Source organism: Drosophila biarmipes, chromosome 3R, assembly GCF_025231255.1.
Source record: "Drosophila biarmipes strain raj3 chromosome 3R, RU_DBia_V1.1, whole genome shotgun sequence".
In the NCBI taxonomy this organism is placed as follows: Eukaryota; Metazoa; Arthropoda; class Insecta; order Diptera; family Drosophilidae; genus Drosophila; species Drosophila biarmipes.
The window spans coordinates 33,440,004-33,511,691 of NC_066616.1; the positions used below are offsets into that span (position 1 = coordinate 33,440,004).

Sequence of the window (71,688 nt, forward strand, 5' to 3'; positions counted from 1 at the left end):
AGCCATAGCAAGAACTCCACTGCTCATGTGCATGCCCACAATTAATTCACAATAAAACAATCAATTGATTACCATTACATCCGGCCGCGTAACGGAAATTGTTTGCAATATCCTATTGTTAGACGAAATGACCCGACGGACATCAGACCGAGCTTGGGCAGGGTTGAGACGTGGTGGAAAAAAATGGCTGATTAGGATGCAGCGATTTCTCCTTACTCGAAACCTGTTTTAAAAAAAAAGGAGTACGGAAACTTTGTAAGCCACCAAGGAGGCCAAGCAAAACTTCAAACCGAAATTGACAAGCCGGCGGTTAGACTGTTTTGACAGGCGTCCAACTCTGGTTAGGTAAATTCGCTTTACCTCCCGTCTTTGCCATTGCCCTACGACCGCCGCACGCACTGCAACTGATTAGCGTTGAAAAGCGTTCGCGTGCCTTGGCTTTGGCTTGGCCTCGAGGCTTGATGAATTCATTACACAGAAGGAAAGAACAACTCGACCACAACAGTTGCGACAACTACTTGACCACAACCGGAATTTGCTATGTTGGATAGTGAAAAGCCCTGTTGGTGCCATCGCGGCTTTGCGATCTGTCACAAGCAACGTGCAACGAAAACCTAACATAGTATCGGAATATGAATTTTACTGTCCAGCTTTCAGATTAAATATTTTTGACGCATAATTTATTAAGACAACATTTAAGCACATTTTATCGTTTCACCGGAAACACATAAAGATATGCCACTTATTTTGACCTTCGATTAAAAGAAATATCCTTCGACTAAAAGAAATATCCGAATAAATATTAATAGAGAATTCAGCCACACCAATTACTTAAAGTATGGAATTTTGAAATGCGGTTTTGGGCTCCCATTCTGAAAACCATTGGATAATAGAATAGAATAATAGAATAAATAACATGAAAAAAGGCTAAAATTTTGATCCTTGTCTAACAGAAATCTTTTAATGTTGACAAGAAGAAAATTCCACCACGAATCAATAGAGGTATCCCACTTTTTAATAGGAGTCCGATTACTCAAATTATGAAACCTGGAAGTGAGGTTTTGGGCTCCCATTCTGAGAACCATTGGAAATACAGAAAATGGAACATGAAAATTGGTTAAAATTATGACCCTCGTCTAAAAGAAATGTTTTAATGTAGACTACAAGAGAATTCCACCACGAGTCCATAGAGGTATCCCACTTCCCCATCGGTATTAAATTACTCAAGTTATGAAACCTGGAAATGAGGTTTTGGGCTTCCATTCTGAGAACCATTGCAAATACAGAATAAAGAACATGAAAATAGGCTAAAATTTTGACCCTCGTGTAACAAAAATGTTTCAATGTAGACTACAAGAAAATTCCACCACGAATCCAAAGAGGTATCCCACTTCTTAATAGGAGTCCGATTACTCTAATTATGAAACCTGGAAGCGAGGTTTTGGGCTCCCATTATGAAACCCATTGGAAATACAGAAAATGGAACATGAAAATTGGTTAAAATTATGACCCTCGTCTAAAAGAAATGTTTTAATGTAGACTACAAGAGAATTCCACCACGAGTCCATAGAGGTATCCCACTTCCTAACCGGTATTTAATTACTCAAGTTATGAAACGTGGAAGTGAGGTTTCGGGCTCCCATTATGAAACCCATTGAAACAGTAAAATCGAACATGAAAATGGGCTAAAATTTTGACCCTCGTGTAACAAAAATGTTTCAATGTAGACTACAAAAAAATTCCACCACGAATCCATAGAGGTATCCCACTTCCTAATCGGAGTCCGATTACTTAAATTATGAAACCTGGAAATGAGGTTTTGGGCTCCCATTCTGAGAACCATTGCAAATACAGAATAAAGAACATGAAAAAAGGCTAAAATTTTGACCCTCGTCTAACAGAAGTATTTTAATGTAGACTACAAGAAAATTCCACCACGAATCCATAGAGGTATCCCACTTTCTAATCGGGAGCCGATTACTCAAGTTATGAAACCTGGAAGTGCGGTTTTGGGCTCCCATTCTGAGAACCATTGGAAATAGAGAAAATGGAACATGAAAATTGGTTAAAATTATGACCCTCGTCTAAAAGAAATGTTTTAATGTAGACTACAAGAAAATTCCACCACGAATCCATAGAGGTATCCCACTTTCTAATCGGGAGCCGATTACTCAAGTTATGAAACCTGGAAGTGCGGTTTTGGGCTCCCATTCTGAGAACCATTAGAAATAGAGAAAATGGAACATGAAAATTGGTTAAAATTATGACCCTCGTCTAAAAGAAATGTTTTAATGTAGACTACAAGAGAATTCCACCACGAGTCCATAGAGGTATCCCACTTCCTAACCGGTATTTAATTACTCAAGTTATGAAACCTGGAAGTGAGGTTTCGGGCTCCCATTATGAAACCCATTGAAAATACAGTAAAATCGAACATGAAAATGGGCTAAAATTTTGACCCTCGTGTAACAAAAATGTTTCAATGTAGACTACAAAAAAATTCCACCACGAATCCATAGAGGTATCCCACTTCCTAATCGGAGTCCGATTACTTAAATTATGAAACCTGGAAATGAGGTTTTGGGCTCCCATTCTGAGAACCATTGCAAATACAGAATAAAGAACATGAAAAAAGGCTAAAATTTTGACCCTCGTCTAACAGAAGTATTTTAATGTAGACTACAAGAAAATTCCACCACGAATCCATAGAGGTATCCCACTTCTTAATAGGAGTCCGATTACTCAAATTATGAATCCTGGAAGTGAGGTTTCGGGCTCCCATTATGAAACCCATTGAAAATACAGTAAAATCGAACATGAAATAGGGCTAAAATTTTGACCCTCGTCTAAGAGAAATATTTTAATGTAGACTACAAGAAAATTCCACCACGAGTCCATAGAGGTATCCCACTTCCTAATCGGAGTCCGATTACTTATACTATGAAACCTGGAAGTGAGGTTTCGGGCTCCCATTATGAAACCCATTGAAAATACAGTAAAATCGAACATGAAAATGGGCTAAAATTTTGACCCTCGTCTAAAAGAAATGTTTTAATGTAGAGTACAAGAAAATTCCACCACGAATCCATAGAGGTATCCTACTTCCTAAACGGAGTCCGATTACTTAAATTATGAAACCCGGAAATGAGGTTTTGGGCTCCCATTCTGAGAACCATTGGAAATACAGAAAATGGAACATGAAAAAAGGCTACAATTTTGACCCTCGTCTAACAGAAGTATTTCAATGTAGACTACAAGAAAATTCCACCACGAATCCATAGAGGTATCCTACTTTCTAATCGGAGTCCGATTACTTAAATTATGAAACCTGGAAGTGAGGTTTCGGGCTCCCATTATGAAACCCATTGAAAATACAGTAAAATCGAACATGAAAATGGGCTAAAATTTTGACCCTCGTCTAAAAGAAATATTTTAATGTAGACTACAAGAAAATTCCACCACGAGTCCATAGAGGTATCCCACTTCCTAATCGGAGTCCGATTACTTAAATTATGAAACCTGGAAGTGAGGTTTCGGGCTCCCATTATGAAACCCATTGAAAATACAGTAAAATCGAACATGAAAATGGGCTAAAATTTTGACCCTCGTCTAAAAGAAATATTTTAATGTAGACTACAAGAAAATTCCACCACGAGTCCATAGAGGTATCCCACTTCCTAATCGGAGTCCGATTACTTAAATTATGAAACCTGGAAGTGAGGTTTCGGGCTCCCATTATGAAACCCATTGAAAATACAGTAAAATCGAACATGAAAATGAGCTAAAATTTTGACCCTCGTGTAACAAAAATGTTTCAATGTAGACTACAAGAGAATTCCACCACGAGTCCATAGAGGTATCCCACTTCCTAACCGGTATTTAATTACTCAAGTTATGAAACCTGGAAGTGAGGTTTCGGGCTCCCATTATGAAACCCATTGAAAATACAGTAAAATCGAACATGAAAATGGGCTAAAATTTTGACCCTCGTCTAAAAGAAATATTTTAATGTAGACTACAAGAAAATTCCACCACGAGTCCATAGAGGTATCCCACTTCCTAATCGGAGTCCGATTACTTAAATTATGAAACCTGGAAGTGAGGTTTCGGGCTCCCATTATGAAACCCATTGAAAATACAGTAAAATCGAACATGAAATAGGGCTAAAATTTTGACCCTCGTCTAAGAGAAATATTTTAATGTAGACTACAAGAAAATTCCACCACGAGTCCATAGAGGTATCCCACTTCCTAATCGGAGTCCGATTACTTAAATTATGAAACCTGGAAGTGAGGTTTCGGGCTCCCATTATGAAACCCATTGAAAATACAGTAAAATCGAACATGAAAATGGGTTAAAATTTTGACCCTTGTGTAACAAAAATGTTTCAATGTAGACTACGAAAAAATTCCACCACGAACCATAGAGGTATCCCACTTCCTAATCGGAGTCCGATTACTTAAATTATGAAACCTGGAAATGAGGTTTTGGGCTCCCATTCTGAGAACCATTGCAAATACAGAATAAAGAACATGAAAAAAGGCTAAAATTTTGACCCTCGTCTAACAGAAGTATTTTAATGTAGACTACAAGAAAATTCCACCACGAATCCATAGAGGTATCCCACTTCTTAATAGGAGTCCGATTACTCAAATTATGAAACCTGGAAGTGAGGTTTCGGGCTCCCATTATGAAACCCATTGAAAATACAGTAAAATCGAACATGAAATAGGGCTAAAATTTTGACCCTCGTCTAAGAGAAATATTTTAATGTAGACTACAAGAGAATTCCACCACGAGTCCATAGAGGTATCCCACTTCCTAACCGGTATTTAATTACTCAAGTTATGAAACCTGGAAGTGAGGTTTCGGGCTCCCATTATGAAACCCATTGAAAATACAGTAAAATCGAACATGAAAATGGGCTAAAATTTTGACCCTCGTCTAAAAGAAATATTTTAATGTAGACTACAAGAAAATTCCACCACGAATCCATAGAGGTATCTTACTTCCTAATCGGAGTCCGATTACTTAAATTATGAAACCTGGAAATGAGGTTTTGGGCTCCCATTCTGAGAACCATTGGAAATACAGAAAATGGAACATGAAAAAAGGCTACAATTTTGACCCTCGTCTAACAGAAGTATTCCAATGTAGACTACAAGAAAATTCCACCACGAATCCATAGAGGTATCCTACTTCCTAAACGGAGTCCGATTACTTAAATTCTGAAACCTGGAAGTGAGGTTTCGGGCTCCCATTATGAAACCCATTGAAAATACAGTAAAATCGAACATGAAAATGGGCTAAAATTTTGACCCTCGTCTAAAAGAAATATTTTAATGTAGACTACAAGAAAATTCCACCACGAGTCCATAGAGGTATCCCACTTCCTAATCGGAGTCCGATTACTTAAATTATGAAACCTGGAAGTGAGGTTTCGGGCTCCCATTATGAAACCCATTGAAAATACAGTAAAATCGAACATGAAATAGGGCTAAAATTTTGACCCTCGTCTAAGAGAAATATTTTAATGTAGACTACAAGAAAATTCCACCACGAGTCCATAGAGGTATCCCACTTCCTAATCGGAGTCCGATTACTTATACTATGAAACCTGGAAGTGAGGTTTCGGGCTCCCATTATGAAACCCATTGAAAATACAGTAAAATCGAACATGAAAATGGGCTAAAATTTTGACCCTCGTCTAAAAGAAATGTTTTTATGTAGAGTACAAGAAAATTCCACCACGAATCCATAGAGGTATCTTACTTCCTAATCGGAGTCCGATTACTCATACTATGAAACCTGGAAGTGAGGTTTTGGGCTCCCATTCTGAGAACCATTGCAAATACAGAATAAATAACATGAAAAAAGGCTAAAATTTTGACCCTCGTGTAACAAAAATGTTTCAATGTAGACTACAAGAAAATTCTACCACGAATCCATAGAGGTATCCTACTTCCTAATCGGAGTCCGATTACTTAAATTTTCAAACCTGGAATCGCGGTGTTGGGCTCCCATTCTGAGAACCATTGGAAATACAGAAAATGGAACATGAAAATTGTTTAAAATTATGACCCTCGTCTAAAAGAAATGTTTTAATGTAGACTACAAGAGAATTCCACCACGAGTCCATAGAGGTATCCCACTTCCTAACCGGTATTTAATTACTCAAGTTATGAAACCTGGAAGTGCGGTGTTGGGCTGCCATTATGAAACCCATTGAAAATACAGTAAAATCGAACATAAAAATGGGTTTAAATTTTGACCCTCGTCTAACAGAAATGTACAAGAAAATTCCACCACGAATCCATAGAGGTATCCCACTTCCTAATCGGGATCCGAATAACGAAGATATAAAATCTGGAAGTGCGGCTTTGGCCTCCTATTCTGAAATTTATTGGAAATACAGAAAAATCGAACATGAAAATGGGCTAAAATTTTGAGCCTAGTGTATCAAAAATATTGGAATATAGATTCCACTTCTAAATCGGCAACCGGTATTAAAATGTGAAAGTATGATTTTCGGCTCCCAATCTGAACTTAACTCAGCCCACCTAATAACATATTTCAAAACTATATTACGTTTTTCAAATAGTTCAAAATAATTAGGAACTAACCTATTTAAGTTTAATTTTTTATTTGGGCTACTTAGTAATTTTTGTTGTTTAAACTCGGTTTCTGTTTGACTTTCGTTGTCAAAAACTTACTTCGTGGCAAATTGTTATGCAAAACATAAGGTAAACTTTCGACGATGATGACAGCAGCAGCGGCATAGCACCGAGAAAGGAGCGTGGCGTAGGCGTTTAAAAAGTTAACACTAGTAAAAAGTTAACCGAATTTGTTGCATACTTTGCAGCTACGGTTCACAAAACACACTGAGCTGGGACTTGGGAACTGAGCCAAGGGAGCTGGTGCCGTTCATCCGGGATCTGAGTGAGAAGTAAGACCGGACGAAGTGGGGCTGCAAGCATGCCGCCGTATAATGAGCTGCGAAGGCTGCTGCCACTGCTGGTGCCTGATACGAAGTCCCAGAACTGGGACGCGGCTGAATGGGATGGATGCTGGGCAACAAAAAAAAGTTGCGCCAAAATGCTAAAACGCAGCGGGCGCCCATCGCTGCCAGCTGAGCGGGCAGCGCATTATGACCCGCCGGCGAAACGTGAATAGGCGAGAATGGGAGTAAAAATGTACAATGGTTGCCTGCCAAAACGAACAGCATAAAAAGAAGTTGCTGCTTATTTTCAAGCAGTTTGTTTATAGTGTATGAAAAAGAGCACGTTATCAACAAAATTAGAAGTATGTTGAAGAGGGTATGAATAAAGATCGATATTATTTTTTTGAAACCTTGGAAACTTTGGAAAACTCCATTTCAAACTCCAATCTGTTTGATGACAAATCGCAAATAAACCAGTTTAATCCACCTGTTGACATCATATTTATAAATAACATTTAAAAACCATGTTTATTTAAACACCATCTGATGCGATTTACTTTATGACTAAACAAGAAGTACCGTATTTAATAATTAACAAAAACATAATTATTAAATAGCGTGTTTTTATCGTTTTTACAAACATAGTTGAGAAAGCCAATTCTTTTGTGCAATTTGATCATTGCTGTAATTGTCGCAGCTATTAAAAATTCAAAATAGCTGCATTCTTAAAACAATGGGCCCTCTTCAATTTTTCCTCACAAAAGATTTATCTGGACCCATTGTCGCTCTTTTTGTTAGCCGCCGCTGCCCCCCATGGGTAAGTAAACTGCACATGGTTGCGAGTGTGTACTATTTATCAACACTTTCGCCCCCATTTCAATGCTAGTTAATTAACAGCCTGCGATGACGTCAGCCATGTGGTTCCAGCTCCGCCGTGCTTTCAATTGATATTTTCAGGGAGAAAATCGCTGCCATGACTGTCAGGCGATTCTTGAGCGGCAGTCTAGCGGCGGCTTTTGGGCCGCAGGTCTCCGAAAAATATGAAAAAATAATATGACCCACTTACAAGTCACAACTACAAGTGCAAGACCCGGGCCATTTGCCAGCCCCATTGCATGTGGCCTGGCACTTAACTCAATTTGCAATAAAGCCGCCGTAGTTGGCGTTGTCGTCGCTCTTGCAGTCCGGGAAAATTGCTGACATATTACCAACGACACCAGCATATTGTTATTACTCGTCTTGTGGTTGTTGGCGTTGTTTCTGGTTTCTGGTTCCTGCCTTTGGTGTCTGGTGGTGTTGGTGGCAGGAACTATCAGTGGTGACAGCGTCTTGACTGTGTGTGCCAACAGAAATCGAATTGAGCTGGTGGAACCGCAATTGAAATGTCGCTTCAGACGCAGCGAAAACTTTTTCGGTCTGTGGCAGAAGGTGACCCACATAAAATTCAATTGGAATCGAACTGAAAGGGGGGTTTCGGGTGAGGAAGAGGTGCAAGAGATAGGAGGATGGCTGCTGCCAAGCCACAACAATGACTCGCTTGTTGCGCGCCATTTTGTGTGGGCCAATGCAATGCATGGCCCACAAAGCAGGAAGCGGGAGATGGTGTGGACACAGGGAAATCCCGTACTTCGCGCAACAGGAGGTGACACATACCCAAACACAAAAGACTGTACCGATAGCAGGCGTCCGACTACATTTTCGTAGGCGTTGCTTAAGGATCCTACGCTGGAAACAATTCCTAGTAAAAGCAAGGTTACAACAACTTCGAGCTTTGATTCTTTATATTTTTCGAGATGCTGTTTTTCGTTTTATTTTGTATGACTTATTTTTGATAAGTTTAAGAGTATTTGAATGTGAGCTTTGAAAGTATTATTAGTGCCGCTGAAGTCACAAACGGTGTACATCTCCGTGGTACGAATGCATTTATCTGTGAGCTTATTCGCCCCTGTCCTCATGTCAATTGTGGAACCCAAGCGGAGGCTACACTTTTAAGTCGCTCTGATGACGATGATGGCATGGAAATTTATGCATAAAACTGTCATTGGAATTGTTGTCAAATGAGCGCTGGGCAAAAAGGAAGGATTCACTCAGAAATGCAGGGCGAAGCCGAGCGTGCAATTGGATTCCAGTCACGTGCCCCGAATGACACACTAATCACGTTCTTCAGCAAAAAGATCAGAAGTGGGTGCTGGTGGGAGCACGTGGGTGGTGACATTAGCTGGGCAGCAGCTGCATGTCACATTATCAAACTGCACGGACTCAAAATGCTTGGACAAGAAATCAAAATTCAATTACCCATGCATTGCTCGGTCCGAGCTACAGCTGTTAGCCGTGGTGAGTTTCCCCCGCACACTCACATGGTCGACCCTCTGGGTTGCGAGAGCGAGTTTCCATCAAAACAAAGAAAGCCAAGAGTTGGAAAAACTCGTTGGAACTGGGTACAAGAAGACGGAAAAATACAAAATAAAACCCAAACGGGAAGAGATACCAAAATAAGTTTAATTTTGCAAACCGCAAACTAAATGGTAAAGAACATGTGCTTGTTCCTACCATTCCAAGCGACACAAATCAGATATAAAAACATTAATCTATTCATTGCCATTATGATATTAAGGCAGATTATTTTAAAGGCTTAATTAGAACTGTCACATATAGGTATTACTAAACACTAACGTGTTTTAGAAAAATGAAACTGGCATGTTATATTTATTGAAGTAAGACTGTGACGAAAAAACGCATACCCCGAATGACTAAGGCAAAGTTCGCGAATTCAACAAATGACAAAACACATGACAAACAGGCAACAGAACTTGGAACAGAGAGCTTTGGATGGTTGCCCTGTGGGCGTTGAAAGTGAAAACGGGGGACGGGAGGCCCGGCAGGGCTAGAAAATGCTGCGGCGACAGCATCAACGGCGGAGGAAGATGGGAAGGGCCGCCAGTCAGGCAAGCGAGCAAGAAGCGTAAGCGTTTTGTGTCTCTGCGGTTGACGCGCATGTGTGTGTTCGCCGAGAAGTCCGCACGTGTGTGAGTGTGGGTGAGCTTGGGAGGGGGTGAAAATTACAGACTAACAAGTGGTCGTTGAATGGCAAACCAGCCAGGCAGACAGCCCCCGCCACGACAGTTGATTTGATTTGACAGCAAGACATGACATCTCGGGTTGCAAGGAGCGGAGCCCAAGGAGGCGCAACTCGAGTGAGCTGAGGCCGAAGAAATGCCACGAGAGCGACACTGCCGGGATCCACTGCCGATGATTCTGACGTTGACGCTGGAACTGCTGGCGTAGTCTGCCGATGGCAAAAGCAGGCCACCGCAAGCACTTACACAGAAAGAATTAAAAGGCCTTACACCTAATATGTAAACTAAAGTACTATACTATCGTTTCGTTCAAAATAACCCTAGCCGAGGATCGTCTGTCTTATTAAACCGTTTATTAGAAAAATTTAAATTTTACTAATTTCTTGATGAAATTAATAAGCCTCAGCATTTTTGTCTGTGTGACAGAATTCATATAATGAAGATGGATTTAAGCTGGGAGGGCCGAGGATAGCATAACAATGGGAAGCGGACGCAGCACTCGGAAACGGAAATGAATAGCAGGACACCCACATCCAAAAGCCGCAGTCATCCCACGGGGACCGTTTCACTCCGAGGATGGGTGTTGTTCAGTTCCCCATTCGCAGTTCCAATGGCTCTTGGCCATAAAATATGCCAGCGAACATATGATGTCGCCATATATTTGGTACTTGAAAGCGTGCAATTGCATTTTGTCTAGGTGCCTCTGGAGGACACAGTGCATCCTGAATGACTGACCCCGGCTGTCTAAAAATCAAATAAGGCTTGGAGATACATACTTAGTCTCAAAACACTTTGGGGCTTTATAGCTTTCTGCCTTTCGAACCAGTGGTTCGTATAAATTAAAGAAATTAATAATGGGCTGCTCAATGCCATCTGAATGCTATTCGTACCCACTGTTGCGCTGCTCGGCCTCATGTCATTTCAATATGCTGGCTTGTCTCCACTCACCTCTTTGTTTGTCTCGCTAGGTGCGCATTCCTCAGCCACTGTGGTTGGAGGTGGTTCTGTTGAAGTCCTGGACCCGCACGTGAGCAGGTGCCAGTTAGCGGTTAGGCAAGGTGGGTCGGTGGGCGGTTGTCCGGTGGGCGCTGGGCGTTGGGTAAAGCGTTCCGCTTCGCTTTGATTCGGTCGGTGAGTTGATGTGGCCGGGGTGGTAAGGTGGTTCTTCTGGGGGGTAAGCGGATGGCCTGCCAAAGGATAATGCCGTAGTTAGAGTCTTAGGCCTGACTAGTCAGACTGTTAGCGCGTGCTAAAAGGTCGCTCTCGAGTGTTTTCACTTTCCATATGGTGTTGCACGTGCGCTCTGTTTGCCAAGTGCCACTTAAGCTATAAAGAAAGCTGTGGTGGGGGAAAGGAACGCGGTAGCCGGAGTATCGCAGTGCGTATTGGCCTTGAATTGGTGTTGGCTAGAGGAAACAACGGGGGAGGGGAGAAAGACGGAGGAGACGTCCCATTGGGCCGCTGCAAACGTTGTTTTCCTTAGCTATTTTTGCCCGTTTGTTTTTAGTTTACGTTGCCGTTGTCACCGTTTTGGTCGCATTTGCATGAAATTGAGTTGGGCAATTAAGTGCAGCGGGCATATTTGCATAGCCTGCTTTTTGGGGCTTTTGCTGCCTGAATTATGCATGTACGGCACACGTGCTCGAAACCGTTAGAGGAAAGTGGCGCCGGCGTTGACATTTCGACAGCTGCGCGGCCGCAACGCGATCCGAAATTCGTTCAAGGAAGTACCAACTTCACGGCCTCCTAAATACTTATTTTACGTGTGATTAATTTTCTAGTTATACGACGTCTCCTTGACTGTATTGTGTTTGGCTTGGTTTAAATAATGTTATAAATTATTTAAGCTCATAGCACGTTGCAGCACCAACACCAGCGTAACTTCACGACTCTCCACGCGCTCTCTCACACACAAACACACGGACACAGAGAAACGCACACCTAGGCGAAACGTGGCGTAGGACGCGATTTTGGCGTATGTCCTGATGCCGTAATTTTCGAAGCACAGCCACGGGCGTTTAGAACAGATTTTTTTACATTTCACGACTCACACTATGTGGTTAGGGTTCAAGACCGCTAGTCAGTCCGATTTTACGGTTAAAGACTGCGATTTATTAATTTTTGGGATTTATTTTGATATCTCGCAGCGTGCAGTGTGTAAACCGTGTTGATTTGTTCGCACCTTAACCATTCGTTACTGAGCCAACACACAGCGAGAGAGTTACCACTCGGAGAGAGCAAGAGTGTGTGTGGATGAGAGAGAGAAAGAGAGAGTCGGAGAAAGCTGCGGGACTCGCTGCTTGCGCTCTCAGCTATGTGGTGAGTTCCCTTCAGCGGAGAGCGTGCGCACCATTTTGGCGCTAGGAATTCAAAGGAAGGGCAACATTAATGTAAATAAGGAATTAAAACAAAACCTACTGCCTGTCTGCGATGGGTCAAAACTTAATGGGCAAAAACTGATGCTTTATCTTTAGCTCCACATCAAACACATAGGTGAGCCGCCAAAAACGTAGCCTTCACCCAGGACGAATTCTTGCGCAACCCTAGTTCTCCCACCTCCTCTCTCTATGCTCTCTTTCGCTCAGCTGTGTCCTGTCTGTTGCCTTTCGCATGGAAATCTGTTGCATGAGCGCAATTTGTTATCCTCTTTATCTCAGCTGAGTGTCGTCCAAGTGTCAGTAGTGCTTCTCGCTACATAAATTACTCCACGGCTTCTTGAGCAATACCATAACGGCAACGGCAAGAGCAACAATAGCAACAGCACTAAAATTGAGCATATAAAAACAATAAAATGCCATAAGGCCAAATCCCAAAAGTAAAAGTACAAAAGCAAAAACAAAGGCAAACACAAACACAAAGCTGGCCCATAACAACAATAACAATCAAGCCTGAGCAGGGTCTCCCCCTGCTTGTTCATGAAAATGGGGACTGGAGGGGAAAATGGTTCGCTGGATTTACGTGACAGGACTGTTGCTCAGTCACCGCAGTTGTTGCTCTGGTTACACTGAACAATAGAGTCACTATGAGGATCTCCAGCCAGCGCACGAAATTATTTATTTAAAATTTGGTCATATAAGCACACAGATTAAAAATATTTATTTGTAAAAGAACAATGTAAAAACAAGAAATCCATTTTAGGGATATAAATAAAATAAGAAGAAGCAGCTAGCAACATTAAACACACAACTTTTAACTTCTTAATGTGTGGGGAATAATCCACGCCCACTGCTACTGCTGTGCATACTTAATTGAATTTCTCCAGCTGTTTTATAGACTTCCCATTTGAAATTGATTGAATTGAAATCAATTTTCCCATATGCTACAAAGGTTAACTGCTTCCCAACTTCCCCCCTGGCGAGCGGCAGCAGCATCATCAAAACGATCCTTACTCACTCACCGCTGGAAACCTCAGGCTATCCTTTTACAAAGTGATTTCTTTATACTCCCAGCCGCACAGTAAAGACCTTGCTTAATTTTTCTGCGAACTCCAACCAAATTTGGTTGTAATTGATTTCTGAGAGTACGGCGCCAATTAAGTTATTAGAAACAAAAAGTATAGTAATGAATACATTGCAGGTAAAACTCATAGATTTGTTGTTAGCGAAACAGAATAGCATACATTTTAAACTCTAAAATTGTAGTACTTCAATGGTTAACTTATTAAATTGTGCGAGTTTGCAAAAGACAGCGCTTGGCCATGGATTTTATTCACTAAATAATTTAAAATAACAAAAAATACCCCTCAACAAACTGCATTTTCCCGCAGGCTCTTGACTTATCCAAAAAGGGGAAACTGCAACCGCAATCGAATTCAAACATTTTCCGAACTAGAATTACCCTAAACTAAAACCAAGCTCACACACAAAAAAAATTTGCCAATTAGAGCCCCATGAGTGAAAGGTGAAAGCAATTTGTGGCCTCAAAGGTTAAGTGTTTGGCAAAGTCGAAGGGGAAAGCCAAATGCAACAATCGAATTAATTGGCTACCCTTATCGAACAAATAATGGCAAATGTAATTTCCAATATCATTAAGCCAGGTAAGCCAATTTAAGGCTACGGTAGAGAGAATGCGTTCCAATTTTTTCTAGCTGGCTTTGTGATATAAATGAAAAGAGTTTTATCCCCGCCTCCCGCAATTCAGAAACTTTGTCAACGTTTTTACCCCTAGCCAAAGTAAACTCAATTAACTTTTTGCCACTACGGTGCAACAATAAACAATTTTTTCACCTTCTGCCTGGGCCTGAGCGAGAATCGCAATTACGCCAGATAACAGTCAAGTGCAGATCTCTCCTCTTTCATTCATATATAAATGGCTTAGAAAATGTAAACTGTAAAGTAGAATGGTCGTGGTATTTGTCATGGCGGTCTGCGGCGCTAGCTGGAGTCACGGCCAGAGCTAGCCGACATTAACCAAGATTTGTTGCCGCTTATGGTGAGGCGTTTGTCAGGGCTTCTTGCTGCTTCTTTTAATTAAAAAAGTTCAAGTCGGATGCAATTAGCGGGAGCAGGGGCAAACTGCAAGGCGACTCCTGAATTATGTCTTGTATTTAAGTGTAAGCAGAAAATATTTTCGAACGCCACACCATTTTACGCTACGAAATTCCCATTGCACACAATAAGCGAATAATATTTCCAATGTATTTTGGTCAAAAATTCAGCGGCGGTCCGTTTAAAATTGATGATGACACCACATCTCGGACTTCAGAACAAATTAAGAGGATCCGAACGTCCAACAACACCTAAGCTACAATGAAAGTGACTAATTTGTTGCGCGGTGTAAATAGTTGATAGACTTACCAGGGACGAACATATTCAAATTGCAGCACTCAGAGAGTGTAGTTGACTCCGTGTTCTTTGTTCTAGTATGTAAAAAAGGGATAAATGCCATCAAGGATGAGCTCACAAGCACGCCCGTGTACCCACACTCCTGAAGGGGAAGACGTTCTGAGTCTCACAGCGTTGTCCGTTAAAATATGCAAAGCAAAGGAGCACGCATAAGACAGAAAACGGCATAGAGAGAAATACTGGGACTCGAGAGCCAACACCTATGCATAAATAATGAAAACACACACGGGAAACACTCGTCCGCGCGCACCCACACCCACACCCACCCCCACCCCAGCCGAGATCCGGATGCAATGTTTGCTGCTGACGGCTTACATGTTCAAAGCGTCAGTATAATAGCCAAAGTAATGGCAAAAGTGCAATTGTGAGTTCAAGTAAATAAAAACTATTCAAATATGCAAAACACAATGCAAAATGAAGAGCACGGAGTACGGCCGGGGGCCTTAGTGAACGTGTGTGTATCTCAAGTGCATAAATTTGCTTGTTAAATCCTGATTGATACTTCATCCTGGGATAGTCATCCTCGGTCCGTTAAGGCTCCTTTTCAGCAGCTATGGATGGAAATAGTGAAGGGACGGGCATTGCGGAGGGACGAAAAAATACAGCTATTGCCGTCATATTTTACCTTGTTGTCCTTTGGGCCGTACCATCAGCGATTTGAGTTTTGCTTGCATCATTCGGGGAGCGTCCACTATTTCAAGCTGGTTGAAAACGTGTTTGTCAAGAAATGTTTTGTATTTATGGAACGCGTCTATCTTTTGTCTTTTACTGTTACTTGCATTGTAGACCGATTTATTTCTAAAAATGTTTATTGAGCTTCTTATTTATTCTAACAGTTAACTAATTTAAAAGTTTCTATAATTGCAGCCACTACTTTTAATAAGTTTTCAATACATTTTTTTTAATGCTGTCACGTCGAATTGAAAAGCTTAAACACATTAACAGGTTAGGGCCAAGGCAAGGCGACACTGTGTCTGCCATCGATGGACTCTGGAAAAAACGAACTCGCAACCGCGTGACAGTTGGGTCGACACATGAGAAACAAAGCGAAAAAGATGGGTCCAGGTGAAAATTGATTAATTTTTCTAGCGCTCTTGAAGGCTTTGACAAAGCAATGAGGAAATTGAAACAGACGTATGCTGCAGTCGACAACAATGTTCATGGAGGGGGTTGGGAGCTGCAATAATTCTGCTGTGTTCTTGGGCACTCACTGCCCAAAGCAGCTTAATGGCTCGAACAGCAACGCCTGTGAGCATCAAAGACAGCGTTGTAGAGCAAAAAAACCGATGAAAAACGTTCACACCCCTTCACGTGAAAAGGGAGCAAGGTGCACATTTGGAGAGCGTGAACGGGGGAGGAGGATCGGCCTTAAAAAGCCACTAACGACGCCGTCTCTTGTTGCTGGCGTGGTTGGCGGTTCAATGATTATAAAGCAACATCAGTGCGGTAAAAAATCAGGCATAACCTCCATGCATGCATTCTTGCGTATTTTTTTTTGGTTTTCGCTTGTGCCTGTATTGGCACTTTCGCTGAAGCGCTTCAATTGAACATTTACGGACACACAAGAGCTGCAAAATTGAAAAATTCTGCACCACCAACAATTTCATATATCCACATGATTACGACCAGCAAGCAAGCAGTTCCCCTACCTCTCGAGTAGCTTTTACTCTTCGTACCTTTCAGAGATTATATCCTTAAGTTTGTCAGACATAAAAAGGCAATCATTTCATATAAAAAAGGGGGTTAGTGTCAGGGAAAGGCGCTTAATGTACCTCTTAATTTTATTTAATAATTTTGAATTTGTTTTCAAAATTTGTTAATTTTTATTTCGTATCGTAGGGTAACAACAGTATTAATAGATGTTAGGGTATTACAAAGTAGGCCCTAACCAAAGTGTTCAATTTTTTAAGAGCATCACACCTTCTGGGACTCATCATTGTCGCTATTGTAGTCGTTCTTCCCTTTCGCAGGCAATTTCCCCCGCCATAGTATCCTGACGAGCGGAGCCGCTCAAAGGGGCGCTTTGTGCGTGGCCGGGTGGGCGTGTATTAGGACTCGCGTTCTGCTCAATAGTTGGCGAGGACTCCGTTTTTATGTGTTATTGCATATTTCTGCTTTATAATGCAGACTTGTGCCAGACCTCGTACGGGTCACGCCCCATAAGCCCACCATCGCCCTCGCTTATTATTGCCCGTTGAACCATAATGGGTTAATGGCAAATTGAAACGCGATTGAAAAGGGGCCGAAGATGCTGCACACTTCACTTCGTGAGTCGCGTATGAAATTCGTAATTGAATTAAATTTAATGGCATATTTCAAATGCCTTTCGAGGTGGGCGTGGCACTCCACACATGTGAAAACATTTTCCTGCTGGTCTTTTGTCAGTGCTGTTAATTTGCTTGGAGTGCGTGGCTTGCACGAGAGTGCCGTAAAGTGCGATAAAATTCAATTTTATTATAGACTACCAAGATGTCAAACGGATTGGAGGATAGCACCGTTTTCAAAATTTCGAGGATAAACATTTATAATACCACTGGCAATTGTCAAGTTCCACTGCCAGAAAATTAATAACGTAGCTGCTGCCTAAGTTATGTCGTTATCCTCGCACACTTTTTCATCTTTATTTTTTAGGTTCTGAAACTTTTCGTTGCCAAGGTGCTGGCATCCCAACCCAAACTCAAACTTGGAAGTTTCTTTCCATTATTTTCTCTGTGCATAATTGGAATAATATTTGATTAAAAACATTTTATTTCAATTAGACAAAATGGCAGAGCAGAGCAGAAGCAAACTAAACACGCAGTGTACACTTGCCGGAGGCTCATTGTCCAACCGGAGCAACTGGAGAAATTCAGGCAGAAACAGAGGCCAGATCCAGGACCAGAAGCAGCTGGTCTGTTCGCTGGAGCTGAAGACAGAGCTGTGCAACTGTTACCCAGAAGCTGTTTAAAAATTAATGGTTGAGAAAAAACTCAGAAAAACAATGCGGAAAAAGGACAATTAGCTGGGCAATAGAATAAAGTTAAGCATTTAATGAAACCCAGACAAGCGTGAAATGATGAAATAATATCGCAAATAGGGGCTGGGCAATTTAAGAACTTCAGAATAATAACGTTTATGCAATCTCCTTTAAGTCAATCGAAAACGGCTTTCAACTCAAAGGGACAGAAGAAGTTATGTTTTTTGAACTCAAAAAAAGGTTTCGATTTTTATAATGTGCTCAAAGAACAGTAAGTAATATTTACCTACATATAAGATAAGAGCGAATATAATGAAAGACTCATTAAGTCTACCTGCTGCTCGTGCTTTTGTTGACGTTGTTGCTTTGGCAAAAGTTGGCCAAGTAAATTGCCTCAATCATTTACCACAATTTTAAAAGGAGCTGAGCGGATCTGGGCCATGATAAAGTTTCAAGCACCCTCCAATGCCGATATAATTGTCTGTGTTAATTGAAAAAGTTGCTACTGCTGATGCAGCTGTTGCTGCTGCTTAATTTGCGTTAGTTTTCAAGTGGAACTGTGATTGGGCCCTCAAAGTGTCCTGTTTGGTAAGCACAGGCGAGTGCACACGAAGACAGCTGAATCACATTTGCCAGAATCCACTTGAAACATATCTAATCCCTGCATTGCCCTTCAAGCAGAACTCGACCGAGAGGACAGGACAGCAGGCCTTTGTATTTACCCATTGTTGTGTTGATTATTGGTTTTGCCGTATTAGTTGCCATTATGCATGCCCATAATATGCAATTAATTAATGTTCAATGCAAATTACAGTCTACAATCTGCCGGGCAGCAACATCAATCAGTTTGAATGGAACACATGCCCCAGCGTCGGCTCGATAATCAAGAAAACAAATTCCAAATGGAAAGTCTTACGTCTTAAGCAGCTGTTCAAAACTCTGCATAAATTATAATTGAATTAGCAGACGCAATTGAATCGATTTGATCCGAAAACTCATTGATTTACAAATCCTTTTTCGAGGGGATGGGTCTCGAGCGAAACAAAATTAATCTATGCACATGCAATATGCAAAAGGCTTTAAGCAGATTTCCACCCGAGTCCAAATCAATTTGATGCCTGAGTGCCCTCGATGGTCGCATCAAAATATTTCTTAAGGTCACATTATGGAATACTTAATTAATTGAAACTTTTGATTTGCTATCTCCGCAGACGAGCTACACTGAAGACATACTAATATCAAATTTGTATCTGGATTTTCATTCAATTAAATACAAGCTGCGCCATAGCAAGAAGGGTTGTGTCGTATTTCTTAGTGCTCAAAAAGCGTTATTTTCTTGAATCGGATTATTACGAATAGTGCTGGAACTGATTTTGCAGCTTCTAATGAAAGCTGTTAAAAATTATATTCGCAAAGTTTTTGGACTCCAAACAATAAACCACATATTTTTTGATGTTGCCACATGCAAAAAAAACCTGGTGCGACAAATGAGCAGCGTACAAGACGCAGGAGTAACATGTACAGCAATCTGGCTTTCCTCGGAGTAGATAAGCCCCCGTCCTCGGCTTTATCATTAAGTATTCTTAAAGTAATTTTGTTGGATTTCAGATAGAGTACACAAAAATGTTTCAGGGAAAGAACCGAGAAAAAATGAATACGCGACTTCCCTTCCGCATCAGCCGTGCAACTTTTGACTGCCCTTCTCCTCCCTGCTTAAACTTGGTTTAAGTTCTGCGTGCAACTTGTTTTGCACCACCCCCGGTACACACTGACCCCGCTTCGGCACACCCCACCTATTTTCGCAAGCAACAAAAATTATATAAACGACGTCGACTAGAATTGAACGCCTTCGGTTATTTGCGCGAAGTTTAATGGAATTTTCAACAGTTTTTGCAAGAGTGATTTGCCAGCCGCAGAGAACACAACACAGATCTCGCAGCATAAGCAACCCCCATCCCTGCACCCCTTTATCATATGTTTGTTTGCTGGTGTGTGGCGTATACACGGATGAAGTTTTAAACTTTGTTTGTGCGGCCGCCAGTTTTGTAATTGACATTTGTTTGGCAGTTGACTGGGAGCAGAAACTTCCCACTCTTGACTGCCCCTTACCTGGAGATGAAGCCCTTTCAAAGCGCACTTAGCCGCTTTATTTTGCATTGAAAGCAGGAAAAACTAATTTATGACACATTTGCGCAAACCATTTTGTGTTTTTTTATCATTATAATAATGCTGTCATAACCTTGGGACAGTTAAATCTAACCCATAATTCCAACCTATTTGGCGAATCCCTAATTAAATATCAGTTTTCAGTGAAATATCTTATAGTCTTGTGAATAGTAGATAATGTATCAACAAGAATCCGTTTTTCGGCGAAAAATAAATTGTAGCGAAAACATGCATTGCTGCCAGCCTTATCAGCAATTAGTACACGATGGATCGCCCTGTGCGGGAGCTCCCCGTAAGCAACGCGTATGACTGAGTCATCTTTGTTCTGTATAAGATTAAAAAGCTTTGTCTGTGATATAAGCACGCTTCCATCGATTCAATCGATATGCAATCAATCAAATACCCGGCGAGTGCCACCGAAAGATATGAATTCACCTATAAAAGGCATACTCCTCGATTGCAGAACATTCACTGTCATATCGGTGTTCAGCGCACAACAAACGTTCGAAATGGTTTCCTCCTTCCAGCTGCTGGTCGTCGCCCTTCTGGGTCTTGCCGTTAGTGCCACTCCTGTGGTGCAGCAAGCGGGCAGCGCACAGTTCACCTCTGCCGTGTCCCGCTTCCTCAAGGCTTTTAAGAGCATCATGCCCTGTGGCTACGGAGATATTCCGGTGCTGGCCCCCATCGTAAATCCCTTCTACGAACTCGAGTTCATCAGCGATGACTACACCGTTGTGGGCAACGTGACGAACATCCGAATCCAAGGTCTGGACAGCTTCCAGGTTCTAAGTGCCAGCAACTACAGCCAAACAGGAGAGGCCGCCTATGACGTGCTCTTTCCCAAGATCCAAGTGCTTGGCTTTGCGGAAATCGATGGTTTCATCAACATCGGTGGCTTCAAATTGCCCATCCGGCAAAACGATGTGATCAACGAGGCTCTATTTGACCTGCGCTTCGTGGGCAGCTACAGCTTTGCCAACAGTCTCAGCAACTCGTCGGGTTTGCGCATGGTGGATTTCAAGCAAACCATCTACTTGGCTGGCGTGGAGTTGGACAACTGGAACACTCTGTGGAACATCTCCACCAACAACTTCTGGAACCGTTGGATGAAGACCCTACTGCCACTAGCCCTCGAGGAGATTCAACCCAACATCACAAACTTCTTCTACCAGAATTTCTTAGTTCCGAGGATCAACGATCTTTTGGCCAACGTTAACATGTCCGAGTTGGTGAACTTCTTCCAGACTCAGTCCCAACTCTGGGAGAATTCAAACTGCCAGGCTTAGGAGCCTCCATTAATTTATAATAAACAGCAAGCAAGTCAACCAAATTTGTTACATTCTTGGGAGCACTACGAAAACATAAAGTGGGCTGCCAGAAAGGGAAGCATGCTAAAGAAATAACTGCTAGTATTGGACCCATAGTTCAAAATCTTCTTCCTAGGAAAACAAAGTTTGTTAAAAGCTGTCCAAAAATGGTTAAAGCGTTCGTAGCTCTTTCGTATTCGGGAATTAATTAAAATGTCCAAGTGTGCACAATTTCAGCCAGCTCTTAAAAGAGCTCTCAAAGACTGAGCGAAAATACATGTCCCATTTTTATTTATTTTAATGAACTAAATTAGCATAAAATGCCAGTGACAGGTATTCTTCTTGGCTCCGCCTCCCAGAAGCCCATTTAATTTGTCAAAAATAATGACAAGGTTTCAGCAGGCTCTTTGGGGATTTACACAAACAAAAATATCATCATCCAAAAAGGTCAGCCAGAACTAGCATTTACTTTGAAGTTTTCTGTGTTACTAGGCCATACTCACTCTCACAAATATTTGGAAGATATGGGGCATTTTTAATTCGAACTGAGTAGCCGAGGGGTGTATGCATGGACTGGGAGATAACTTAAAAGTCATGATGGGTATTAAAGTCCAACCCTTCCTGCACACACACGCCACAAACATACAGACCCCTAGCTAAATATGTTCGCATTCGGTTGGGTCGACAAACCCTTATCAAAATATTTATATGACTTCACATATGCTAAACGCAGGAACTGTTTGAAAAGAGCTCCCGAACCCCCGAGTCGACCAACCACCGTTTATATATGAAAAAATGCTTAATGGCCTGTAATCTGCTTAAAACTTGGACCCGAGTTCAATTTGCCAAATGGCAGCCACGAACAGAACAGAAAAGACCAAGGGGCAGGGGCATTTTAAGCTGCCCATCATATGATTCGGTTACATTGTGTGGAATGCCGACTTTTTCGGTGCTTCGTTTTTAATTTATGATCTCCGCACGATGAAAAAGGCTTGGGCTCTTATATAATTTTAATTTTAATTAATGCCCACACACACATCAATCTCAGTGGGTTTCGGCCCTTCAAGAAATGGTTCACTTTGCACTTTAAATATAAAAAAACATCTGAGAAAAAATAAGCGAAAAGGGTTCACATCCTGACTCGGACCCGGAATTCAATTTTGCGTTATTTGTGCTTTGTTCCTGAGTGTGTCTGCTTCGTCCTGCCGTTCCCCTCTCTCAGAGGATGACTCCCTTCGTAAATTGAATTTTTTATATGCTAACTAACTTGGCGGGAAGTAGAAATGGGCTTAAATTAATTAAACCTATTTTTTTTGATAAAAATTAATTGGGACATGAGCTTCTTTTTACACTTGATAAAGTATTCAAAAGAATTAAACCGTATTTCATTTGTTTTGGGAAAAACGAATTCGTTTACTCCCTGTCAAGCTTCTTACATTTTATTTATTATTTTTAGTAAACTCTCAAACAGTTTTATTGGTCTTACGAAATGAAAAAGTGTGTCTTGCATTGTTGTGCCTGCTTAAATGTGTTCTACCATCCCAAACCGATGTAGTCAGAACCAAACAGCAAGAAGAGTAGTTAATCCGACCTTCCTACAACAAGGACAGCGGAGGGGTCCAAATACCACAATGTACACATAATAACTTCAATGCCAGCGGAAGACAACTGTTGAGGGACACCGGAGCACATTCATTACTAAGCCACAAACGCTGCCACAACCGTTGCCAATATCGACATTGACGGCACTGGATTCGGTGGGCACAAGCACTGCAGGAGTTGCAGCGTAGGAAACTTGAGAAACTAGTCCTATTGTTCGCACAAGAAAATGATACACGGAACCAAACAGCAACAAAGGAAATCGAGTACAAGCAGATAATTGGAAACAAAATACCTCACATATGCATTATGCCCAGTATTTAATACGCATTAAAACAAAACAAACGAAGATTATTTTTTACATTTGGAAAATTTATTCAGTTTGCAGTTTTTTCAAGTAACCTTACATCGCAGATTTCTTCACAAGCTTCACTTCTTTATTACGCTAACTTAGCTCACATCTGTGCTAATGATCCTTTTGTAGTTCCGGAGTGACTTGCTATCGCTAAGCTGGTAATTCACTAAAAACTTTTAAAGTTTACCTTAAACATCCCTAATTGTAGACAGGGCACCTAAACTAATTAAACATTTTAGAGTGCAAATGTAAATAAAGTTAAAAATTAACGACATGTCAATCCAAGCTCCAACTTTTAATTGGGCACAACCTGACTCTAAACCAAGTACTTATCCTGCAGCGACATAAAAAGTTAACGATGTCAACTAAATTAAAAACTAATTTTGAAACCGAATAAGTCAAAACGATGCCCCTCTTCAAAGTGTTTCTCAAGCTTCAACGAGGCAAGCACCAATGTGCCACAATGACATAAATCTGGGAAATATTAAGCAAACGTAAAAACCATTTCTTCTTGTTTGCCGGCATGCAAATCAACTGGCACACACAAATAACATGCGTATTCATAAAGCAAAATTTCAAAAAGAAGGAAGCTAGGGAAAATGGTTGTGGGGAGCTGCAAAGCAAACCAGAGCCTGCAGAATGCTGGTAGCAGTATTTCTAATCTAATTTCAGCAAAGTTAGGGGAGAAAAAATTAAAAGAAAATACTGGCAAACAGAGCGGGCAAGCAAAATGCAAAATAAGAAAAATAAAATGAAAGGTGAATACCCAGGGAAAGAATGACGAAAACACAACAATGCATCAGGGGCACGAGCCACAGGGAACAGGGAAAATGTTGGGAAAACTTTAAAGGCGTTGGAAAACGGGGAAAGGACAGGACTCGGATGCGGTGGGAGGAGGATGTCGAATGTCGCCTAATGAAATTAGAAACGCATAAAAGAATAACACAAGCTGCCAAGGGAGATGGGAACTGCTTACACTGGGGATAATATTAGAAAGGAAACGGGAACACAAACAGAAAAAATCGCTTTTCCCAATGTTATGTTGTTGGAATGGTCTTAGTTTCATTTCATAAGAAATTCAGATCAGTGGCAATGGTTATAGTAGTTCATAAAAAACTCAGATCAGTTCGAAACACTGTAATGTTTATTCTTTTTTGCAGCCAAAAAGCTGATTAGTAAACTTGAAATATCCAAATATTATTCAAAATTGCGACCTTCTTTTTTCTCTCCGCTCTGCTAAGCCAAGGGAGGCAAATGTTGACAAGAGGCATTTGACTGCCCTGAAGGCTTTTATTCAAAAGAAAAAACGACCTGAAGAATCTTGCTCTGGAAAAAGGTGTAATATGAAATTCCCGCCCTTGCAAAACAAAGAAATGCACAGCAACATAAAATAATAAACATAATTTCGCCTTTGTCGTCGCTTTTTATTATTAACAGGCAAATGCGTTGAATTTCATTAAAAGTTATGTTTTGCTCCGGCATTGTTTGCCCTGCTGCACGCACAATCAAAGTTCTTGCCGTCTGCTGGAAGCCTTCGGGCGACAGCAACTGAAATTAGCAACGGAGCTCTGGCCAAGATGAAGTCTCAACGGTTCGGGCGGGGGAGCAAAAAGCGGAGTTTGTAAGCCATTTAGCTGCACTGACATTTGCCGCAGGTGTGCCATGGGAACAGAACCAAATCAAACCGACCTAAACCATGCCAAGAGCAACCGACGGCCAACAAAGCCAACTAAACTAAATGCTAATCTTGTTGTCCGCTGACCCGCTGCCCTCTCCCCCTCACACATACAGCTCCACTGAAAGCCTTTGACGCTTCCAAGGCCACAAAGCCGAGCAACATGTTTGACAGGTGACAGCCGTACAGCGCAGCAGGAGGCTGCTCCGGGAGGGCGTGGGCGTGGCAACGGCGCTTCAGCTAGGCGTGATATTTTAACGACTGCTGCTCCATGCCTCTGAAAGGTACTACCAATACAATGTACGGGTACTCTTGGGTTTGACATATTAGGATTGCATTGCATTTTCTACTGCTTTTCAAATATTGTTCTTCGTTTTTACTTTATGTGCCTAATTCAGTGCTGGTCAGGGCCACGCGCTTTTCAGACTTTGCACCATATTAGCTCTCGATAAATTGCAATTAAAATTTAAAATTCAATAAATCCTCCGCAAACCCATTCGTAGTCACCTAGAATATTCAACGCGACTAAAGCATTAAAATGCAACAATTTGTTTCACTTGCTGGCACCCAACTCCACTCGAATCGACTCGACCTGGAGCACATCCAGGGCGCAGCAGTGGTACGAGTGACCGGTGGCAGAGGAGCTTCTGCGGGGGAATCAAAAAACATTTTACGAGCGCATTTCAACTGTAACAAATGTCCCAGGGCCATTGACAGAAGGGCGTTGTGGGAGGCGGAAAATGCATTGGCCACTCAGGCAGGGTGGAAGGATGGCGCGGGGCAAGCACAAAAGCTGACCTCATGCACAAAATCCAAAGCCAACGACAATCGAAGGCAAAAACCACGGAAGGGGAGGACTGGGAGAATCGATAGGGGGAAAATCTAGGGTTTGGCTGATAATGCACAACGAAAAATCGGTTCTTGATTTGGCGATTAAGTGCACGTTTATTCAAGGTTAAGGGTCGATGAAATATATATATATGATGAAATATATTCTTTATGATACACCTTCAAGTAAAAAGGAAATGGTTTTATTGGTATGTATAACATAAAAGCTTACTACTCTGTCAGCAGAAATGTCCTGATTTTAATCCAATAATAAATTTAAAAAAATAATTAAAAAATTAATAAATCTGAGAAACAATAACAAACAAAAATTATGCGATATTTTCCCAAAGCTAGATTAAGAAGGGCTGAACTCGAACTCTATCTCAAAGTGCAAACGAGGATAATGTAAAGACGGGATCGAGGTAGGGCTGTCCCTGGATGATGCCGAGTATTTGGGTGCACAGGAGGCATCCTGCCCTCACCCCATCGACACACTGGACGGGCAGCGCGACATGAACGAGCGCACCAGTGTGCGTGTCTGTATATTTAGTATGGCTCTGGGTGCAATTACCAATGAACGTAACAGGTGATCAATTGTTATAAAACTCCCAGGGTGCTTTTGCTTTTCATTATTTTCATTTCACCGTTGGTGCCTCTCTGCATGTGTGTCAGAATGGGGGCGGGGTTGCCGAGTGTGCGGGGTTACCCCCGTCCCCGTCGAGGTTTGTGCCCTATGTGCAGAGCCCTGCAATTTAAGTGTCGCCGCCAAGGCTTGGAATTATGTACATGACGCGTATACTGGATTTCGCTCTTTCCGCTTTCCCCGCTGCCGGGCAAGTCGAGCAGGCGATTAAGCGTGACCAATGGCTCTGCTACTTAGTTACTCTAGATGTTTATGTCCCTGCACTTCTCACGACAAAAAGTAAGCGCCAACATTTAATCACGCCCGCCGTTAAGCAAAGGAAAAGGGCCAAAACAAAAAGAGGAACGCTCGGCTTTTGTTTGCCAGTGCTGACAGCTGCATAAATTGCAGGCCATCGGCAGGACCTCGTGCTGCTGCTCCTGGCACTCGGTACAGGTCCCTCAACTGGGGAGCTGCAAGCTACCTAATCGCGACTGTTAGTTACGGTGGATTGATTCCTGAAAGGGCCCTAGTGGGTGGCTTTCAACCCGATTTATGGCCAGGCAAACACTTGATTTTCCCTTCCATGTAAACTCACAGTTGGACAAGTATTAGTCACAAGAAATCTATATGATTCCGGTGAGACTCAATATGAAACAAAATGTTGTCAGTGCTAAAACCCCTACTCATCGGGAGTGCACGCAAATTCCAGATAAGCCTGGTGCTCAGCAAACCAAACTTCAAGGCACCCCACTAAACGCATTACACCATCGGCTACCAGTAGCACGCACATAGGCACATACGCACTGGAAGAGAGCGACACAAGTGGAAGCTAGCCAAACCGCTAATTGAATTAAAGCCACTTCAAAGTTGTAAACAGGGTAGGAGCTCGTTTCGAACGGGTTTCAGCCCTGCCCAGCCCCACCACTTACCAGGCAGCACAATAATTACGCTTTAAAATGCTAATACATCAGCGCGAGCGTAATTACTTCAAACACCTTGCCACAGGTAAGCAGGCAGATGTGTTCGGGGGTTGGTGGCGCCGGCAGCTGCAGCTCCTGGCCGCTGACAAATCCCCATAGCTGTGCCAGGACCCCAACTCATTAGCAGTTCGAGTTGGCCAAAAACAACGCTCACACAAAAATCAGGCAGAAGGGCAAAGTCAGGCCAGAAGCCAGGCGCCCGGCGCCAGGCTAGCTCAGCTCCCCAAGTATGAGTGCTGCCTGTGTGTGTGGCTGCACTAATGTGTCATGTTAAATTAACACTTTAATTTATTCCGCGTTTGCCAAGCTGCAAAGTGCATATTTAATCAGTTTGTATTTGCGTTTCCTTCGTCCCACGTTTTTTGGGCTGCGGCTGGCGACGAGCGGCGAGTGGAGGGCTGGGCTGTAGCAATGGGTGGCTGTCTGCCTAACGCTTTGTATTTGTATATACAGCCGAGACCCTAACACCCCCGCGCCGTCGCTTCTGAAAGCTTTTTTGTAAGCCAGTTTAATTCACGCTTGTATTTTTAATTGCTGCGTTTAACACACAAAGGGAATATTGAAATATGCAAACACATACCCAAATAATAGAAAATAATATCCGAACATTTATACAAATGTGCTGCTGATTGTGAAAGTGTATGTGTTTCAAGCATTTATATAACGAAGGTTCTTCACAAAAATGGTTCTTGTTATTAAAAAAATGGAGAAAAATATCAGACAAATGGGTTTAAATAACCATATTCAAGCGCTTTTTTCAATTTAATTTCCTTTAACCCAACTTGAGACATAATTTCGATCGTTATTACAGGACTGGTTCAAACTCCACCGTCAATATAGGCCGAAAACTCTATACGATATGGTTTTAAGTTATGGAACTCCATACCGCTCGATCTATTTTCTTACTTCTCTTTAGCGCTTGTGTTAATTAAAATGCAACGAGCTTCCTTGTTGTCATAATACTTCAACCGAGTTGTCTGTGCTTGACCGGCTTTTAAATTCAACAATGACCCTTCCTGTGTAAGTGCAACATGTGGGCCCAAAGTCCACATAGTCCATCCGTTCAAGTGAACAATGCAGTCAATTCAAAGTCCGCGCTGGGCAAAGGCCAACCCAGTGCCGGGTCAAAAAGAACAAAATGTCACTGCCATTATGATCAAGGGCCAAAAGTGCAGTCGTAGTGGACCAGCAGCAGCAGTCACCTAGCAAACCCCTTAATGCTGTAGCTATTGCTCTATAGCAGAAACCTTTAGGTTACCTTAAAGCCAAATCGCATTTAACACACGTAGAAGCTTAACATTTGTAAGCCCTCCCCTAATCTTACTGCAAGACCCTTAGCACACACATGACAGAAAAAGAGGAACGCAAGAAAAGATTTTGGACCTTTTAATTGAAATTAAAACAGTATGTTTTGAAGAAGAGTCACTCCCCGAATCAAATAAAAAATGGTCCAAAATGAAATGATGACTTGCAGGCAACGTAAAAGGTTGATTTTCAAATAAATATGTATATAGTCAGGCTTTCATGATGAACTCACATTCGTTTTCCTTGTAATGTTTTCTGCACGACGAGGGCACGGTTAAGTTAGACAACTCTTGTTTCCGTTGTTTTTATCGAGCCACGCACCTCTCCTTTGGTCTTGTTTCGGTTTCTAAGCAAAACACCCACGGCTCGGCGGCAGCAATTCGGTTGTAAAAACACAGCTGCACCAGCTGAGGCCTACCTGGAAAAGGAGAGAGAAAATTCAGTTTTAGGTCGGGACTTTTCACTTTTCTTGTGCCGCCCCCACCATCAGCTCGACCGCAAATCAACCTCCAGCACTTTTGGCTATCAGACTGGACGGCACCGTTCCCACATCCTGAAAAGGATGGCGTGCGACCGGGGGTCGAGCCTGCGCCACCAACTTTCAATTAAGTCGCACACACATCCACAGGGAGGGCGCTGGCAAAGGCAATCACCTGAGGTGGCTACGGAGTAATTTACGCAGTTGAATTAATTTTCCCGTCCAAAAGAGTTGCGGTATGGTCCTAGCCCGAAAAACGGAATAACCCTGGTTTTTCTTCTTCGCATATCAATCACAAATATCGCCGTGAAACCTCTACCCAACCTTAATTAGAATGTAAATCGCGAACATTAATTAAATTCTCGAATATAACTTCACCCTTTTCCCATTTTAAGGTTGTTAATCAAAGCAGCTTGCAGCTGAGATTATTTTTAGGTTGAGAAAAGTACATTTAGCACCTTAAGCAATTGTAAAACTGGAAACAATGGCAAGGGTTCTGGCATAATTTATACGTCATCAGCGCGCCTAGGCGTAGAGCCGACCTGTGACAACACGTAGTATCAGCTCTGGCCCACACTTCCCGCTATTGAAGCGCTTTCAGCATAGTCAAGTTTTCCCTGATGGCCACCATTTTGTAATCACTGAAATGTCTTCTTTGCAAAAACAAAACTCAACGGTTGAGTGCTTCAGCTGTAAGACACCGGTGAGTGAATACCCAGTAAAAAAAAAGGCATTTCTTACCTGAAGTGTACTCTTATGAAATAATGTTGACAAAACTTTGGGTGTATTTCTAGTTCTGGACAAATACAGTAGGGGCAACTCCAAACGTAAAAATGTTTTCGAAATACATAGCAGTACCGCCTTAGCGTTTAATGCTAATCTAAAGCACTTTTTTTTAATAAAACAATATGCTTTCTTATTGCTTAAAACGGTATACAAATAAAATAGTGGAAAGAAAAGTGGTTTCGGCCTTTTCTTGCAGTAGGATACGTGCATCCAATCATGCGTATAAATGTACTACTTTTTAAAAGAACACGTGCCCGTTTATCATCGGTCGATTAATGGAATCTTACCCAGCGAAAATTTTAAAAGTCCTTTTGAAAAAGACATCTTTTTCACACTTGCATAACCGATAGGTTTCAACGTACTGCAGAGACACTTTAACATACTAAGTAATTCGCGCATTCAACCGCATCTAGAAAATGCAAGAAGGGAAAAAGTTCCTTTTTATTTGCCATTTCATTGTGAAATGTGCCAGATATGTCACATGTGTAAGCCGGGTAATGATGTTTAACTTTGGGTAATTTCACTGAACTTTTTCAATGCTCTTTTTAAACTAGGATTTCTCCATCTCGGTCCGATTTAAGCATATGAACCTGGGCCACATTCCTTCGCCCACAAACCAATTTCATAAACAACATAAAACGGAAATTATTAATTCTTACGCACGATTTCGCTCGATTTGGTTTTGATTTTTATATGCTCACATACATTGCATTCAACACAAAATTGTTTAGGTCAATTTTTCTTATTTCCTGTTTGTCAGATAATTGAAATGGATATATTCGATTGCTTTCTTAGTGGGGGCTCCACTGGAGCGTGCATCTTTTGTGGGTTATGAATTTTTATGATGAGGCAGCAAAATATTGTAATGGAATTTATTATAGAAGTACCTACTAGGAAAAGGGATAAAAGCAGAAAGGGGATAGTATACAGCCAATTATGGTGGCCTCCCCACTCACTGAAAAATGGTACCAAATATTTATGTAGTAAGCAATAATGCGATTAATATGTAATGTATTTTTGTCTGTAATTTACACATAATTAATCCCCTCAATGTTATTAAAACTATGCATGAGACCCGTGAAAACAATTTTAGGTCGTGGGGGATGGTTATGCCTTAGCCTCCCTAACCGAAAACTCGCATGTTTAATTGGGTCTCGCCAAAATTATAATTAAATCATGCGCAGTGCTCTGGAGAATTTTGGATGTACCCGCACCATGTGTTTAATAAGTTGCAAACTCAATATCTGCACGGAATTATGCACATGCATTCTGGGATTTGATATCACATTCCCGCATATGAAAGCAAATTAGCGTCGTTTTGCCTGAGCTTTTGTCCCTATACCTGTTTTCTGAACCTGTTTGCCCCACGCCAGTTACACAGAAAAAACAAAAATATATGTTTTGATTTATTAATATTTTGGGGTTATTTTCTGTACAAAGATATAACTTAAAATTATATTTAAAGTAAATGCTTTTTCCATTTTGATTTTAAACTCGGGTTTGAAATAATGCATAAGTGAAGTCCTTCTAAACTTCTGTAAACGGAACCTCAGCAGACATATTCGCACCAAGGCCTAGAGCCCTGTCATCAGACCTAATGTACGCTTTACTCAACTGATTGGACTTTATTGTGCCTTATTAAGGATGAAAATTATTAAACTGCACAAGAGTCCAGCAGCAGCATCAGAATGCAGGCTCTCACGTACGATAATTAACATAATTAGAACAATTAAGACTCGCACGCATTTGTTGGCAATTTATCGGCTCTTGCTCACTTACACAATTGGTGTTAAAAATAATGCGTTTAACTCGTTGCCATCGAAACGACACGGCGCCTGGATGTGTGTAGCTCAAAAAATGAGAATGTGAAAAATGGCGATGCTTAAATGCCACGGGACTGGCGGACCATGGCCATTGACCATCGGCAACGACGGCAATTGTGGGCGCACAAATGGCGGCAATTGTACTTGGCCATGTGCCAGGACCTAACCAAATGGCCGGCATTAAAATTTAGAAAATCCTCGCCTTGCATTCCCCCCATGTAAATGACCAGCACACGTAGCACAGCGTAACAGGTTAAACACTGCGCCACGTTAATTGCGTCGCTTAATTGCACTACAGTTGCAACTGTTGCATGTGTGTGGGGCCATTTTTATGCAATAACAATAAGGCTGCATAACAATGAAGGCAACGTTTTTTGTCATCCCTCCGTGGCCTCTCCTTTTTTGAAAAATTACTCCACACAGTGAGAACAGCAAAGGGCCATTTGCACTGGCTGCCACAAAATGCGGCCAAATGAACAGCACACAGTCACGGGATTGCTCTCTAATAGTATGCCGGCCATATGCCTTGGCTAACTTCATTTTCTGGTGCACCGGAAAAACGAAAAATTCTTTGGAAGCTTCAAAAAGAAAGCTGATCAAAAATAGTGGGATATGGCCTAGCCCCAGCCAAATTTTAACGATTTACCACATGGGGTATGTCATCGCCCTTACTGCCAATCTTTGAAAAATACACCTCTAAATATTTTCTCTCCGTGCACCGTTCCAGCATATTCACAATAGCTACTCTAATTGCCATACATTTTCGGTTTTTCAATGGCTTAGGCCCGGCACAAAAAGTCCCGACCGGCAGAGCACCCCCGCACCAGAGCACGGCTAAATCGTGCCTTGTTTGTGGCCACTGGTCAGCAGCGCCAGAGGAGCAGAGTAAGAGAGGAGCTGCCATGACATTCTCAGTGCCCACTTCCCGACTTTGTTCCTGGAACTCTTTGGGCGAATGAGTTGTGTGCTCAATTGTGCATGCAAAAAACGAACATTTAAGTTAATTTTTGGTTACACAAATTGCACAACTTTGTCAAGTGATTAATTCCGGGACCCTTTCTATGACTGTGGTTCCGAAATGGGAGTTCGAAGCTTTGTATTTATCTCTGGGGTTCTAATGGTAGTTCGAAACGTTTTGCGGTTGCCTTGCGGGAAGGCTGCATAAAATGTACTTAGAGAAATCGAAATAGTATAAATTCGGGGTATACATACAATTTATGAAGATTAAAAATGAATATTTTTTACATTTTCAAAGATTTTCGACGGGAAATAAGTGTATTCGATTCCACCCCCATATCCCTCGCATTAACTAGGTTATATTTGTATAGAGAAGTTTTATAAAAAGAATCTAAAATATATATAAAATGCCATAAGACCAAAGAATCAGGAGCCCCACAATCAGATCTAATTCCAGCCAGACCAAAGGCCGAATTGTAGTTCGGTGCTTTGTTCAAAACCTGGCGTGCTAGGGCCCTGGCATTTTGTCTAATTTAAATTAATATTATGCCAAGCTTCAGTAGTGCAGCCGGCCTCAGGCATTTTGGCTTTGTCCTCTGGTCCTTTCTGGCCCAGACAGCCCATGGGCCATTGTTCGCCAGCCACGCAAATTGAAATTGAAACTGCAACCGGATGTAATTGGGCTTGCATATGTACGTTCTGTTCGGTCGGGTTCGCTTGCGTGGCTCTGTCTGTCTGTTGATAATATCATTGATAGCTTTTGCCACAATTTGTAACCACAATAAGTTGTTGTTGGTCACAGTTGGAGCGGCAAAAAACCCTGCGTACGTCTATGTGTAGCGGATGGCAATGGAAATTGGAAATTTTAAGCTTCTCTTATCTGTTGCTTCATTTGTGGAAATTAATGAACCAACATACCTGGCTGACATTGTCTTTCCTTGTTGGTCTATATGAGTTGCTTATGCACCTAGTCTAGTCTGAGAATCCTGATAACATAGTTGCTATCAAAGTTAAAGACCCGAAGCCAAAACCACTTCACCCAGAAGTTAATTTTTGAGGCGTTAAAAGATAATTTTAGGACCTCATCCGACATACCTAGCAAAAGCGATGAAACAATAAAGCACCAAGTCCAGCGAGTTGGAAAACTAAAAAGTGTCGCAATTGTTGTGACTGGCAACTAGGTACAATTGTTTAACTTTGGTCAATAATATCACCTGTGCTTGCTGGCCCAGAAATCCGAAACTGCATTCAGCAAAAAAAGCCAATTCAAAACACAGGAGTCGGAAGAAGTCGAGCAAAGTGGCGACTAGCACGGTAAGGCAACAAGCACAAGACTGCACGTATTTACCATTTACTAAGTACTTTCTATGACTTTGTACCATTGTTTTTCTTTTACTGGGGTTTGGGTTTTTATTCTTTTAGAGGTTTACTCGAGCATCAAACAAGTCGAGGCAACAAAAGCGAGGAAAGGGTCCGTGCCAAGCATGCCCAGCTGCCTGGGAACAATTGTCAACAGAGCGCATTGTTTTGTTTACAACATGAAACTTTTGCGCTTAGCTCTGGCTTTGCCAAGGAGCATTACAAATAAATTTCCTAAACAGCTGAGCAATGCGGCTACTTTGTCCGACGAACACATTTTATTTTAAATTAGCACCACAACACCTCAAAGAAGTTAAAATATTTGTCGACTTATACAATTAAGCAAAAGTAAACTCCGTAAAATAACATAGGATCAGATCACAGCATACTAACTGTATCCTGATCAGGAACTTATGAACGTTATAGGGACGGAAACTCTTCCTTTCACCTGTTACACATTTTCCGAATATATAACGAATATATTTTAAATGTATATAAACTTTATAATTATAAAGCTCTACACAGTTAAGTAGGCTATGCGTTTCAATTTCATGCATTGAGGCATTCAGCCTTATTTTTCTTTCGTCCCGCTTGGAAAAATGTAATAGGTTTGTCATTAGCATACCTTCGCCATGTGAGGCAATCAAAATTAATGCAAACCCACATTTCTAAACTTTAATTAAGTCAAACGCGATTCAAATGTCTGCCAACCCATGCGTTGCCTCACAGAAAAAACTTTGTGAGTCTGCTCAACGGATGGCAATATTTCGAAAACGATAACTGACAGTTGAGCGGAGGCTAATGGTTGCGACGGGGTAGAGATTGTCATTAAAATGCTTCCGCTTCCACCCAGCAGCATCAGTGACGCCATTGTCAGTCGCCGCTGCTAATCAGAGATGATGCCGAAAGGTATTCATATGCAAAACAGAGAGGCACGGCGCCCACATTATTCATTGCAAATGGCAAACGGAAGGGATACCGCTGATGTTCTGGGAGGGGTCCAAACTTTAGCTGCGCTTAAGGTGAAATATAATCAAAAGCCGTGAAAACATTTTTACACGTCATTAAACTCAAATTCAACAAACCATGGCAGCGTATGTTACAGCATCCCACGGATCGCGAACACACATTTATATAAAATCAAATGCCTGGCGGCGGGTCTCACATACATACGTGTATACCCTCCCGCAAGAAGACTTTTCGTTAAACCTTGCAAAAGATTGATGGGCCTCGATTGCATAAATAAATTAAAGCTTCATCCAAATTAACGTGGAATACTTGGGGGCGTAACGGCCTTGTTCCTGCAAACTTATAACTACGTGTAATGATTGCAGTAAACACACACGTACCGCCCACACCACGTCGACACTTATCAATAATGACTTTGTGACAAGTTTCATGAAAGTTCCAATAACGTAAGAATGAATTTGTATAAATTGAATATAGTTCCATAAAGCAAACTAATTAACTTTATAGTTAAGTATTTGAGAAAATCAATATCATTTGATTTCCAGTTAAAAGAGCATACCCTGGGGCAGCGTCCAGTTAGCCCTTCAACCATAAGCCATTGAATTATTAATTTTTAAGCTTTTGCGCAGCAGGAAAAGAGTGACCCAAGGGCCTTTGATTTGACCCACAGGTCAGCGAAGCTCAAGTAATAGGGTGGTGCGAGGGTGGTGCGAGGGTGGTGCGAGGGTGGTGCCATTCTCCCTCATATGTGCTATCATGCTTGAGTGCGCATTTTCAGACCCAAGTGGCTGTGGGCAGCATTATTAAAAAGTCCAAGAGAGAAACCTCAGCAAAGAGATAACAACATATTGATTGAAAATCACATGCATAATGCATTAATTTTCCAAACCATTTCGCCGCTTGGGCGGGAGACTCTGCATTTTGACTTCAAAAATAACACAAAGCTGATTATTTTTACTACACGGACAGGCAATTTGTCCAACTGCCAAAAGCAGCATGATATAAAAAGTGAAACATAAATAATGAAAATAAAACCTAAAAATATTCCAAAACAGACCAAAACGTTTGCTCCAGGCCTTCTGACAAACAAAATACATAGAAGGGGACTGACGGACAGTTTTTCTCTCTGGATACATTGTTCTCTTTAGGAATCGTTGGGGCCTGTCAAATGAATTGATTATTGTACCCTTATCAGTGGGTATAAAGATATTTACAAGCAATTCGAAGTTTCTTTCAGTTTTTGTCATCTTTCGCTACAGATTGTGTATTTACAGAAGACATTTTCGGTCTATAAACATGTCCTTGATCAGCAAAAACTTTCCCAAAGCTTTCATTAGTCTGCAGATAGTGTATCAGCCTGAAAGGAATTGTAAATCAATAATTATATTCTTGCTGCTTCTGAACTTCTTTCTTTCTATTTAGGATAATGTAATTTAGCTCCCTTTCTTGCTTGCAACTATAATCAATGTATTTTTTTATTTAAAGGGTATTTTAGAATCAGTTTCACCATTTTTGTTGCTTTGGCGTTTGATGGGTGTTCAATTACATTATTAGTCAAATTGGGTTCGGGACAATCAGCTCAGCCCTCTTTCCACTTCTAACATAAATGACTAAAATGTTTTCACAAATTAATTTGAGGCAGCTAAAATAATTTTCATGCTAAAAATTTTCAATACAGTGTCATACTCGTACATTAGCTAATTACCACTAAAACAGTTTGGTCCCTGCTGGTAGTGTTTGCTCATGGGCCACGACGTCGATAATTTCCTGCGGTAAAATATTTATTGGGACACCTCTAGAGGAACTCAAAATGAAAATTACATTCTAACAGAAAATTTACAAAATGAACAAAATCCTTATACGTAAGATTAACGATTAAAAACTTGTGAAATGTTACATTTTTTTCAACAAAAATAAATAAGTGCACTTAAAAAAATATTCACAAAAGATAAACATTGCCCAGTATTCCGCAAAATGTTCTGTTTTCCTATTTATAGTTCGATCTTAATAAGGGTACTGCAGCCGGAGATCCACACTGCAAACGACTGGTTAATAAGCCAACAAATATTTTATTAAAATTTTATAATACGGGGCAAAACAAAAAGATTACTGGAGGTCGATTAAAGATAAGAAAAAAGCTGTCTGCGTATTTGGTTATTTTTGCATTAGTGATGCATACCTTAATTAATAAACATTACGCTGGCATATGCAAATATTTTTTGAGAACTGGTGCAGCTGGCCAACGGCATTGTTTGAGAATATCTACGCTGCGATAATACTGGTTTCACTTTTTTTTAGATAATAGTTACCCAAATTAGCAAGCCAAATTTTGTGCTAATGTCTGGTCAGCAATTTTTTCTTCTAACAGTGGAGTTGCGGCCAATTAACACGTCATGCACATTCAGAAGCCCATTTGAACCCGCACATGCAGAAGACCGAAACAGATTTCCGCTTCCGTTTTGTATTATCCGCTTCATGGAAGGAGTCCTGATGACGTCGTCGCCACACATAAATTATTGCAAATTGTTTGCATTTAATTGCATTGCTTAGTTCGTGTGTCCTTGCTCATTGTTATGCATAATTCACGGGGCGAGTGGGGTAGTCTTCTCGGTAGTTTGATGCATTCGCTCTAATTAACTGCAACTCATCAGCTCGTTTATCCGATGGCCCAGTTGATATACGGTTTGAGAAATGGCCCGGTCAGTGGTGACGCCTCTGTTCCAGAGATGACAAATGGGTTGTCAGATGGGTCTACACTATAAGAATGCTCTACGCTCACCCAAAATTGAATAATTTTTATTAAACAAATGTCAGCATTACGAGAAAAAAGGTTAATATGGATTCGGAATCAAATGCTTTAGCTTTGATTTATTTTATGCATTTTTAAGAATTCTTAACGAAAAGTTCGACAAACAAATTCAGCATATTTAAATCAAAAAGTCAACGTTACATAAAGTGTCAGACCATAAAGAACCCCAGATAAAAAGCACAGCCAGAGAGCAGGCGATTCAACCGACATTCCATAGAACAGTTTGATTCTTTTAAATTCTACATTAAGTCGCTTCGAAAATTGACTTCTCTATTCTGTACTGCAATGAGTGCCACAAACTCGGGGTGCGAACAACGCAGCGAAACAGAGCACGTCTATGGTTGGATCACCGATCTATGCAACAAGGAAACGCGTTTTTTGGCAATGCTAGAGCTATGCGAGAGACGCAGCAAGATTGACAGCCTGGGTCCCTTGCTGTGGCATTCCTTTGGAGCCGTGAGTGGTTTGCTTCAAGAGATTGTTTCAACCTACCCGGCTATCTCTCGGTACAACGAACTGAATGGCCAGCAATCGCACCGGGTTTGCGCTGCCATAGGTCTTTTCCAGACCATGGCCTCGCATCCTTTTGTTGGAATTGAGCTGACGCGTTGCCAGTTCATGTGCTACTTGATGCCCTTGCTTAAGATGACCTCACAAACTCGGGCCGTGGAGCATGTTCGCCTTTCCGTCCTTGGAGTCATCTGCGGTCTACTGAAATCGGATCATACTGAGATCGTTGGCTACTTCCTGGGCACCGAGTTGATCCCACTTATTCTGCGTCAGCTGGAGCTGGGCAGCAGTATGAGTAAGGTTCTCTGCGCATTTGTCTTGCATCGCATCCTAGAACACGAAGTTGGCTTGAAGTTCGCCAGTCAAAGGCTTGCTCGTAGACTTCATTTGGTCTACACCCTTGCCAGAGTTGTTCACCAGCTGACTCTGGAACAGGAGCCTAGGGTTCTCAAGCACGTGGTGAGGATATACTCCCGCCTGGCTGATCACCCTCAGAGTCTGGAGCTGATTCTTAAGCTCCTGCCAGCGCAGATTCGAAACGGCTACTTCTGCCAGGAGGGTCTGCCGGGCTATGAGAGCGCTTCACAGGAGCTGGCTGATCTGAACCTTAAACTGAGCGTGAAAAGGGACCAGGGTAATGCTTAAAATAAACTGACAGGGGCGTATTGATACCTCTCTTCCTTTCAGCTCACGAGGTTTGAAGCATGGCCGGGTTTTAATACACCAAATATTCCCTACCAATATATGCACATGGCCAGCCCTCTAGATACTTTATGTGATGGTAGGAGTTCAACATGTAAATTCCATTACCTCTTCTTTGGGGCAACTTTGGCTGGAGGATTTTCTCGAGCGTCAAGATTGCGTAATGCAATAAACAGCTCGTAAATATTTTGATACCAATTTTCCACCGTAATTGAATCGACGGTACTTTGAATGTCAAACAATAAATTCAATTACCAACCCGTAGCCCCAAAAATAAATGCTTTGCCTGTTCGCCCACCCTCTGCAGAACCCAGACACGGCAGTTACCCCCATCCCTACCAGCACGTGTAGTGGCTCGGCTTTTGACATGGATACTCCGAAAAATATTCGAAAGAACTAAAGGTGGGAGGCAAGGATTGAGTTGGGATACTGTGGGTGCTGTAAGCCTAAGCAAGTGGAAAATTAATGCATGGGGCGATAGGAATTTATAAAAGAAGCCCGAGCAAAGCGTAAAGAGCACACATTAGCCCATTAAAAAACTTACCATATTGGCCTGGCCAAAATACAGGTAAAGAAATGTAAAATTGTCTTTATTTGGATAACTACTAGTTTTTACTCCACCAAACGTTTACCAAATAAGTAATGTAAAGGGGAAACAACAGCCCGCGCTGAGGCAACAACAATAACAGTCAAATGCAAACCAATTTCAATTTTCATCTCACACACGACGCAGCGGATAAGGAAACCCCGGGAAAAGGGGGAGAAAGGCGCACACGAAATGGGCGAGAAAATCAGTAAAGCAACCGCAATCTCTTACCAAATTGTTTCGAGAGTTGCCATTGCCCTTTTTCACTCTGCATTGGCTTTGCCACGCAACTCAATCATAAGTAAATCTCTGCCTCGCACACACGCACGTGAAAATAAATAAAAAATAAATAGGCGGAGAGAAAGGCGAAGCTTATTATGCCCTCGGGAAAAATATTGCCGTGGTGCAGAGGAGTCAGCGGTGCAGCGGGAGGCAAGTGGGTTGGCAGGTGGGTTGGCAGGCGAGACACGTTCTAATAGATTTTTCCAGCTTCTCGCCTTTTGACGCTTGGCAGGCCGTACAAGTAACACATGTTGCTTTTGTTTGGCTTCCTGTCACACAAAGATGAAAAGAAGGAATCCCTCGCACACGTACATGCACTTGAAAAAAATTGAGTTTTTATATCAGCGTCGATTTTTAAAAAGGTAAAAAAGAAGGTAAATATGTACTTTAAGTTTCTAAACTTTGAGAATAATAGTCGAACTTGTAAGGGTAAAACAACTAAAACTAAAACCAAATTTGCTTTTTATTAGTGTGCTGATCTTCCACCAACAATTTGAACAACTTGACATGGCTTAAGTCATGCCTGAATGAAAGCCCGCAAATCCTTTGTTCAATTTATTGACGCGATAAGTGTATCACAGTTTCAATGTCCAAAAAGGATTTTAGGTCGCTGATCGGTATTGATTAGGCAGCCGGATATGGAATCCGTACAGCCCATAAACCCGGCATATGCGTATGAGCATCAATCTATGCAAATTGCTTGCAATTGACTGGCAAGCAAATCCGAAAATTATGCCATCGGCGCACCACGGACAACAATGAGCGGTGAACAGGGCCTCCAATTGGCAATCGAAATCGCAATCGTAGCGACTGCAATTGACAGGGGTAAAACCTGACGAAGATAGCCAGCGGGTGGTGGTGGTGGTGGTGGATGGTACGCGGAGCAGCAAGAGAGCCGGAGCCAGAGCCGGAAGCTGGCTCACAACTAATTGGACATCCGTTTGCCCCGGCGATTATCGACTTTGAAGCAAGGCAAGGGCAAGGTAAAGGTAACTGAAGTATTCTTTTCTGCTGCCACGTTTCGTCCCACTGCTCGGCAGTAAGTATTGCGGCACATTATTAACACCAGATTGAGTTAAAGGAAGGGAGCCGAAGAAAGGGACCCGCGACTAAAGGTCGCCTTGACTCCAGTTGACGGTGAGTCGGTCTATTGCGACGGTAGCTCGATGTCCGTTGGGACACAAAGAAACTGAATTGCCGGTGTCGCTTGGCTTTATTTAATTGAAGCCGATTACCCAGCGGGAGGCTTGAGACCAGGTCGCCAGCTGGGAAGCCTCATTAGGTCGATCCAAGTCCGCATTTACCTCTCGCCTACACTGCCGGCCCTCACAGCGGGGTTAATACGGCCGCTCCTCAGCAGTTACATTTCTCTGAGTGTACTACCACCGTTAATAAGAACTAAATCAGCTTTTGAGTCGCATGTGCCACACTTTAAAAGTCCCGGGCTTTCCGGACACCCCAACAAAGCCCTTGCAAGATCAATGGGCTTGCCAAGGAGTCGCGTCAAAAGTTTGGTCGGCAACCACTTCAAAAGCCGCCTTTCAAGTGGTGCAGCACTGCTTGCTTGACACCTGGCCTTGGCTCTCTGCCCCAGCCCCAAGGTGATTCATTAGTCGCCCGCATCTTCGTGTTGGCCCGCTTTATGTTGAGGACTCTTAAGCTAAATTAAGTTTTGATAATTCCTAATAATCTATTCAAGCAAGTTTTCAAAAATGTTTGTTCACTTCGCTGTCGCTTGGTGTGGTTTCAATGGGTGGGTTTGTGTTGGCCTGGCACAGGGACAAGAACCCCAACGAATATGAGCTTTTGTTGTCCTCCCTGGCCCGTTTCCTCCAGTGCGAATTGAATTTTGAAATTTTCTTAGATTTGAATTGTTAGATAGCAGGCGACTTATTAGATCGGAATACACAAAACCACACACAAAAGTTTTGCTCTGGCCCCCCTATTACGCACTGTCCGAAAATAATTACGCCCTAAGCATGTCAAAATATTAAGTTAATCTCTTCTTAGAGGTTTCTCGTAAAGTATTATGGCATGGCTTAAAGAAAATCCCAAAATTAAAATTCGAATTCGTTTTTTAATACCTTAATTTTAACAAAAGGACAATGTAATAGAAGGTTTTTATGTTCTACTCCTTATGTATGAGAAAGCGAGGAGGTTTTCTATGATGATCAAGTCTAGTGTAAGGACCTTATCTCGCAGTGTAATGGCTTCGAAAAACTTTTCCACCAACAACTATTGTTGAAAAGTTTTCAATTGAGAATATTAATTTAGCCAATACACGTGGGCTAGGGAGCTGAGGGGAAAGCAAAACAAACGGTAAAAGTTTTGTGGCTGCACAGCCCGAAACCAAGCCGAAAAGAGGAGGGATCCAGTGGGGCGACCAGGTATGGTGTGCTATAAGGATGTTCATCCTCAACTTGAGGGCGACAAGGTGCCGGCATAATGTGGTTTTTGTGGCGCACTTTCTATTAGGCAAGCGGAAGTATAATCAAGAACACTCGCCTCCCACCCTTTCGCCGCTCCCCAGTCCTAGCATGCCACCACCGGGACAACCACTCAGCGAAGCACACGCACTTTGGCCAATTAGCTGTGTGTCCAACCAAGTTGGCTGTGGGCCTGGTTTTGTTGTGTCGAAATAATATGGAGCCTTGTAATCAGTCGTTGTGAAGCTTCTGAACACGACGAATAGTGCTGACAGTTTTACATTTAATCTGCCGAAGCCAAGAATAATTAAAATCAAAAAAACGACATACACTAAAAAATAAATAACTATTGATGAAATGATTTCGCGTGCCACCAAACTTTCGATATGAAAAGGAAAACTGAACTAATTAAGTTAGTTCCTTTCAGCCTTAATTTAAATCTTTGTGTTTTCATGGAGGATATTGAAAAGCTTTCTTAACTTATGAATTCAAGGGTGATCTAGGAAAAAGTGTATTTGCCCAAAATTCATGTGGCTTTCTTTCTGCGTGTATCGAAGGGAAATGGAATACGGATCTTGTTAAGCCGCTGGGCACACGGCACAGTCTCCAGCCCGTGTTCACCTGCAGGGAATTAGCATGCAAAGCCGAACCCCACCAGAAAACACATACCCTCAGAGAGTGGGGGCGGGTCAGGTTATGAACATTGCGCTCATCATCGACTGGCCGCCGGCTAAACTGGCGGATGGCAGACGGCAGCTGTTCGAGTGCCCATCTCCCCCCACCCACGCCTCTGGAGTTGTGTCCGAAAAATGTTTTTTCCCGGCATTTGCATGGTAAAACGGCAACATGGTGTGGTGGTCATTGTGAGCTCGGAGTGTTGTACTACACCAAAGTCCATTCAATCACGCTAGCACTGACAAAAATCACCAATAAAAACTATAAAACAAAAGACTGAGTTCACTGCTATGGTATTTTTGTCCATATTTGTAACTCCTATACCAATCCTTATCTTACCAACTTTTTAAACCGCACCGGAGCCTCAATGTTTGAAACCCTACTTAGGCATTGGAACCTTGCTTTTCCATTCTACAAGCAAGATTATTAAAACAATCATCCTAATGGTTTAAGATGTCAACATAGTTTTTAGTGTAAAGTCACATCCCATTCAATCATAGACGACGGAGAGTCAAAAGAAGTTTCAAGCCTGGAACCAGAGCCAGAAACAGAAATTTAACCAACGCAGAACCTGGACCTGGAATAGAGCCTGGGCAAAGACGCCCAGCGGTAACAACTGTCCAATTCAGAAGCCGCTCCCTTCACATTTGCTCTGCTTCAAGCTAGGTACACATGTTTGTTACCTGCGTGGGAACGGAAGCTGGTGGAAGAGGCTAAGAGTGGGCGGCCGTGGAGAGAGCATGTTTCCGGTTCGCCAGGCTATGCAATACGAGAAAAGAAAGCACACTGGAGCCTGCAGTACACTTTTGCATTTCAGAAGAAATGTACGAGAGCAGCTTCAATAGTCCAGACATATTCACACTTCATTTCTGCACCAAACGAAGTTGAAAAGTGCAAGCAAAGGCATTTAAAGAGTATGAAAAGAATACATATATTAAAAAATTTATCTGACAGACATCCTTTTCAAGAAGATCTACAATTTTAAACGCTACTTTTGCAGAGCTTGTGGCTTCCAATTTTATCTTCTTTAAGTAGATGATTGATCTCACAGAAGGCAAGGACCGAGTTTCGGAAACCTCACTTTACTACTTTTTTTACGACTTGGAACGAATCCAAACTGAAGTAAAAATGAACTATCAAATTTGAAATCATTTACGCAGAAAAAACTGGGAAAAAGAATAAGCAGCAACAACATAGCTAAAACATTTAAAAACATTTTAAACCTTAAAAGTTTTTGGAAAGAATAAGAAAATCTTCTGAAGTTCATTCTACCGACCGTAGGACGATACCTCGTAAATTGGGTAAAGGCTTCATACTCTAATCCCGCCATCAGCTAGAATTAAATAAATAAATATAAAATACATTTTCAATAGCCTAAACTGGAAAAGGTACATTTCACTCACTTGGTGGTAACTTATGATCATTATGCGAAATTGCCCTTTACTGAACCAATGCTCCCTCAAGGAGGAAATATTGCTCTCATCGAGTTTTAGCTCTGAGTTCCGTTTCTGTAATACATCTACTTTTTAAAACTACATTATTAAATAAAGGAACTTAGGCAAAGGGATCTGGCAGTTAAATTTGCATACATACACTTCATATGTTAACGCGGGGTTGTCTGCCGGAAAGCGAAATTCAATGCCTATGCCTGCATTAATTAAGCTAATGAGGCGCTACTCAGCTCATATAGCAATACGGCTGCGGGGTTTGGGCGCAAGGTCCACAAATCTCAATTAAAATGCAACACACTCTGTTAGTCGAGGAAGGGACAGAGGCCACAAATTGGTGCTCGACTTCTTCGACAGCAACTCCGTCTCTTCTCCACGTTCCTCTGACTGGGCTTGGTCTATAGTTGCTTCTGCTCTTGTAATCCGCTTAAGTAACTCAACAGGAACGGAAGCCGGAAATGAAAACCATACAGTATACAAAGCAAAAGTGGGAGAAAGGTGAGGCCGCCGCAAAAGACAGAAGGCGATTCTGGAACGGAGATGGACAGAATTGTTTGGTATTGGTTGGGGTCGGGCGGCCAGCTTCCGTTGCTTCTGCCCCCGATGAAGCTCTTTCACTCAAAACAATAAAGCGTCAATCCACACTACCACAACAGAAATACAAATTTGCAAAAACAAAATTTGGTTATCGGGCTTAAACAAATTATGATCAAGAATAAATAGTGAGTATATGTTTTTGTAAGCTTTTGTAAAGAGCCCAAGGCGCTAATTTTTTGAAAAAAAAATAGTTTATTTAAATATGACGCGAGTGAAATAACTCAATACATCACGCAATAAAAATGTATATAGAAAATTTTGTCGAGTGCTGTGACTCGCATACGCCATGAAAGAAAGGAGTCGGGAAGGAATCACGGCTCTTAAGCCGCACCGGAAATGAAAAGCTGCTGCGAGGTGCAGCGACAGTTTCCTCACAGGTTACCTTACAGACACCACCGCAACGAATTCTCCAATAAAAAATTTGTACGCTTTTACCCGTTTTAAGTGCCCATAATATCTGCTGTAAGTGAGGATGGGATAGTGAAAATGAAACCAAACAACAAATGGCTTTCCAGATTGCGGTTTTCCGGTCGCCGCCCAACTCGACCCGACTTCCGGTCCAGGCCTATGGGCCTCAGCGGTGATCAAAAGTCCGATGTGTACTAATGAATTATTTAGATATGTATATGTTATGACCCTCAAAAAGAATCTGGTACCCCGTTTTTTTTTAGCCAATATCATTATTTCCCAAATAGCCAAACTAATACGGCAAGGAGGAAAACTATCTTTCGCTAACTATTTACAAAACATTGCTTCGAATTGTTGTTGCTTTTTATTGTTGCATAATTATTCAGTAGTTTACATCAGCATAAAACTGTTCATGCAAATACAGATACAATGTCATTAAGTCGCATTTTTTTCTTATAACTTGCATTTATTTCTCATTTTTATGCCTGGACACAAAATTATTTAATAATTAATTAGTTAATTATTTTCTAAATGGTGCAACAATATTGACAGAAAAATAAAAAAGTATTGGTATTTATAAATATATTTGCAATTGCGTTGCGAATTCATTATTAATTTCTGGTTTTGTTTGCATAATGCTCATACACATACGTAGAATATTAATTACTTGATGGACACGTTGGAGGCAAAGTGGGATTTGTCATATAATGGGATTGGCTGTCGATACAACAAAGTAAAATAAATATTACAATATGATGCTAATGAGGATTTTGCCCACCAAGTTTCAGTGTGGTATGTACAATGCAAGTTTTAGATTAAAGCTATTCAAAAATAGTCCTTCGCAGACGTCTGCCTTTTCGATTCCTCTTCAATATAAACAGCTCCAACGTGCCAGTGAACAATTTCGTTATATATACTAATTGTTTTTTCCATTATCTGTATTTAATAACATTAAACAAACAACATTCAATCTTTCACGTTTTTTTTTGCTTGATTAGTCATAGGTAGGTAGTTATAGATTCCATATTCCGTTTGGTTCGCTGGCTCAGCATGTGGGCTACGGTGGCTATACTTGTATCGCCTCTATTGTATACATACATTATAATTAAATATTTATAAAATTGAATGCATCTCGGTACCGGACAAATGTGTACTTAAAAAAATAAAAATTAATTCTTCTCAATCTTTATCGTGCTAGCTACAAACGTTTATTTCCACCCAACTTGCTATATAAGTATACAAATATATATGCTATTTTAAAAAAGACTTTATAAAAACATTACAAATTATTTTTAAACGTAGCTTGTTAAAGGAAATGGCACACTCAGCACAAAAAATGCTGTTGCTTTAATTGCAGTTGGACCCATTGAACACAATAATTAATTATAGAATAATTGCGTCTAATTATTCGAGAACCGAATTAATTTTTTTTCATATGCAAACAGTGCAAACAGCCTTGCTGTTTATATAATTTCTTATAACGTGTTAATGAAAAGTCTTTTGAATTTTGAATTTTTACGTTTTAGGGAGTACAATATACCATTTTACTCTAAGATTAAAGAGTTCACAGTTGGACACAGTTTTCTTTTTTTAAACGTATGTATTTTGTAAAGCACACTTTTAGGCAGTTTAAAACATACATACATTTATAGGGTATTATACTATTGCGCCAAATTTGTCAACCAACAAAAAAGGGAAAAAGGAAAGGGTATAATTTGCTGTTAATGTTAATGACAGCCACGTATATTTAATTTTAGATTAGAAACTTTTTTCGAACTGGTTCCGTATTATAATCATGGCGAAATTTTTGTGTTCAGCTGGATCAACTGCAGAGAAAATCACGAAAGGTCATACAAATTTCAAGAATCTAGTTGTATTGCTGTTTTTTTAAGAGACATGCATACAGAGAATAATTACGTTTTAAATGCTTTACTTTTCCCAGTATTTCACACATTATTATTAATTATCGTATTCACACAATTTAATCTAAACAATGCAACTTGCTATTCGCACTTGAATATACATTTATAAATATGAATTGCTCTAATATATTTTAATTCTTTTTAGCATGTTGTATCCATTTAACCAGTATTTAATGCACGTTTATATGAATTAACTTCTTGATTTCACTTTCTCTCTTTTGATAAAAACATTTTAACAAATCTGTACGTCGATCTTAGGGTAAAAATATATATGAGTTATAAAAATGCATTTTAAAATATGCTTATTTCTGAAATCGACAACATTGTTTCAATGTCTTTATTCTTACATTTTCTGTTGTTAGGCGGATAGAGGCTCTAAAATGGAATTCCAGCTTAAGTTGACGTTTAAAAGCCTTAATGTACAAATAATTTTATTTATTTCCTTTTAATTATCTGTTGGCTTGGTTTACGATTGGAATGGTGATCATATTCCAAATGTTGATCTCTAAAATAATACCACCTACTTTCTTAATCGAGTTTTATTTTTCGTTGAAGAATTTCGATATAGACATTGCCAATTATTAGTAGATGCGTGCGATATTGCAATATATATATTTAACTCAAATGCTGATTTCCATTTTATTTTAGTTGGCTATTTTGCCTGTAGAGGGAAAAACACCTCCCAATGAACTGAGTTGCCGGAGAACTTGACCATTTATAATTGTTCTTTTACCTAATTTCAAACAGTACTTCACGTGTATATAAATAAAAGGTGGCAAAACCGATCCATAAACAACGGTGGACATTTTAAAAGCCCTTTTAACGGAAATCTCCCTTCGGTAAATTACAATTTTATTGTTTGGTTTGTGTTTAGTTAGTGGCCATGTAAATTTCCATGAGTAATTTAATAATTATGTTAAATATTTTGTAAAACAAAGTGGTTGGTTCTTAAAATGTGTCTGTGACAGCATTATTTAACTTTCAATTATAGTTTCGTGCCGTAGTTACATTTATAAAAATATATTCAATGCTTTTCTTTAAATTATACAGTACTGCTTGCAGTTTATAAGAAAATAGTTAGCTTTCTTCTTATATTTTGTTAAAAAATTAAATTACTCTAAACACTTTGGCGTGAATGTTTTCTAAAGTTGTCTGTATATGTAAAACTTCCCGTTGCCATCACTAAAGTTGTTATTTAACAACAAACAAAAAATACACAAATTTCAAATAGTGGCAAATAAAGCTTATTATATATATATAATGCCAGACAGTAACTGTCACAATTACAATTCAAAAAAATTTCATCATAAGCATCTCTTACTTTGCGTGTTGTGTAACATTGAATTTAGCATTTAATATGTTAAAAAGGAAAAAAGAAAAGTATACATTTTAGGTAAAACAAATGCAATTTTGTGCATTTTTTAAACTGTTGCAGGCGTGGCCGAAATACATGGCGTGTTTTGTGTTCATGTGCATGTGTATTTTGTGTAGATTTGGTTTGTTGATTTGTTAAACAATTTCACATTTTAAAATTCGTACACTTTCAGCTTAAACCCTATTGATACTAGAACGTATGGCCTACACATATCAAATAGCTTACTTCAAAGTATTTACCGTGGCTATTGGTACAAAACTTTACATTTAGCGGCTCTGCAAATTTTTTCTAGCTTTTCACGTTCATATACAAATGCCGAAAATGATGTTCACTTTCTTTAAATGGGAAATTAGTTCAATCCGAAAACTTTATAAGTCCCGTTGCATTTAGGCCTCCGTTTCGGCGCCTTTTAGGCGCAGGCGGGCAAAGTCCTCGAATATTATGTCATCATCCTGCGCCTCGTCGTCGTCTAGCTGGATAAGATTGGTTGTGGTGGGTACGTCCTGACCCCCAGCCGCCGATCCTGTCTCTCCACCGTCACCTAAACTCACTAGCGGCTGACCGCCCCCGGCCAAACTAGCCCGCGGCGATCGCTCGCCCAACAGCGGGTGCTCCTCCTCCTCGGGCTTGGGGTGCATTAGTGTGAACGGAAGCTCGGCCACGAGATCACCATTCAGCAGCGGCGAACTTATCAGCAACTTCACCTTAACCTTATAGTGCACCATAATGCCGAGACTCTCTCGCTGTGCAGGATTGGTAATGAGCGTGCTAGACGCTAAATTGGTATCCTCATGCTTGAGCTGGCCATCTAAAGCCAGGCCCCATTTATCCTTATTGTTTGCCAAAAGGGGGCACAACTCGAAAACCTTCGACAGGGTGAATCCGGGCGCAACTTGGCATCCATCCTCCGACTCGATCTCGGCCACCACAGACTTGTATTGGGCCGTCGAAAAGAGGCAAATATCCGCAAACTGACGGACGCATACCTTGATTTTCTTCACCGTCCGATTCGAATTATTGGCCACGTGAACGTTGACCGATATTTTTTCGCCGTGGTGGTACAGCTCCTTATCCAAACTTGCTTCCAGGTGGATCTTGTTTGGCTTCATCATAAACTCCTTGCTGACTTCGATTGATGGCTGCTCGCCGACTTTGGAGGGGGCGTACATAACCTTGCGAATAGTCAGACGCACAGAGTTCCGCTTGTGGGGCTTGTCCTCTACATTCTCACCTATCAAGGATAAACATTATGAGTAATCACTACAAAGCAGCTGAAGAAATCCCATGACGTATGCGTAACCCAAGAGGGGGTGTGTCACTTGCTCGTTTGTTAGAAAATTCGTCATTGATATTGCACATTTCGGTACGAGTTCCAGGAACCTCTTAATGCGACCCTAGCGACAATCGACTGTTGGTATCCAAATATAGACGACTCTTTTTGGGAGATGTCATTAAAACATCTTTCATTCAGATGATCATAAATCGTTCCGCGCCAATATGAGCTCCGTAAGCTTATTGTTTATACCAGAAACACAGAGCATAGGCACATTAAATACACAAATCAGCAGATGCCAAGTAAATAAAAGCTTCGGCCACAGCGTCATGAGCGAAAAATAAGAGCTGTGAAATCGTTTCTACGAACTATAGAAATATCAACATTGTGTTCAAGTTCTACGAATTGTGTTTAGGTTTGCAGTAGATACTGGTTGATGAAAGCATTTTCGTTTAAAAATCGGATCTTCAATTTGCTGCTGCTAACTACACGAAAATAAAGTAGTGCATCCACAGCCAAATCCCTTAGATATAGAAAAGCCCACCCAGACGGCAATTGGCATCGCTGCTACTCCATTAATCTTTTTATGGCCGCACGCAAATTGGTTGCTAGATAAGAGCGAAATTCTAACAAGAGCCATAAAACCAACAAAAATTTATGAACAAAGCAAGGCAAACAAAATACATATGTAGATAATATTATTTACCCAAGAAAGACAGGAGTGGGTGGATCAGGGGAAGGGAAAAAATCAGGTACTGTGCGATGGGAGCTGCGTGTGCGAGTCTCAAAAATGCGCAGGCAGTTTCCAAAAATCGCACCTACGAATTCGCTGAACATACCTTATCCGTTTACTTCAGGGCTAAACAAAAGAAAATTAGTTAATGGGAAGTCAGTAGAAAATAACAGCTTGCAAATAAAAAGGTTTTCCAGAATAATATCCATCAATCGGATATTGGTGAGCAAAACGTCATCAAAGACAACGGCGGTGCCTAATTAAAGCGAGCAACAACAATGGCTTTGATACAACTACGGCGAGTCAGATTCCAATTAGAAGCGTCGAATTTCAATTAGGTGGGACGCTGCGTCACCAAGCCCAATGACATTTTTGCGCAGCCCGACGTAGCTGGATTAATTAACCCCGTGTTCCCGACCGCGTGACACATGCGCTAAATTACACAAAACCACATATACAACCCACTTACAGTCGAACCTCAATGCGACTTTTAACCAAGATTCTAGTAAAATAACGTCAATAAAGTTTACAACTCCGAAAGGAAGCTGGTTTTGTACCTATCTAAAATGCGGCTTTTATCTGGAACTTCTTTGGTGTGGAATTCTCGACCGAAGTCTGCGGCACTTAGGGATTAGAATCCACGCACCCAAGGCTCAACTGTATATAGATATCTGCAGAGTGAAATGTAGAAATACGTATACTAAATGCCTGTATCGACTGCTGCAATCGCTCATCAATGATTTTGACTTTGGCTGACCGCCGTGCATAGACACTCCCACAAGACCAGACCCGGACTCACCCACAAAGGCCTTCAGCTCGTAGTCCACTCCGCAGGACTTGCCTACGTCCCCAGGGGCGGGCTGCAAGGACACCGAGGCGGGGCAGTACGGTGGAACCTCGAAGTAAAATGGATGAGCATTGGGTCCCAGCTTTTTGATCAGCCGCTCCTGCAGACGAGTCATCGGACGATCCAGCTGCATGGGCGGGTAGATTTGCTCGTGCGCCAGATACAGGTCCTTACGGAACGTCAATCCCAGGACATCCAGATCCTCGCGCCCGTAGCGAAAGGCGGCCAGGACCTGGCCGAAGACCTTGCGGTCCTTGACGTACTCGGGATCGATGAAGACGACGCCGTCAATCGGGTCCACATGCGTGACATGATCCACAAAGTCCCGTTTTCCGAGGTACACCGTGATCTTGCCGTTGGAGGAGCTCTTCTTGAAGACCCTCGTCGCCTGGCGTCGGGAGCTGGCATCTCCTCCGGCCTCGTCGTTGGCCGCCCCGCTTCCTCCACCACTGCTTCCGGCAGCTGTCACATTTGTGCTGGATCCATTGCTCCCCAGTGCTCCTCCGTTTCCACCACCCCCGCCGTTCATCGTGTTCATTGGCGGCTGCGTCGCTTCTGCTGATTCGCTGGTGTTCCTGCTAAATGGTTATCCGCACACACCGCTCCTTGTTTTTCGGCACTCTGAGTAGTAATATATGTAAGTGCGTTGAGTCGTTGGGTGCTGCAATTTTTTTAATTTTTTTTAATTTTTTATGTGTATACTTGTTCCGCCGTTGCCAACACTGTCCGTAAGCCAAATATATCGAATATTATCGCCGGTCTCACCAAAATATGGGATGGTGGCGCGGCTAGGTAAGCGAGGACAGTCCGTGCAGTTTTTGGTGAGAATACTTTTGTTTACTTGCCGCCAACATACGGGGTGTGTGACGCGGCTAAGTGACCGAGGACACTTTCCGCAGTTTTTGGTGCGACCGTTCGGCCAACGATGGCTACAGATAAAAACATCGATGATTTTTCCATCGACCCATCGATGTTTTTTGCCTCTTTTTCGACACTTTTTCCGCTGCTCCATCTTTCCACGTGCACTTGAGTCCGGCAAACCACGCGTTGTCCACCCGATTTGTATTTGACTTAATCTTAATCCGCTTCTTACTAAAACTCGAGAAACCGCTAAAATGGCACAAAAGAAAGCCGTAGCTGCCAAGGGCAAGAAGGCCGCGAACAGGGTGGAGAAGCTGAGGGAAGAGGAGGAAAACGTGGTCGCCCAGTCGCCCTCCAAGAAGTCCAGAAAGCAGCCTGTGAAGGAAGTGCCGCCGTCAAGCGAGGAGGAGTCCGACGCAGAGGCCCAAAATGACGAGCAAGTTGACGACAGCGACTCCGAGGTAAGCACCAAAAAAAACGTGGTCTTTCCTCTGTGGATATTTCTATAAAGGCCTACCTCCCTTGGGGTGCATCTGCACATCTGGGTATTTAGTTTCGAAAGACTTGGTCTTGAACATAATCGTGTGGCTTTCCAAATTTTAAAGTCATGTACCTACTTAGCCTCACCCTTAGGTTTTTCAGTTAATGACGGCTGAAATTCAAAGAGCACGTTAGTAAGTGGTTTTTCTTATTCCAGGCCGAAGATTTACTTGACCACGAGGCTGAAGAAGATGAAGAAGACGATAGCGAAGAAGAAGAGGATGATGAGGAAGATGTGGAACCTGGTGAAGTTTCCAATAGCGCAGCCGCGGAGGAGGAAGATGACTCCGACGATGATGATGAGGCACCTGTTGAGGAACCAGTATCCAAGAAGGGCAAGGACGCTAAGAAACCAGGAAAACCCAGCACTGACGAGGCGGACAAAAAGACTGGAATTCCAAAAGTACGCTTCGGCAAGATTCCTCCAGAAACTCCAAAAAATGCAATCATATATGCCACAAACTTACCAAAAGGTACCTTAGCATTGCTATTATTTGACTGTGGAAGCTGTTACAAAATACTTTAATTTAATTTGTTTTTGCCACACAGAGTACAAGAACCAGGAGCTGATAGCCTTGTTTGCCAAATTTGGACCGATCTCCGCAGTGAATAAGTTTTCTTCTAAGAATGGCATTAATTCAGTTCTTCTCGCCTTTGATACGCCAGCTGCAGCGGAAGCTGTTCTGCAGGCCAAACCCAAGGCGCTGACCCTTGGAAACAAGGCTTTGATCATATCCCAGCCGAAGGACAAAGATGCTTTAAACGAACGCACTGTGGTGGTTAGCTTGTTTGGGCCCAAAGTCACCATCGAGGATCTGAAGGCCTTTTTCGAGAAGGTAGCTCCCGTGGAGTCTGTTACCTTATCCGCTAACCGCCTAAACCCCAAAGCCTTTGTTCGTTTGGTATCAGTCGACGATATCCCCAAGGTCCTAAAACTGCACAGCACCGAACTTTATTCTCGCTTCATCACAGTGCAACCAATTTCTGCAAAAGCGTTGAAAACCGCTGAACTTACCCTGGTAGTCGAAAATTTGGGCAAGCATGAGTCCTACAGTGCCAACGCCCTGGAGAAGATTTTTAAAAAGTTTGGGGAACTGGACAATCTAGATGTTGTGTGCAGCAAGACAGTTTTAGCCTTTGTGACGTTTAAGCAAGCAGAAGCCGCCACAAAAGCTCTGGACCAACTCCAGGGGAAGACTGTTAACAATTTGGAGTTGAAACTGTTGCGCTTTGAGCGCAGCACCTCGGGAAAGACCATTCTTGTGACTAACTTGACCACAGGTGGGTGCCCTAATCTGTATTTTGTGTACCATTAAAAATATTATACATTTTTTTCATACTGTACAATTTTTCTTGTAGATACCACCGAAGCCGACCTGCGGAATGTGTTTAACGAGAGCGGAGATATCGAGAGCGTCCAGATGCTAAAAAACAAGGCCGTAGTGAAGTTCACTACCGATGACGCTTTCTGCAAATCTTTTTTGAACAACGAAAAAATCGTAAACAACGTTCCCATTTTTATTGAGCCGAACTCACTGCTAAAGCACAGATTATCTAGGAAACGCGCAGCTATTGCGAAGTCCCACGCCCCCGCTAAGTTCCAGAAAATTGGGAACAATAAGTTCGGCAAAAAACCCTTTAACAAGCGCCCGGCACATGAAAATGGTGGCACCCCTTTCGTAAAGAGGGCAAAGTTCTAGAGCTTTGAAATCTACTAATATTTAGTTTTAAGTTTTGCAGTACCACAAATATGGCCACAATCCCTTTAACTCCATACCACTGATGTGATGGATTTAGTAGATAAGAAAATACCCTTAAAACTTGAACTGGAAAAATACTAGCCGTATTTTAAACGTATGTTGACTTTTATAAGCATCAGACCTAAAACTAAATAAAAGAGTCAAAATGTATCAACAAATTTTAACATAATCGTCTTTGTAAAACAAATTATAAATAACCAGCGCGTACCGGCTTATATAAATGAATACGGCTACAAGTGTATGAGGGTGGTGGTCCCGCTTCATTCGATAATGATTCATTAGTCTCAGCACAGGAGTGAGTCATTCAGCGAAGACGATAGCTCCACACGCAATAATTTAATTTGTCCAGTACGCCACTCCCTTTGGAAAACCGCATACTCCCAAGGCCCCTATTTCATCCAGTTTTCTAGCCCCCAGACAATCACGCCTTTGTTCACGCCATCTTGGCCATAATGCAAATGGATAGAAGCGACGGATTGGGAGAATTCATTACTAAAGCAAATGCCAATTTTTATTAATGTCCTTTTCCTACTTAAAATAATTTACAAAAATAATAGATTTTTAACCTTTTTTTTGTAAATTTGGATCAATAAAATCGCTAAAACTAAATTTTTAAAGCATCCGTTCTAGAGATATTTGTAAAAGTAATTATATATGTATTTTGTATGAATTTTATAACCAAGAATTCAAAATATTTAAAACAGGAAAAAAATATAACTTTTAGTTTGCCCTTGCAACAATAACAAAATTATTTTTAAAAAATAAGACTTTTGGGAAGTTGCTCAATAATAGCTTAAAACCTGAGACGGTTATGCGTAGAAGCGGAAAGAAGGACGGACGGTCTGTGCTTATTACTTATAGAGTTAAAAAGTCTCCTCTGCCTTGCAAGCTTCGAACTGAAAAAATAATTATTTCCTCAAAGCTATGCAAATGCAACTTAAGAAATTTGCACATTTTGAGTACTTACTTGAATTACTTATCAAAGCAACCCCGAATACAGTTGCAGTTCAGTATGAAATTCATTTATGTTTTTAACTTTTATTCGTAATATATTTTTTGTAGTATTTTATTATTTTTGTTCTTGTTACTACATGGTCACAAATAAGATCTTGGATAGATATTTATCGTTTTAAATAAGTATTTTTGGTTTATGTATATTTGTTGTAAATTTAATTTCGGATAGTGCTTTCATTTTCCATAATGGTTAGCATTTTGAGAATTGTTTATGCACGTAAGTATGTGTACATATTTGTAAATATATATAAAAAGAAAGTTCCTTTGACTTAATGCAACGGAAATAATGCACTAGCCAACTAAAAGCAAGCCACCCTGGTTTGTCAAGAGGCCAATCGGCCGGCAGTGTAGGTTATGAGTCACCTAATCAGTCTGTTCATGAAGATGTTGGAAATGATTTCGATTGATTTGTATTTTAGTCCATTCAAGCGAAACAAATTGTGCCCGTAGTTTCAGGGGGTTGCTGCTCTGTTTTGTTGGCTATGTCCCAAGTCTCTCTGTCTCATGTTGTCTTCGACTTTTTTAATACATGTAATATAAATATCATTAAGCTTAGATGGAAAACCACTAATAATAAGGCAAATTAAAGGGAAGGGCACTGGGCGGGGACTTCGGCAAAACCATAATGCAAATCAACTAACTCTTTAAACTAGACAACTAGATCAATAGGTACCCATTAGCGGGTATATTTGATGTATATTTGATTTATATAAAGGCAAATTTTCAACATTAGCAACTTAGTCTCTAAAAATATCCATTCGGGGTTCACTTTCACGAAAGCAGGCATAATTGGTTTCTCGTACAATAAATTCGAGTCGTTGACATCTCCTTCCACGTAATCAAATAGTTTTTAAACAAAAATGAAAAGTTATCGAAAATAAAACAACTAAAAAGTATAATTCTGTTTTAAGTATTTTTTTGTTCATTTTTTTTTTTAATTTATAATATCGTTTTAAACATACATGTATAGAGTGCGTATAGGGGTGTTTGAGTTACATTCAATTCTGTTGCTTTCTGTTTCGTGTGGCATAATCAACAAATTATAAAATAATAATACACTTCGACCTAGGTCACAAAAAGTAAAAGCCAAACGCATTTAAAAATGTTTTAAATAAATATCCTTCACATTTGTTTCTTCAATTTAAAATTTAACACTGGATAAGAGTTTTTTCTCGTTAATAACCAAAGATGAACATGTTTTTAGTGCTGCTCAATTACCACGTTTTCTTTTTGATCCAACTTCAGTAATAAGTGGTTTCTAACAAAAAAAGAAGAAACGAATACAGAAAGTGGACACCAAGTTAATTTATGTGTTTGAGTATGTAAGAACTTGGTGGTAGGATTTTTTTTTAGATTCCTATCCATTGTTTTAGTGATTAGCAGTCTACGGCTTCAGCTGCCCAAATTGCGTTGTATTTTGTTGGATTAGTTTTGATTCGTTTTAAGTTTTCGTTACATACGTGTTAAGACGCCGACTAAGAGCTACAGTTAAACTTGGATTATAATTCTTTTTCTTGTTCTTGCTACACGACAATTTTAATTTTGTATTTTTTTTAGTAAAATTCTTTACTTTTTGCTTATTTATTTTTTCTTTAAAATGACAATTGTTATCTGTTGATTATATCGACGCCACTTTGCTGCTTATTACGAAGCGTTGCCACAATTCGACACAATTTTCTTTTACCACACGAGCAAAAATAACAGCGTGAGGAACAATTAATAAATAAAACATCTTACATCTTAAACAAAACGGAGCACTTAGTGACATTTGCTTCATTTTCTTCACAAAGTAGCACACAAATTATTTCGCTCGTGGCCCATTTTAATAAAATATATTAATAGATAGAAATATATAGCAAGAAATCAAAGATGTAATCGAATATAACTAAATCCAATTAGTAGCAATTTATAAATTGGTTATCAGTATGCTGATGCCGTTTTTCGTTTTTTCATTCATTTGATCGTGACTCGTTATTTTTTGTTCTCGCTAAATACTTTTGCGTAATATGTTTATAATATTAGTAAAGTAGCATTAGCTCTGTGATCCAGAAACTGGGATGTAATTTAAAAATCCAAAAGGGACGCCTCCGCATTTTGTGCAGGTTGCTCGGGAACAGATTGTGCCTCCTCAAAGTCGTGAAGGCCATTTCCATTTTGCCTGCTGGCTTCCTCCGCATTACCATTGGTTGTTGCAGTGGTACTAGGTGGAGCCACTCCTGCTGCCCTGATTGGGGTGGCTCCCTTTAGGGGTGTAGACTTTCGCGCTTTTAGTACAGCTGGCGATGCTTTATTCGTAACGCTTTCTTTGGGTTTTGGTGTCAGCGGCTTGGAGGCTGCTTTGACTGGCGATGTCTTCGAAGGCGATGTCTTCTTCAGAGTAGCCGCGGTTGTCCCAGAGGAGCTGCTAGAAACCAGCCTTCGCGTGGTACTTGCGTTGCTAATGGATGAGCTTGCCGAGTGATTAAACTTCGGAGCGGGGCGAGCGGTAAATGTTTTTGTGATCGTTGTGGTTGTAGTGGTTGTGGTGGAGCTGGAGCTGGTTGTCTTGCCCAATTGCCCATTGACTGCAGGCTTGGTTGGACTGCGAGCTGAGAGAGAAGTGACATTTGTGCTGGGCACCTTGCGCACAGTAGTGGTGCCGGAAGTGGCGCGAGGCGACAAAGTCTTCGGCTTGGCTGGGGCTGTCGAAGTGACGGCCAGCCGTGGTTTGGATGTAGCACCGCTGTTAGGAGCCGATCCAGTCCCTGGTGCATTTGCAGCTGGTCTGCGAGCAGTGGAGCTCACTCCAATTCCTGATCCGGTTCCACCTGTGGCTGGTTTGCGAGCTGGAGCGCTGGTCAAAGGGCGAGCTGTAGTCCTGGTTCCGCTTCCAGATACAGTTCCCAAAGCAGTTCCACTTGCAGCCGGCTTATTAGCTGCGGGTTTGGCCCCTAATGTCACCTTGCTCGCAGGAGCAGTGGCCGGTCGTGTGCTGCTTAACTTGGGCACAGGTTTTGCTGAGGCTGATGCATTGCTGCTGAGTGGTTTCCGAGTGGTTGTTGTTGGTGGAGCTGCAGTCGAAAGTTTGGAAGCTGTACTTGTAGTTTTGGTTGCAACGGGAGCGGTGCGTGGACGACCAGCGACCGACTTATTTGCTCCGGCAACAGATGAGGAGCTCGTTGTGGATGTCTTGACTGCAGAGGCTGCTAATTTAGGTTTAGCAGTGGCTCCTGTTTTAGTCGTTGAATTGGATTTAGTTGCAGCGGCAACAACAGCTGCAGTAACAGTGGCAACAGAAGCTACTTCAGCTAGGGGTACCGTAACTTCATCTTCGTTTTTGGTTTCTGGAACAGGGTCCACTGAAGGCTCATTACTCGGGAGCACATCTTCTTCAATTTCAGAAATAGCCGTATTTTTTGCAGCTTCGGACAAAAACTCCTCACCTGCTGCAGACAGAGGCTCCCCTATAGCAGCAGACAGTAGTTGCTCCTCGGGATCAGCATGCTGTTCTTTGATAGAGGCAAACTCTTCAGATATGATTTTCTTGTCAGAGGCAAGTTCTTCTTTCTCGACAACGACGTCTGCCACAGCGGGCAGCAGCTCCTCCTCTGAAGCGGAAAACTGTTTGTCTTCGGAATCAAAATTTCCAATAGCGTGTTGATCCTCTTTTGTGTCCTCCACTTCCTCTGTAGTGTTATTAGCAACCTTATCACATAAATCGAACTTTGAAGGAACACTAGATAAGCCCACGTATTGCTCCTCCACTAGTTCCTCCCGCAGTTGAAGTTCTTGAAAGTTGGTGGCCAGAGTCTCTGGCTGATGAAGAGAAGGATCGTCCTCCGCTTTCTCCACCGACAAGTGCGCGGGCGTAAAGGGCTGGGCAAACGGATTAATACCTTGCTTCGCTGCAGATATTTCGTCATCCATTTGAGCTTCAGAGCCAGGAACTGCATTAAAGGCAGCATACTCCTCCATCTGAAAGATACAGTATTTATGTGGAGTAAAAAACAACTTATGGGAGAATAAATTTATGAGCCATGCTAAAAAATGCTATACTTAGACACTGGTAGTATTGGTATTAAGCTGGTGTGTGAGACACCCCAAACAAGTGGTGGGGTACACGTCTTTATCACCACCAAAAATAATGCCCAGTATGCTCGGCGTCAATCTCTCTTTTCTCTCTCCGCTGTACTTCCCTAACAACTTTTACGTGTTGTTAAATCGACAATTGCAATAAGCTTTGCATCAAACACATCTTCGGTTGTTCTCGAACAAAAAAAGCCAACGGTTGGTAATTGGGACGGTGTTACTTATGGCTTTATTTCATTAAAATATCTTGCAGTACCAGTTACCAAGAAATTTCGCCCTTCGGATAACGGGCGAGGAAAATAAATCACACTTGGCACAGCACAAAACCACTACCATATACATAAGTATATAAGACGAACTAAACAAAAGCGCGTAGGGCATATTATTAGGGTTTTCCCAAATCCAAGGTAATACTTTATAAACGCTATATGTAACGGGTGTAACATTTAATTTTTAGTATTATTAATATAATAATCAAAGTAATATTAGTAATATCAAAATTCATAATATAACGACCATTTCAATATCGACCAACTAGTTTTGACTACGAATAAGAAAAAGCATTTTCCCAATCATGTCTTTTGCATTAAACGGCTGCGTTTTCTCAAGTGGGATTTTATTCTTAAGGGGTTGACCCCTGCACACGCATTACCAGTACAAATAACTTATATAATGACATCACCAAACCAGGGGAAAGCTTACCTTGTGAAAGTGAGAAAGGTAGGCAGCAGAACAAAGTAAAGTACTTGACTTCAACTCAAATATAAATAATACCACGTGACTCATCGAACGTATACCTTTTCTTATTTAGCTGGGACAAAATAATGAGGTTTGAAAGAAGATACAACCTCGATTTTAAAAAAATATTGGCATCCATGCATTGCTTCAATAGTTTTCATGAGATTTGGATGGATATGGAGATATGGACTAAGCGGAAAAACCTACGAACAGTCACAAAAACAAAGACGAATACAAGGAAGGGAAATATACAGAGGATGGAAAAGATTTCAGTGCCTTAGTGTAGTGACATGACGATAGTTGCGGACTCTACCACCAAAGCAGGAAGAGATGGGACGGGTTGGTGTAGCATTAAAATTTTTTCCGGCACTTTTCTCTACCACGCAAGACTATCTCTCAGCACCGAAAGCAGTGCGCTGAGGAAATCTTAAATGTCATTGACCAGTAAATGCCACCAGCAGGGGCCATTTGCCATCGGTCGGTGCCCGTCCCCAGATACACTCTCCCAGTTTCCCTTACGAGTTCCCAATTCCTTGTTGCTAGTTGCTCACTTTTAGCCCACTCGCTCAATTGCTAGCCGGCTGACTTTCTTTTACTGCACTTCGAAAAAATGTGTTTCATTTGGAAAGACTTTTATTTTAGGAATCTGCTGATGGTGCAAACAACTTCCCTTACTACTACTTAGTTCAATTTCAGAACGCTCCAGTAGATTCGTATCAACAAATATTTCTTATCACAAATATTTCCCTAGTCAATGTAGATATTTTGTCAATATAAAACAAATTTTAGAAGTGCTCAGAAAACTTTAAAGCTGTGTGTTATTTCCCCTAGTGTAGTCCCCACTCGCTATTCTCGGTTTGGACTGTTGCTCAAGCGTAATGGGGTTAAAAGTGAGCTGAAGCGAATAAGACCAAAAGGCATAAAACACAAAACTGGGCTTAGGCAGATAAGAACTCTCTTGGCTTAGTTCAAGCCTTAGTTACTGACCATGACTCATGCCCGAATTTCAAGATTACTAATCACCAAAAGTGAAGTAATATACTTTTTAAATATAGCATGGGCTTGCTGCTCCTCCGCTAGTCCTATCAGTGCTGGTCGAACTATAATAGCAGCGATTATTGTTCAGAATTTTATCAGCACCGAAACTTAAGTTTGCAGCTTTTGGTAAATGGAATTCAAAGATTGCCTTTCACGCTGTTCTTTTTACTCTCGCAAATAATATATTTAACAAACACAAACGATTCCATACTCGCAAAATCTATTTAGTATGGAAGAAAACGCGTGAAAAAAGAGTTACAGTGAGTCACTCGTAGGTCTTTGCATTAGTGTTTGAGAAGAGGGGTGTGTGTCTGCCCAAAGCCGCACAGGGAACGCGGCGATGACATCAACAATTTGAAATTGGAAACAAAAACAGTGCCAATTTTTAGGTTTGATAAAGGCGGTCAGTACACAGAAAATTAAGTAGAAGAAGAAAGTTGACGTAAACTTGAGAGAGTGCCAATAGTACAGTGGGGTAGGCTACGCGGAAAGAGAGAAAGAATCGCACATGATTTGTACACATAAACAAAAATATCAAGTTCAACAGATGGCGGATATTTGAATGACGAGGTTTAAGTGAAATCACAATCTCTCTCAAAAATGGAAGAACACGCTCAGAGCAGCAAAGAACAAATGTATTCAAGCAATAACATATGCTCTAAACGACGATATTTATTTACGCTAAAATTTCCCTTAAAATATTGATTGATAGATCAAACTTCATTTCAGAAAATAAAAAATTTGATTATATGATTACGTAGAAGTTATTGGCCGTAAGGTTCGGTAGTTTCCTCTCTGTCTCCACGCACTATTAGAATTTAAAATTCGATGAGGCTCGCTAAAAGATCCAAAAGCGGATTGAGTACATCGGGTTAGAAAAGGCAGCTAGCAACCGTACCCAAAAACGGAATGCAATTGACAATCTCTAATTGTTTTTGGCTATAGGACCGCTCACAAATAGGCACACAACAAAATAAAATTACAATCGATATTATATATATATAATAAAGATTACCTTAAGGTCAGGGAAAGAAACAGTCAGTAAGATTATTTTTCGGTCTGATTAATTACCGCCTAAAAACAGAGATTTATTTAGTTAGGACTAATTGTACAGTGCAGGACACAAAAGTTTAATTAGATTTCCCATATAAAGAGGAAGACATTTCACATTTTATTAGACATGCGGATGTAGTGACGAGCGCTTCTTGTGGCTTTGTAATTTCTATTTTTAAAATAGCGAAAAGTTTTGTCCAATCGGGAAGAACGTGAAGAACAGAACACAAATATTGTGAGTCAGTCAATTGTGCCGTCTTTAGTTAAAGTGATATCATATTTAAAGCAAATTGAATGAATTAGACATTTAGGTTTAGGGGACAGTGGGTTATGGGTAGTAAAGGATCAATAATCTAGAGTGACTCGGCGACCTAAACCGATCCACAAAATTTTTATGAGCCAAATGTTTAATAAATTGTGAGAAACTAAATTTCTGAAAAAAAAAATGTAAGCTAAACAATAATTCATTAAGTCCCCTCTTTCAAGTTTTTCTGTGCTGCACTTATTACAGGCCAACAATTTTAAAATTGTTTGGCAATCGGAAAGAGAGGCAAGTTGCAACACACACACAACCACGGAACACGCAATATGTTGTCGGAGTACAAACTAAGATGCACTGAGATGAATTGGATGCGATTATCGTTTTAAATATAACTTTTCTGTCATTCCCCTTGTCAGATTGAGGGTTGACACCCGGATGGGAAACATTTGTAAACGTTTTTGGTTGGTATTTTTACGTATCTGAAATATGTCAATTGGGCGTGGTTCCAGTTCCTCCATTGGCCTCATAAATTTAGATTCGACAATTAGAGATATTTTTTAAAACAACTAAGGTCTGGACAGCGTAGACTGCCAGTCAATGAATTATATTAAGGCTGTCGCATAAAAAAGTAAAAACAGCTGAACAATGAAAAAGTTTAATGAAAACGGAAAAAATACTAGACACAGCGCAAATTGTGTAGGAAAACCGGCAAAGAGCCGTGGCAACTTTTCGCAACCCAGACAAAATAACAAATCAGAAAAGAAGCGAAGAAAATAAGGGGTCTGACAAAGGGGCAGGCAAGACACAGTACCCAAAAAGTGTTGCAAAACCACGCTGCACATAATAATGACTATGAGTCTTCATAAGAGCGAGATGAAGTTTACCTGAAAGCTATGTGAAAAATACTGAACAAACAACAATGGCTTCAGTGACTACAGAACTCTAGTTTAGTTTACCAATTTTAATCCCTAACGCAGATTTTCTTTGTGATAAGCATCAATATAAATTTGAGCCAAACAGCGCGAAGCAAAGTATTTGCCACCCTCCATACATAATCGAAATGAATAAGTCGATTTTTTTAGCAAACTCCTTTTCTGCCAGCTTAGAACTTGCTGGGTCCACTTCAATTGATGGTTGATAATCCAACACTGTCAATTAAATGCAATAACTTGTTGATAAATATATTTTTTATGGAAGTGAGAAAAGTTTTATACAAAGTGATTACCCATCTAAGCGCTCATACGAATTATGTATACCCTTTCACTCTACGAGTAACGGGTATAAAAAGCAATGTGGTAAATGCGCCGACATGAAACCGATTTAACATCACCACTTCCATGACTTGGCTTCGATTTTCCGATTTTTCCTTTCCTAACATTTTTTTGTGAAAGTATAGAACGAGTGCAAAAATGAACGAAAAGATACCATTAAATAATATGGAGGCAAGATAGATACATACACATAGAAGGCAACCGCACTGCAGTCGGATAAACACATTAGAACGGAGCCGCAGCCATGAAATTGACTGGCTTTCTTGGTCAACTCGGACCTAAAGTCCGATCATAAACCGAAACACTCGAAAGCAAAGGCCCCTATTAACAATAAAACGGTGAGCTGGAAGATGAATGAAAAAGAGGGGAAGAGAAAATAGGAGTCAAACTAGCAAATTCATAATAAAGCAAAACGTGAAACACAAGAAGAGTGAGCAGCAAGCAGGCAGCTACACTTTGCACAGGCCAAAAAATTGTTAATGGTGCAAATGGTAGTAAAACACCTGGCTAAGTTTGTTGGCCAGTACACGAACATTGGTTTGGCGCTTGGAAAAAGAAGCGGCAAATAGCCCGTAGCAAAACGGACGAGAGCAACGCTCTCTTGCCAGTTCTTATTTTATGACTTTGTTACATTGCTCTTCCCGAGCTCTAGACAAAATTCAAGGCAAGACATAAAGCCTTGTGGCTAGTGGCCACTTCTTCTGGTCTTCTTATCTTATTATCTAATATATCCATCAAGAACGGATAAATAGCATTTATCATGGAAAGCTTCCAACGGCGATAGCTGGAAAGGTGTTTCATTGGGCTCTTTCTGGCTTGTCCTTCACTTAACAGCACTTTTTCTGTATTTTTCAGAAGGCTGTCGGTGAACACTCCGGAGGCATGAGTTCGTGCCAAAAAACCCCTTTACTTCTACTTCCTCCAGCAACGATAAAATATCTATTTATATGCCAGGAGATGAGACGACATATGCCATCAACTACCGTACCCTGCAAGACGGCCCCCTGACATCCAGCATCCAACTCAGAACACAGCTATCCAAGCGCTGCAGGGGCCAAACTGCATCCACAGAACATGTAGCGACATCTTGTCTCTCGCCTTTTTGAATAATTATTTTATGTACGTAAATTTCTGAGTGTGGTGTACGAAAAGCTATTGAACTTGGCACTTGGCGGAGGATTTTTGCATTTTATAAATACACGCTGACCGAGAGGCAAGAAGATTGGCAATTCAACCGAGCGAAGTAAGTGCATTCGCACAGCTGCAGCCATTGAAATTTTATCACTAAATTTTAGCATATGACAGCACTTGCTAATATCTGAAATTTAGTTTCCATTTTCCATTTCCATTTTTAACAAATGCCTAATGTATTGATTTAGGGTTGAATTTATACAAAGTTCCTAGATTTAGTTTTAATAAAAGTAACGACGCTTTTCCTATATTTTGCACCGCAACTGTCTATAGCTTATGTGTTTGAGAAGAAATGTAAATTTAGAAGGGGCACTTATAGCAAGTCTGCATGAGATAATATATCTGCAATCCCCTACTCATGATGATGCTGAAAGCATTTTCTTTTGAACGCTACAATTAATCGTCCTGAGTTGGGCGACCCTGTGTTGTGCTGCTCTTTCTCCGTTTGCGCCTCTTTCTGGCCAGGTTGCATGGCCAAGCGGGTTTCAAGTGCTTCCCAGCCAGCGCAAATCAACTCCACTCCAGTCAACCCACACAGCAAAATCTGCAGCAGCGCCACAGCAACAATCATATTGCAGCACCATTTTTTCTTCGGCCTGCAATTGTTCCGCTTTTTTGAACCTCCATCGGCTTTCAGAAAACCGTAAAATTAAACAAGTTTTTTACACATGCACAAACGGAGTTACACAAACGTTAAACTCTCACAATAGCGTTTAATTACCATACCGTTTTTTAATTCAAATAAAGATTAAAGTACATGTTCCTAGAAAAAAAAGAAAACCAGCAAGACTTAATTACTCACAAAATTCGTATGTATGTGTGAACTACCAATCAACACAACGCACATTTAAATTTCTGGTACAAAGAAAAGAGTAAAATAATAATAAATATTTAAGACAATAATGATTAACTAATTTTTGATTTCCAACAGTCATTAATACAATTCTTTTACGCATTACTTTACTTGGTACAAAATACTATATCTTTATATGAGGTGCTCAATTGAACCTAAAAACGTCCACCCTAATGTATGTCTGCAAGCAATCGTGTTAGTATGTATATTTTTGAGCGGTCGCTTAGTCACACGCCCGAATTGTGGTTTTAAATTGAAAATTTTCTCGATTATAGGCAGTTACGGAAAAAACATAGACAAAATTATGTGTACATATAGGCGGACCCCATTCCCCTTAAACAAATTAATTAATTTAACTTGTAAAAAAACGTTCTTTTCAAGTCGAAAAATATCCCCCCAAAAGGTTTCTCTGCATCCGCCCCTGTGTGTTCGTATGTATATTTAAACTACATATGTTTATGGCCTGACCAGTTTATCATTCCATCCCATCTAGCACAACAATAATGGAAATTCATGTATATGTAAATTGTATAATTTGTAATTAAGCCAAAAAGGTTTCAGCAAATGTCATGCGAATTGTGTGAACTGCTGCTCTGGCGAAAGTTTTTCAACGGTATGAAACGTATTTGTAATTGTAATTCTATTCGCTTTTTTTTTCTGATTTCCCATCCAGTTTTTCCTTTGAAATTACAACACGAAGACAAAAACTGAGTTATTTTTTACGCGTTAACAAATTTGCGCATTTGTCATGTTTTTCTTAAATGTTTCAGCCGCTTGATTAGAGGCAAGGTGCCTTTGATAAGGCCTGATTTTGAAATTAGCGCTGAGTGATTGATGAAACGGGAGACAAAGTGCAATAAGTGTTAGAATAGGATTGAATAAGAAGCTTGTATAGCTATATTTGTAAAACATTAAGTGTATTATTAATCTTTATATTTACAGCTAAACGAATTTAAAATACCCCTTACTCTACGAGTATCAGGTGACTTCACTAAATCTACACGTATTGGGTCTCGTTCTCTAAAATATTTTTCTATTTTTTAAAGTCATTTGTTTTACTGTACTAGTCATTTGTAATTTATTCAACCCAAATCCTAAAAATGCTCAAAACGGACACTGCCCTAAAACAGTTGAAGAAATTTTTTGATAAAAAATATTCAGTTTATAATTTTAGAGAACTAGCACAAAAACGATGTTGATCAAGCGGACCGTTAGAACGAAAGATATAGCATTTTAAAAAATATTTTTTTAAATTAACAGCAATACTTGGTATCCGGGGAAAAACAGTCGTTCGAAGCAAAATATCAATTTTTTCGAGTTTTAGAATTGGGAGCAAGAAATTCAATGGGTCAAAGGCAATATGCAAGTAACAAAAGTGTAACAAGTGAGCGACAACAAAAATCATTAAAGCTGCAGAGACATGCAAGCGAAAATCTATGACCCAATTAGAGATACCAAGTCATCGCTATTTCTTTTTGCACCCCTCTTTTCCCCACCAACCACGTTTGTATGTATCTCTGTGCAGCTGTTATTTTGTTCTAATTATGAAAGCGTGTCTGTGCGCTGCGAGTGTGTGCACTGGAGCTGGAACTTGCAACGGAGCGAGAAGATTGCCAACTCTGGCAGCAGTTGGCAACGCCATTTACTCTTCTTGTTGCTGTTGCTGTTGCTCGTCGTGCAGACTGCAGACGAAAAGAAGAAGAGAGAGCTGCAGAGAGCCAAGTGCCATTAGAATGCATTGACCGCAGCTCACCAAATTCGCAAACAAAGGGAACGAGGAATCAACAGTTTTGTACTTTCGTAAAATTATTTTTAATTTATTTAAATTAGGACCGGCACATTCCAGAAATGGGTGAGTACCCAAAATGTTGGCAATAGGTTGCCACCCCAATGGGACTGACCTTAAGTACCTTAAATAAAACGCCAACAAAAGTGCCCCCACCGAAGGCAACTCATGTCGCGCCCCGGCTCTCGGCGAGGAAAGCACTTGCGTGTCCTGTTGGGTGTAAAAGTGAGTGGCAGTCGACTCGCAGCACAACACAACCCCACCCAAATGCTCGAACAAAGGGAGAGCGCAGGAGAGCGCACATTTCGAGGGCGACGCGTGAGCGAGCCAAGGAACACACCCCAGGATAAAAATGCAATACTATACACTGTATACTTGGAGGAATGGAGAAATATATATAAATATAGCTTGACGAAGCCTATGAACATTCGCCTGCCTTACAACAAGTGGAACTAGTATTTGTCGTTTTTATTCTACATTTCAATATAAGTTTATATATACTTTTATATATATTTATTATATACTGAACTGCACACTAAGAAATCTTTTAAATTAACATTTTTGTGAAGGACCGGACCGAAGAATTAGCTTCCAGCGCCTCTTCTTTTTTAGATATGAATTTTAGTATGCACCAGCTTTAATTTGTTAAAATAAAATAAATAAAATTTCTGTAAAATTACCAATATTTTCGGTTCAATTGAACCCCAAAAGGGAAAAATGTGAGTTTCTTAAAAAGTTGTAACCCTTATACGAAAGGAGAAAATCATCGCAGGGGGAGTGGGAAGGTTAGGGGTAGCAGCACATGCACAGGCCAGGGGCAGAGACAAAGGAGTATACCAACAAATTTAATGATTATTTTCTACGCCGGTATCCAGGTGAGAGGCAAGGATATGCTCAAGCTGACAGAGGGTAATGCAAGTGAAAGCTGGGGAAGCATGGCATGGAAGCAAATAAGTAAATGACAGCAGCACTCGAACCGAGAGAAAGAGATGACGAGTGCATAATGATGACTTTTGGCACTTTTGCCATTCCCGTTCCTTAGATTCAAGCTTACCTGGGGAGGAGCTCCGACTGAAAAAGGCTCAAAGGGATGGGGTTCCTGATCGATTCTGCTCTCCTCTACCAGCTCCTTGGCGTCCGCAACGAGCTCCGTGGTGTCCTCAACCAGCTCTTTGGTGTCCTCAACCAAATGCTTCTCTTCAGTAGAAGAATGAGGCGAAGGTGTAATGTCCACGATGTCAGCATGCTGGGACTCCAGTTCTAGTTTCGCCACAGGTGAATCTGACTCTGGGCTAAACTGCGGTGCACTGGTGTCCAGCAGCAAACTCTGGTCACCAAAAATATCCGAGCTCTTTGCGGGAAGCTCCTCTTGCTCCTGGGGCTCGTCCTTCTGCGGATCTTGGGACGAATGCTCCAGGTAAAAGGAAGCCTGCATTAGATCCTGCTTAGCGTTGTTGAACAATGACGGCTGATGCTGATCGTGTTGAAACTCCTGCTGGAACTGGAGCTCCTCAGTTGAAGGCGATTGCGAGACATGCTCTTTTTCCTCGACATGGAGCAGTTCCTTCTCTTCACCCGTCTGGGTGGGCAGAGGTTGCACGGAATTCAGGATGTCTTCAATGGAGGCATTGTGATCGGCATAAATCGATTGTTTCATGATATCGTCACTGGCTGGAAGCTGATCCAGATCCATATCCACACTGGTCTCCGGGCCGTGATCCAAAACATCCGCTATAGCAATGGGCTCAGCAGCCCCTACACCGTTCAGCAACTGCATTTCCAGATTTCCCTCGCCAAAAAGGTCAGATTCCTGCTCCAGTTGGTGGGGTCGCTTATCCGCCTCAATGTCGAACTCCCGTTCATCGGGCACTGCAATTGCATCCATATTCTCCCTGGCAGATCCCTTCCGCGGACTCTCCGCCACCAAATCGTCCAAAGGACCACCAGGCAGCAGTTGGCGGGGATTCAGGCCGAGTAGTGGCTCCTCTGCAGCGGGAAGGGGAGAGGTTGGCTGGGAGCCATAGTTAGGCACAAAGGCAACAGCATTGGGATTCAGCTGGGAGTGATTTTCCTCCAGCTCATCGACATAATCACAGTTCTCCTTATTGTCGAAGCCTGCAAGCAACTCTCGGACAACTGGCTTGGCCGCCAGGTCCTCTTGATCTAAGGGCGTGGGATTATTCTCGCTGAGACTGCTGGTTCCGTAGGTAGTGGCCACGGAGCTGGGCTCGTCCTCGTCCTCCTGTTGGAGATCAGAGGTTTGCAACTGCTGCTGTTGATGCTGCTCTACCAACAGTTCCGCCTCCTGGGTTTGTTGCTGATCTTGGGCCACTACCTCGTCCGTGGAAGTGGTCGTGTTGGAGTTCGTGGACAAGTCACCATCGTTCTTGATCACTCCCACGTCCTCCTCGTCGACCAGACTCAGACTAGGGGCACCTCCGTTTCCTAGGACTAGATCCTCAGAGTGCCCGACGGGGCCAAATCCGTTGCCGGTTTCCGATGCCAGAGGAAGCTGCTGCAGCTGCTGCTGCTGTTGGAGCTTCTCGCTTTGCTGCACCTCGTGTATGTACTTCCACTCCTCGTCCTCTTCCCCGTCGTTGTTCTTTTGGTCCGGATCCGATTTGGAGGACGCGATGCCAGGCGCGGAGAGTTCGTCCACGACGGCGTCCGCCAGATGAAGATGATGCTCGGCACCCCCGCTAATCTGCAGACCTTCGGAAAGGCGGTTCTGCAAGTAGTTGTCGAACTGCGCGTTGTCCTCGTGGTGCTCCATCCTCAATGAAATAGGATATTTGTTTCGCCCAACAGAAGAGGTATCGCTCGATGCGAGTGAGATGATTCGGTTTGGATGATTCAGCTGCTCGTGATTCACACGCCACTGCGTTTTATTTCTCGATTCGCCGCTTTTTGGCGTTGCTTTTCTTTTTCTTGCAGATTCTCTCCTCGCACTCACACACACGCACCCGCTCTCGCAACGAAAGAGAGACGCAGGCAGCACAGCCGAGAGCACGAATTGGTTTCTTGTCCTTCCTTCCACTTCCTTCGCCCAGCACTGCGAATCCCACTTGTGGTCTGCGCTTTTACGGCCGAAACGACGCAAATCGCTCTGTAGCTCTTAAACTTCCAGTCTCAGTCTCCCACGCACAGCTCTGAACACTTTCCGACTTTCCGAGTCTTGCCAGTTCGATCAGTTCGGTGCAGATTGCAGTTACTTTTGAACACTTTTGAATAGTTTGCGACCGCCTTCAGACAACAACCACCCAGACGAAAAGAGAGAATTAGTATGGCCGTGCGCGGCAAGACGGAAAATCAGTGGGGACGGAGAACTCGTAAACATCGCAACGTAGTCTCGCCAAAACGTAGGGTAACGTAAGTGTCGGGCAAGAGGGAGACAAAAGATTGCGAAAAGAGGTAATAAGTATGACCAGTCAGAAATGGAGCAACACCGTTACGCAGTTTCAGCAAACGTAAGGGCCAAGTAAGAGTCCGTAAAAGAGGGAGACAAAAGATAACGAGAAAATAGAACTGTAGGACCAGTCCACGGAAAATGTTTAGACCGGCCCGCTAGTGACCGGAAAAATATTTCTTAGTATATCTACGCGTAAACATAAACGTAAGTCACGTAGTTTCA

At 41.4% G+C, this 71,688-nt stretch overlaps 4 protein-coding genes and 1 long non-coding RNA gene across 6 annotated transcripts in view; 3 read left to right on the forward strand and 2 right to left on the reverse strand.

Moving 5' to 3' along the window:
- The first annotated feature begins 37,986 nt into the window (after positions 1–37,986).
- On the forward strand, positions 37,987–39,334 carry LOC108036891 (CCR4-NOT transcription complex subunit 9). Of its 2 annotated transcripts, XR_007764524.1 has the most exons (3): positions 37,987–38,982; positions 39,036–39,257; positions 39,316–39,334. XR_007764524.1 is itself a non-coding variant. In XM_017113268.3 (2 exons), the coding sequence occupies exons 1-2, from the start codon at positions 38,124–38,126 to the stop codon at positions 39,047–39,049; spliced, it is 873 nt and encodes a 290-aa protein (XP_016968757.1). In that variant the 5' UTR covers positions 37,987–38,123; the 3' UTR covers positions 39,050–39,328. The 2 variants fall into 2 exon arrangements, 1 of the variants encoding a protein (XP_016968757.1); XM_017113268.3 differs by having other exon boundaries at positions 39,036–39,328.
- An 8,891-nt stretch (positions 39,335–48,225) lies between these two features.
- On the reverse strand, positions 48,226–52,376 carry LOC108036893 (beta-arrestin-1). The gene is made up of 2 exons (XM_017113270.3): positions 51,575–52,376; positions 48,226–50,000 (listed from the first exon to the last, which is right to left on the reverse strand). The coding sequence occupies exons 1-2, from the start codon at positions 52,158–52,160 to the stop codon at positions 49,156–49,158; spliced, it is 1,431 nt and encodes a 476-aa protein (XP_016968759.1). The 5' UTR covers positions 52,161–52,376; the 3' UTR covers positions 48,226–49,155.
- Positions 52,377–52,617: 241 nt separating this feature from the next.
- LOC108036892 (DNA-binding protein modulo) lies at positions 52,618–54,941 on the forward strand. The gene is made up of 4 exons (XM_017113269.3): positions 52,618–52,944; positions 53,181–53,496; positions 53,573–54,304; positions 54,383–54,941. The coding sequence occupies exons 1-4, from the start codon at positions 52,738–52,740 to the stop codon at positions 54,721–54,723; spliced, it is 1,596 nt and encodes a 531-aa protein (XP_016968758.1). The 5' UTR covers positions 52,618–52,737; the 3' UTR covers positions 54,724–54,941.
- A 1,750-nt stretch (positions 54,942–56,691) lies between these two features.
- On the reverse strand, positions 56,692–71,329 carry LOC108036894 (205 kDa microtubule-associated protein). The gene is made up of 2 exons (XM_017113272.3): positions 69,112–71,329; positions 56,692–59,751 (listed from the first exon to the last, which is right to left on the reverse strand). Exons 1-2 carry the CDS (start codon positions 70,828–70,830, stop codon positions 57,862–57,864), a joined length of 3,609 nt encoding a protein of 1,202 aa, XP_016968761.1. The 5' UTR covers positions 70,831–71,329; the 3' UTR covers positions 56,692–57,861.
- A 24-nt stretch (positions 71,330–71,353) lies between these two features.
- The window catches only part of LOC122819125 (uncharacterized), a 1,496-nt gene continuing 1,161 nt past the window's right edge, over positions 71,354–71,688 (forward strand). The window contains exon 1 of the long non-coding RNA XR_006368551.2: positions 71,354–71,426. This is a non-coding gene — a long non-coding RNA (uncharacterized LOC122819125). The remainder of the gene's footprint in view (positions 71,427–71,688) is intronic.

Excerpts from the sequence above, each read along its gene's own strand:
- LOC108036891 (XM_017113268.3), top strand. The coding sequence starts at position 38,124 with ATGAGTGCCACAAACTCGGGGTGCGAACAACGCAGCGAAACAGAGCAC.
- LOC108036892 (XM_017113269.3), top strand. The coding sequence starts at position 52,738 with ATGGCACAAAAGAAAGCCGTAGCTGCCAAGGGCAAGAAGGCCGCGAAC. Across the intron at positions 53,497-53,572 it reads TGCCACAAACTTACCAAAAG|AGTACAAGAACCAGGAGCTG; the intron begins GTACCTTAGCAT and ends TTTGCCACACAG. Across the intron at positions 54,305-54,382 it reads TGTGACTAACTTGACCACAG|ATACCACCGAAGCCGACCTG; the intron begins GTGGGTGCCCTA and ends TTTTTCTTGTAG.
- LOC108036893 (XM_017113270.3), bottom strand. The coding sequence starts at position 52,160 with ATGAACACGATGAACGGCGGGGGTGGTGGAAACGGAGGAGCACTGGGG. Across the intron at positions 50,001-51,574 it reads CGAGCTGAAGGCCTTTGTGG|GTGAGAATGTAGAGGACAAG; the intron begins GTGAGTCCGGGT and ends TATCCTTGATAG.
- LOC108036894 (XM_017113272.3), bottom strand. The coding sequence starts at position 70,830 with ATGGAGCACCACGAGGACAACGCGCAGTTCGACAACTACTTGCAGAAC. Across the intron at positions 59,752-69,111 it reads CAGTCGGAGCTCCTCCCCAG|ATGGAGGAGTATGCTGCCTT; the intron begins GTAAGCTTGAAT and ends TGTATCTTTCAG.